The sequence below is a fragment of the Podarcis pityusensis genome, assembly GCF_964106645.2.
Source record: "Podarcis pityusensis genome assembly, chromosome: 8".
Lineage (NCBI taxonomy): Eukaryota > Metazoa > Chordata > Lepidosauria > Squamata > Lacertidae > Podarcis > Podarcis pityusensis.
In genome coordinates, this window is record NC_138033.1 from 79854071 (window position 1) to 79925693 (window position 71623).

Here is a 71623-nt window from a genome sequence, read left to right on the forward strand (position 1 = left end):
TACACTGGTCCATCTTAGCTCAGTATTGTCTACACAGACCGGCAGCAGCAGCCCTCCAGGGTTTCAGGCAAAGGACATTCACCTACCCTCCAACATTTCTCTGATTTGTCGGATCAGGAAGCTTCTCCTGTGCTTGATCTTGCCGTACACATGAACCTCATATACACAGCTACTTCGGTTTACTTTGAGCAATTACATCCTCTCCACCTAGCCTACCTCACAGGGTTGTTGTAAAGAAAAAAATTTGTAAGGGAAAGGACTGTGTGCAACACCTTCCACAGATAAATGAAGTGAAATAATTTTTTAGCTGTAAACTGCTTGGAGTCCCTGTTAGGGGACTCTAGGTGGGATATACAGTGGTACCTCGGGTTAAGTACTTAATTCGTTCTGGAGGTCCGTTCTTAACCTGAAACTGTTCTTAACCTGAAGCACCACTTTAGCTTATGGGGCCTCCCGCTGCTGCCGTGCCGCCAGAGCACGATTTCTGTTGTCATCCTGTAGCAAAGTTCTTAACCCGAGGTACTATTTCTGGGTTAGCGGAGTCTGTAACCTAAAGCGTATGTAACCTGAAGCTTTTGTAACCTGAGGTACCACTGTAATAATAATAATAATAATAATAATAATAATAATAATAATGGAACTCTGAGAAGGATCAGGAACCTACCAGAAAGCAAATCCTATTGAACTATCTGAGTAAAAATGCTTAGGATTGCAGTCCAGTCTTTACACAGTCACTTGGGAGTAAGCTCCATTGAATACAGTGAGGCTTACTTCTGAGTAGGCAGTGCAAGGCTCCATGTACAATAATAAAGGAACAAACATCACCCACATTCCCTAAGAAATAGCTGGCTGCTAAAGCATTGCAAGGAAAGAATCCGAAGTCGATTGCTGACCTTTTCCTTTGGAATTATAGGAAGGGCTTCGTACGCCAGCTTCAAAGTTTCTTTCATTTGGTGCGGAGATTTTATTTTCAGGATAAACAGGACTCCGTTTTTTCACCTGCACACACAACTTTTAATTGTTCTCCAAGACATGGAGGAAAGGGAGAAGGGAAAACGGGACATTCCGGGATCAAATCATCAAATCAGAAACTGGGACGGCTTCTGTAATTCCTGGACTGTCCCTGGAATATCGGGACACTTGGAGGAGATTCCATTGAGGACTGAATTTGGGACCTTCTGCACGCCAAGCAGGTATACTTCCACTGAGCAGCAGGTCCTTGTGTAGAATGCTGAGCTGGAAGGGCCTGACTCTGTGTCAGGCTTCCCGGGTTCCGAAGGGAGATTTGAAACACCTTTCAATAAGGGAAGCTCAGAGCCATTTATTATAACTTCTAAAGAAAGGAGGGAAGAAAGTCAACAGGATTCTCAGTTGAAGGCCCTTGCCAGAAACTGCCAAGAGAAGCTGTCAATCAGTGTAGGTATACTGAGCTGGAGAGAACAACGTTCTTACTTGGTACGAGGAAACTGCGTCTTAAGGGATGGACCTTCATTCAGCGGTAGAGCATCTGCTTGGCATGCAGAAGGTCCTGGGTTCAATTTCTGACAGGATCTCCAGGTAGAGCTCCAGGTAGAGGCCCCAGGGGTGATGGGAGCTGTCGTTCAGCAACACCCAGAAGGCCAGAGATCCTCCATGCCTGCTTCCAGCCATCCTCAGACAAGCCAGTCTTCTTTCACTCTAACCTCAACCTCCAAGGTACCATTGCTGGCATTATAAATCCTTAAGGGGCTCGGGCCCCAAATATCTCCATGCTCTTCTCCCCCATTAACAACCATCTTGAGCCTTATGATCAGTGGTGAGAAGGTCACTGAGTGAGACCTGTTTGGCGCTGGCCCAGAACGGGGCCTTCTTGGTGGTGGCTCCCTCTTTGTAGATTGCGCTCCCTGGCAGAAGTGCACCTGCCCTCCCTCATTGCTGACTCCCAGGAGGAATTTAAAGACATTCCTATCCAGGTCAGCATTTGAAGGCTGGAAGATCCTGTCCCTGGCAACCTTGAAATTATTAGCTGTGACCGTATGTGGCTATTTTACATGTCTTCTTCTTATTTTTTACTATTTGTATTTTCCAGCTGTGTCTTTGCAGCCGAAGGACTAGCAGCTTGCCTTTGCACGTTTAAAGGAAAGCCGAGGTCCTTGGGGCTTTCTGCCATCCCGTATCAAAGTCTGCCCCCCCCAACTCCTGCAGAAGAACGGTGACATTATTCCACACGGCCCCGATCATCATTCGGCGCACTCCAGGACACCGGTGGGCCTAGCAGGAAACAGACAGCGCGCTGCTTAATTGAGCCTCAAATTAGCATCAGAAGCCTTAGATTAATTTTTCACAACTGCTTACTGGGAGGGGAAACAGATCCCTGATTTAGAGCTCCAACATTGCCTTCCAACCTTCCAGGAGCCAGCTTTGCCTGCAAATCCTGAAACCTGGAAAATCCCTGTTCTTCTTCATGCAGAGCCTAGTCGAACTGTAGAACTAGCCACAAAGGCTATGCTTTGCCTCTACAGTTGTTTCCGAATTTCACTTGCTGGAAACAGCGAGAGGGAAGAGAGCAGTTGTCCTCAATTCTGCTCACTGGTTCCCCCCCGGCTACTCTTATGTTCCTGTGTTCTGCGCACATACCTGCACGGATGCACAGTGGCGCTGTGGTCGAAACCACTGAGCCTCTTGGGCTTGCCGAGCGGAAGGTCGGTGGTTCGAATCCCCGTGACAGGGTGAGCACCTGTTGCTCTGTCCCAGCTCCTGCCAACCTAGCAGTTCAAAAGCATGCCAGTTCAAGTAGATAAATAGGTACCGCTGTGGCAGGAAGGTAAATGGGGTTTCGTGCACTCTGGTTTCCATCAGTGTTCCGTTGCACCAGAAGTAGTTTAATCCTGCTGGCCACATGACCGGGAAAGCTGTCTGTGGACAAACGCCGGCTCCCTTGGCCTGAGAGCGAGATGGGCGCCGCAACGCCATAACCACCTTTGACTGGACTTAGCCGTCCAGGGGTCCTTTACCTTTACCTTTTTTTACATGCATACTTAAATTTTTTTGTATGCTGGCTTTCCACAGTTCAAACCATGCTCAAGGAGGCTTACAATATGAAAAAAAAATCCATAACCACAACAAAACAAAAGTAGTCTTAAAAAAGAAATAAACATTGAGGTTGGTGCGGGCAGAGACAGGAACAACTTTCTTTCTCGGATGATGGTCCTGAAACAACACAGAATAGTTAGCAAGTGGAATAACATGACTGATCTGTTCCGCATTTGAGATATACTAATTACTCTTTGCAAAACCAGTAAAGTTCTGCCTTCTACAGCAGCTTACATAGCCTGTAAAATAAAGTGTTAACCAACTTTCTACTGTGCTTGAAAATTAAAACGCAAACACGTTAAAAACACACACAACCAAACTGAAAAATTTCCACGTAAATCACAACATGATCTAAAATAAAGATACAAAGAAGCAACAGCAACAACTCCCTGTCAACAAAACACCCAAAGAGTCTGTCCAACAGCGTCAGCTTTTGTAGCTGGAGTCAGTCCAGATCCCAGTCTTGCAGGCCAGGGGGGAAAGGTCTGCAAGGCAGGCAGCAGGTCTGCCAGGACTTCCAGTCAAGATGCTCTCTGCCTTCTTTAGCAGTCTCAGCTTTTGTAGCTGGAGTCAGCAAATGATGGGATGGGGAGAAATTCAGTCGGCTTTTTCTCTTGATGCAAACCTACCTAGTTCGCACTTAGTGAAATAATACAAGGGTTGGGGCACAGCTAAGATCTTAATCTAAGGAGAGCCTGTTGGATTGCGAAGTCCACCACAGGGTTTGAAGTGTAAGAAAACAGCAGAATATATTAAGAAACATGTCAAAGAGGATGAAATAAGATAAGACAGAACCTTAAAACACAATTGTATGTAATCTAGGTTATAAGCATCAGCAGGGAGCAGGAAGTCACTAGCTGTGTGGAATTGGGATATAACTGTTGGGTAACAAATATAACTTTCAATATGGGAAAAGAATAAAATATTATTGTTGTTGTTGTTGTTTAGTCATTTAGTCGTGTCCGACTCTTCGTGACCCCATGGACCAGAGCACGCCAGGCACTCCTGTCTTCCACTGCCTCCCGCAGTTTGATCAAACTCATGCTGGTAGCTTCGAGAACACTATCCAACCATCTCGTCCTCTGTCGTCCCCTTCTCCTTGTGCCCTCCATCTTTCCCAACATCAGGGTCTTTTCCAGGGAGTCTTCTCTTCTCATGAGGTGGCCAAAGTATTGGAGCCTCAGCTTCACGATCTGTCCTTCTAGTGAGCACTCAGGGCTGATTTCCTTCAGAATGGATAGGTTTGATCTTCTTGCAGTCCATGGGACTCTCAAGAGTCTCCTCCAGCACCATAATTCAAAAGCATCAATTCTTCGGCGATCAGCCTTCTTTATGGTCCAGCTCTCACTTCCATGCATCACTACTGGGAAAACCATAGCTTTAACTATACGGACCTTTGTTGGCAAGGTGATGTCTCTGCTTTTTAAGATGCTGAAAATATTATTACTGAAAGGAAAAAAGAAGAGGCTGCTGGATCAGGCCAAGGACCCATCTGGAACATCGTCCTGTTCTCACAGTGGCCAACCGGATGCTATTTTTGGGAAACCCGGAAACAGGATTTGAACACAAGATCGCGCTCGTCTCCTGTGGTTTCCAGCAACTGGTATTTGGAAGCTGCAGTGGAGGCGGAGCTAGTATCCTTTAGGGCTTTTAGCCACCAATAGGCTTCTCCTCCTCCATGATTTTGTCTGATCTTCTTTTAAAGCCAGAAAAATTGGTGGCCATCACCGCCCTCCTGCCACAGCGAGTTCCACAGTTTGGACTATGTGCTGCATGAAGAATGACGTTCTTTTATCTGTCCAGAATCTTCCAACAATCAGCTTCCTTGGATGTTGACGAGTTCTTGTGCTCCAGGTTTTTGGAGATGGAGGGAATCGTCGCGAAAATCCACTGGGGTTTTTGATCTTGCCATGATCAGAGATTTACAGAGCCAGGCAGAGACCCGGGCCACGTAGATAATGTGCCCCCCCCTTTTGTACCCTCCGGATAACTGAAGTCTTATAAATAGGTAAGTATATAATGGAAGGTCCTCATTCAGCAAGATGATTAGCAGGGTTGACTTGTTGTTGACTTCTGACCACGAATGCAGTAATAGATTTTGATTGTTTTACAGCTTCATCTTGTTGTTTAGCGCGTTTTCTCTTTGATGCACCACTTTCGAACTTCCTCCCTGTGGTACTCATGTCTATGCTCTACAGAACTGATCTGTAAAAATATTTATATAACATATTTTTTTTTTATAATGTATTATAATTTTAAATACATTTTACAATAAATACATTATTCATTTTGAAATGTATCATACAATTTTTAATAGTTCAATAATGTATTTAAAAATCTATTTTTAAGTAGACAAATTTGACTATTAATTATAATTAAATTATAATTAAAACTTCTACGTCTTCTTATTCCCCGCCCTGGACACCGGGGAAGCTTTTCTCTCGCGCTGCCAGCCATGGCCCCAGGGAATCCGCCCACTGCCTTTGCGCCTTTGCGCCTCTGCCCCAGTGCATCCCCTGCGATTGTGAATATGCTGACCGATGCCCCCTTTGGAATTGGAGGCCCGGGCCAAGTGGCCCATATGGCCCCCCTCTGTCTGGGCCTGGTCATGATGGCGTTTTCTCCTGCTCCAGACTGACGTTAAGATAGGTGGTGGAGTTTGGCCTTTTTCTGATCAGAGCTGGCAAACCATCCCCGGACCCCCTCGTCTGGCAAGGCCTCACCATCGCGTAATGAAACACTAAGGCATCCAAGTGATGGAGGACCCCGCGGGTGATTTTAGCCGGGTAATTACCAGCCGGGACTCAGCCTGCGTGACGCTGAGCATTGAACCTTGGCACTGGGTGAAGGCCGGGGCCCCTGAGCGAGAAACGTTAATGTGCCATAATAAGGAATTGGAGAGTTTTGCGCTGACGAAGACCCCGGAGTGACGTCACCCTCGCCTTTGAAGTGGAGCAGGTCATGCAAGACCAGAGCAGCGTCAGGAAATGGGTAGGCTTGGAGGGTTCTTGTGGAATTAACGGAGGTGGGAGGAAGACGGAGGGGGCTTCTGCAGAAGTCGAGGCAGGGAAGCGGGGAACGATTGCCCCAGGGTGCTCGGACGAGGCACCTGGGTAGAGAAAGGAGGTGAGACAGGAACGATCTGACTCATATGGTTGCAGGCAGGTGAAGCCTACAGGCTTCTCCTAATCAGTTGTTAAGGTGATGGCTGGTGCCCTCGTAGGGCAGAAGCCAGGGAGCCCAACAGCAGGTGGCGCCAGAGCGCATCTTTTTAGCACTGACTAATCCAACACTCTGTGGGTTAAACCACAGAGCCTAGGACTTGCTAATCAGAAGGTTGACGGTTTGAATCCCCGTGACGGGGTGAGCTCCCATTGCTCGGTCCCTGCTCCTGCCAACCTATCAGTTCAAAAGCACCTCAAAGTGCAAGTAGATAAATAGGTACCGTTCTGGCGGGAAGGTAAACGGTGTTTCCGTGCGCTGCTCTGGTTTCCCAGAAGCGGCTTGGTCATGCTGGCCACATGACCTGGAAGCTGTACGCCGGCTCCCTCGGCCAATAAAGCGAGATGAGCGCCGCATCCCTAGAGTTGGTCATGACTGGACCTAATGCTCAGGGGTCCCTTTACCTAATCCAACACTCTACGTAAAAGGTAATGGTAAAGGACCCCTGGATGGTTAAGTCCAGTCAAAGGCAACATTGGGTTGTGACACTCATCTTGCTTTCAGGCCGAGGGAGCCAGTGTTTGTCCACAGACAGCTTTACGGGTCATGTGGCCAGCAGAACTAAACTGCTTCTGGCACAACGGGACACCGCGATGCATACCAGAGCACACGGAAACACCGTTTACCTTCCTGCTACAGTGGTACCTATTTATCTACTTGCACTGGTGGCAAGCCCAAGAGCATGGGTAGGCAAATTAAGGCCCGGGGGCCAGATGCAGCCCAATCGCCTTCTAAATCTGGCCCGCGGATGGTCCGGGAATCAGCGTGTTTTGCATCTCTGGGTTCTTTGTGGGGCATAGGAATTCGTTCATTTCCCCCCCAAAAAATTTAGTCCGGCCCCCCACAAGGTCTGAGGGACAGTGGACCGGCCCCCTGCCCAAGAGGCTTGGTGGTTTAGATCATAGCGCCACCCTTGTCCTATCCAACACTCTAACCACTACATGACACTGGCAAACAGCACATGCTTCAGTTTCAGTCAGCAAAGGTGTGTGTTTTTGTGTCTTCTGCTTCATTTGGAAAACTGTTTCTCCGGCAAACTGCTGGTTGGCAGGTGAGTGTGATTGGTGGGGAGGAAATGGCATCAAGAGCTACACTGGACCCCCAGCTTCCTGGTAGGCTGAGATGGGCCTGCCAACCAGAGGCTCCCGACCCGTGATTTAATGAAAAGGAAAACACACACTAGCAAGGACCACCACCTTGCAACAATAAAACAAGCTAAACCATGCACCAGAGGATTGCACCAAAATGGAAAGAAGCAGAAGTCCCAGCAAAGAAAGAATGCATACAGAAACTTATGGAATATGCAGAAATGGTGATATTTACCGAAAGAATAAGAAATCAAGACAACAAACTTTTTTTTTTAAATAAAAGAATGGAAATGTCTTATTGAATATTTACAGATAAATTATAAACAGATCATTGGCAGGATCATTGTAATAACCTGCAGTTTCATAAGGGTATATATTTAAAGAAGATAAATAAATGAGTAAGTTGAGTTAATTTGGATATGCAGAATATATTAAAAACAAAAATTAAGGAACTGCAGAAGGAGGGGGAAGGAAGTCAAGTTTTGAAATGTTTAAATGATTGTAAAATTAGTGAAATGTATAAACTCTAAAAGTACAAAATACAAATACATAAGCCTGGGGGGGAAACCCTGCACCTGAGGAAAGCTTTTGGAGAAGAAGAGGCAGGAAAAAATGGAATTAGCTGGATTCCTGTCAGATGGACTGGATAGCCCTTGGAGAGTCTTCCAGTTCTGTGATTCTCAGGGGAAGCAAAATGTTTGAGAAAACGTTTGAGTCGAAGGTTCCACCTTTCTTTCCATATTTTTTTATTCTCTCCAGGTTTAAGAACATAAGAAGAGCCCGCTGGATCAGGCCAATGGCCCATTTAGTCCAGCCTCCTGTTCTTACAGTGGTGAAACACTTGCCTGTGGGAAGCCAGCAAACAGGATCCGAGCACAAGCGTGCTCTCCCCCAACTGCAGTTTCCAGCAAAATTATTCAGGCCCCAAGTTAAAAAGCCACCTTAGGTGGGATTGTAAGGTAATTACAAAATTTTGGGAAATGATTTACAACGAATTGAAGAAAATGTTCCATTTAACATTTGTTAAAAAACCCGAGGCATTTTTGTTGGGGATTGTAGGGAAAGACCCGCCAAAAAAGTTGAAAAACATTTTCATGTATGCGACAACGGCTGCGAGAGTTCTGGTAGCACAAGGATGGAAGACTGAAGAAACCCAACTAGAAAAATTGGCAAGAAAAATTGACAGACTATGCAGGACTGGCAAAACTGACATATAAGCTACGGGACAAGGATAACCGTGACTTTAAAGATGAATGGGAACCCTTTACAAAGTATTTGAAGACGCAAAAAAGCGAACTGGACTCCTTGGCAGGTTTTGAATAAACATTCACAAACTTTTTATTGATAATAATCAGCTAAACAGTTTGAGGTTCTATATAACTTTGTAACATGCAGAAAACAGCGGTCTCAGAGAAACCAAAGACTGGAACTGAGGGAAGTCGGGGGGCGGGGGCGGGTTTGTGTGGGAGGGTGGGGGGGGAGGGAGGAAAAATGGGGGGGGGGGAAACAAGGATGATATGTTTTTGGATAATATGTCTTGTTATGATTTTGAATAATTTTTTTTTTTAAGCCACCTTAAAGCTCACTGCTAACTTCCCTCGCCTGCTCTTTCCAGCTAGACTGCCACTGTCTGCGGAGGCTGCATGGACCAGTTGTCTCCACCTGCCGTTCCGGTGTCTGTGCCTCCCTCCGTCTCTTTCTTGGCGCTGGAGTCTGCCTTGGCTCGGAGTGGCGAGGATGGCGGCCCTTTGGAGCTTAAAAGCAGGTCGGAGGTTGTTCTGGAGTGCTGGGTTTGGACGGCCAAGAGCTCCGGATTAGTTCTGTCAGGCCCATTTGTCACCATTTTGCTGACGCTAATGAAGCCCAGCAGGGTGGCGGATTGAGTTTGGGTCAGGAAGATGTGAGGGAGCTGCTGTTACGGCGGCGGAACCGCTCCAAGGCTCTGCCAGCATGACTCCCATCTCGGCAGAGACGTCCCTGGTAGTTTTTAGGGGGCGACAGAATTGCCGATAAAATTGATTTGGAAAGGTGTGGCCCGGTCAGCGATGAAGCCGGTGGAAATACAGTGGTACCTCGGGTTAAGAACTTAATTCGTTCTGGAGGTCCGTTCTTAACCTGAAACTGTTCTTAACCTGAGGTACCACTTTAGCTAATGGGGCCTCCTGCTGCCACTGTGCGATTTCTATTCTCATCCTGAAGCAAAGTTCTTAACCCGAGGTACTATTTCTGGGTTAGTGGAGTCTGTAACCTGAAGTGTCTGTAACCTGAGGTACCACTGTATTTGCATGCAATGGGGAACCTGGGTCATAACAAAGTTGGGACTAGTTTTGTAAGGGGAGTAGAAGAGCCAGTGAGCCATCTAATCATAGGATCGTAGAGCTGGAAGGGACCTCAAGAGTAATCTAGTCCAACCCTTTGCTATGCAGGAATCTCAACTACAGCATCCCTCACAGATGGCCAACCAACCTCTGCTTATAAACCTCTGAGGAAAGAGAACCCACCACCTTCTGTGGGAGTCCATTTCACTGTTGCACAGTTCTTACCGCCAGAAAGTTATTCCTGGAGTTCAGTCGGAATCTCTTTCCTGTGGGATGTGATCCATGAGAAGCAGTCAAGTACAACATTGCTTGCAATGCTAGAGAAGACATGTGAGGGAATGTTTGGTCCAGCCAGTCGAAACTTCCTGTTCCTCCTGGCTGGAGCATCCTTCCTTTTGCATGTGATAGAATGTAGGCATGACCCTACCTGTCCAGGTAATAAAAGGACGAGTCACGCAGCACACCTTCTCTCTTTTTGACTTCCTTCGTCGTTTGACCAGCTTTTAGCTAGGACTGCTCTGCTAGCTCTCAGCTAGCAGAAGCACTGGGATAATTCCCCCATATGGGGTAGATCCACATGTACGTATTTGTAACTAGGTCTGCCTTCAGGGATCCAACTGTGAACTGATGTGAGTAAACTTCTTTAATTGACTTTGAATAAGATTGTTGTGTCTTTTTACTTTGTAAGAGGGATTCAAGGGAACTTAGCAGGAACGTACAATTCAATCTGAGACAGATTGAGTTGTATGATAGCGAGAAGCTCGCACGAGCCTGCAACCAGTTATCTGATGTGCGTAAAAAGGGGAATGTAAACTCTGCTATTGCAAGTACAAGTTAGGAAGGATATTAATAAACAATAAATCCTCTCCTGCCACCCTGAACATTCCCACAATTCCTTGTCAAATGAACCCCTGTGGTTTGGGTCCTGTCCTCTCCATCAGCCGAAGAGAACAACACATGTCACCTTGCGTTCCCAGAAGGAAAGGTGAGATATAAATAGGATTGTTCAATCATTCCATTGGTCAATGTGTAGCAAACAAGGGCATTCCAAGACGGCTTCCCATTGACATCTGCTCTGTTTACAAGGAATTGCCCCTTTCCTCTCTAAACGGTGGCTGTGCCTGCTTTTGAGTTTCTGGCATCTATTATCTGGGGGGTTAACTGTCTGTGCTTCGTGGACGGGCTTCTGTTTTGACCCCGTTGGAGGAGAAATGTCTGGCGAAGGTTTCATTAGCCCGATGAGCAGCGAAAACTGTCCTTTCGTGTTCAAAGCAGGGTCCCCTGGGGTTCTTGCAAGTGAGTCAGCCGGCACCTTCTGTCCTGTTGATCTTTTGAATTTCACCTCAAAGCATCTATAGCTCCAGACAGTCCGGTGTGTAATGGGGCATGTACAGAGATCGCTGCTGGCGAATGGAGTTCGTGCCCTGTAATGGGTTCTTGGTAAATGTTACAGGCAGGGAGCTTAAGGGGCTGGTCAGCAATTGCAGCTAGAGAAAAGTTTATTCTTCCTCTCTCGTAGCACTGGAATTCATGGGAATGCCAAGTGTGATGGCCTGGGACTCGGGCTCGGACTCGGAACCAGAGGCGTCTCAGTCTGCACCGGATCCTTTGCCTCAGGCATCATCTGAACCAAGTCTGGGGCTTGATTCTGAAGAGCCCCAGTCTGCACAGGTTCCCCTGCAACTAACACCAGCTGGGCCGAGTCAGAGACCTGAGCCTGCCCTGGCTCCAGATGCGGGGATTACCTCGTTGCCTTCAGCTGGGCCATCACTTACAGCTGCTCCACTACCAGTTGGGTCAGAGGAGGCTGAGGTGGCCCCTGGGTCTAATAACCCACTGACGTCTCCCAAACTGCAGAGACTAAGGTCTGAGAGAAGGAGAGACCTGCATACTCGCAGGAGGAGTGATCGCCTTCGGGCGAGACAGGGCGGTGAGTCGCCGGATGATCAGGACCGGCTCTGGTCCATGGGGTCACAAAGAGTCGGACACGACTAAATGACTGAACAACAACAACAACAAGAGAGTGGGGCCCTAAGCTATAGTTTGTTTAGCTTATACGTAAATCCAGCACTGGGGTCTCGCACTGCTTGGAGACTGGGGTGGGGTGCCACACCGCGTTCCTAGGGGGCCTGGGAGAGTGGGTGGGCAGGATATTTTAACTGTTGCTTGTCAACGCCAGCCGATTAGGAGGCAAAGCTTCGAAACCTCACACTTTGGAAGCCCTGATAAGGGGCTCTGCAGGCTGGAGGGTCTGGAGTCTGGGCGAGGGCAGGAGATAACTCAAGCTGTCAGCTCTGTGTTCACACCTTGGGCCCCGCATCTTTATGCGCCAAAGGCCTTCAGCGCCTGAACATTGGCCGAGAGAGGCAACCATCTTGGCAGATTTGTAGGGGGGGGGAAGATGGGTGTCAACTGCAAAACGTATGGGGCGATTTCAGCCTCATGGGGGCTTTTTAATTTAATTTTAAATTTAATTTAGAGCTGAGGCAGAGGCGGATAAAATCGCACATGGCACTGAGAGAGTGGGCATCGGTTAAGAGAACAAGAAGAACATACGTTCAGAGAAGATTGGAAAACGCTTATTGAATATACGGGAAATAACTGTGTACAGCTGAAAACACTGGCAGCGTTAAGATAAATTCAACGGTGCAAATGTTTTGATGGACGTAATAATGGCATACTGAATGGCATTGTTTTTGTAAAGTATGCAGGGATTTATGAGATGCAAAATGAACCATGGAAAGAGAAGAAGAGAAGTCACTGATATCTTCAGGATGTAAAAATGAGTACAGTGGTACCTCAGGTTAAGAACTTAATTCGTTCTGGAGGTCGGTTCTTAACCTGAAACTGTTCATAACCTGAGGTACCACTTTAGCTAATGGGGCCTCCCGCTGCCGCCACTCAATTTCTGTTCTCATCCTGAAGCAAAGTTCTTAACCCGAGGTACTATTTCTGGGTTAGCGGAGTCTGTAACCTGAAGCGTATGTAACCCGAGGTACCACTGTATTTTAAATTGTAAAACAGAAAATTTAATAAAAAAATTATTTTTAAAAAGAGAAAGTTTTTCTCCCTCTCTAAATGACTAAACAACAACAACAACAAGTCTTAAGTCAGATGTTCATCTCCACAGTAAGTCCCTCTAAGGCACGAATGGGGAGAAGCAGCCCTGAATATGCTGTTGTTGTTTAGTCATTTAGTCGTGTCCGACTCTTTGTGACCCCATGGACCAGAGCACGCCAGGCACTCCCGTATTCCACTGCCTCCCGCAGTTTGGTCAAACTCATGTTGGTCGCTTCGAGAACACTGACCAACCATCTCATCCTCTGTCATCCCCTTCTCCTTGTGCCCTCAATCTTTTCCAACATGAGGGTCTTTTCCAGGGAGTCTTCTCTTCTCATGAGGTGGCCAAAGTATTGGAGCCTCAGCTTCAAGATCTGTCCTTCCAGTGAGCACTCAGGGCTGATTTCCTTAAGAATGGATACGTTTGATCTTCTTGCAGTCCATGGGACTCTCAAGAGTCTCCTCCAGCACCATAATTCAAAAGCATCAATTCTCTGGCTATCAGTCTACTTTATGGTCCAGCTCTCACTTCCATACATCACTACTGGAAAAACCATGGCTTTAACTATACAGATCCTTGTCAGCAAGGTAATGTCTCTGCTTTTTGAGATGCTGTCTAGGTTTGTCATTGCTTTTCTCCCAAGAAGCAGGCGTCTTTTAATTTCGTGACTGCTGTCACCATCTGCCATGATCATGGAGCCCAAGGAGGTAAAATCTGTCACTGCTTTCGTTTATTCCCTTACTGTTTTCCAGGAGGTGATGGGACCAGTGGCCATGGTTTTAGACCACAATTCCCAACCTACAACACCATCAGTGAGACGGCAACTCATTCATCCAGGTATGTATTTTAGGGCACTGTTTTGTGAAGTATTCTCTGCGTTTCCCCCTTGCTTTTTGAAACTCTTGTCTAGTGTGATCTCTAATTGCCTCTGTTAATCTAGCCAGTTCAATATACGCTAACAGTTTTTCTTGCCATTCCTTTTTTGTTGGCACAGTTTCTTTTTTCCAGTTTTTAGCAATTAGAATCCTTGCCGCTTCTGTGGCATAGAGGAATATTTTCTGATCTTCTCTTGCTATACCTGTGTCCGTTATCCCTAATAGAAAAGTTTCTGTATTTTTCATAAAGTTAAACTTAAACTTTTTTTTAAAACTCATCATATACTATGTTCCAGAAGCTTTTGGCCAGTCCTATGGCTTGGAGCCAGCAAGCCAAAATACCCAGTTTAAACATAACACTCTCATATCAAGAGGTCGACATGACCCAACGTTTTAGCTCCTCTGGCCAGTTTTATCTTTTAAAATAAGGACAATTGGAACACTTTAAATAAAAGATGTTTCTTAGCAACAGGATCAGGCCTGGTCACCCTTGGTTAGGTGGCAAATGAACTTCAATATGCCACCTCTTACTTGCATTTATATTCTAAACTGAAAAGTCCCCAAACACTGCAATATTTCCTCATGGCAGCTGTGAGGGTGGGGTGCGGGTCAGAGGGAGGAAGGAAATCTGCCTGATTACAAAAGTCAATTCAAATTCCATGCTAGGGATTATTAGGAAGGGATCTGAATCTCTAATGTGGAATTTCATCCAGCTGGACCATAAAGAAGGCTGATCGCTGAAGAATTGATGCTTTTGAATTATGGTGCTGGAGGAGACTCTTGAGAGTCCCATGGACTGCAAGAAGATCAAACCGATCCATTCTGAAGGAAATCAGCCCTGAGTGCTCACTGGAAGGACAGATCCTGAAGCTGAGGCTCCAAGACTTTGGCCACCTCATGAGAAGAGAAGACTCCCTGGAAAAGAGCCTGATGTTGGGAAAGATTGAGGGCACAAGGAGAAGGGGACGACAGAGGACGAGAAGGTTGGACAGTGTTCTCGAAGCTACCAGCATGAGTTTGGCCAAAGTGCGGGAGTCAGTGGAAGACAGGAGTGCCATGGAGCAACCATGCTTGGAAAACTGTGGGCAGTCCGGGTCACTGCTCCCCCCCATCCCCCCCAAAAAAAGGTTAGAGGAAAACTGGTAGACAAGTTAAATTGAAATGATCAAGGGCTTCAGCAAATTGCCTATGAGGAAAGGTTGCAACATTTGGAGCTTTTTAGGTAAGAAAAAGTTGAGTGAGAGAAGCATGACAGAGGTGTGCAGAATCATAGAACCATAGAATTGTAGACTTGGGACCTGAGGGTCATCTAGTCCAACCCCCTGCAACGCAGGAATTTTTTGCCCAACGTGGGCAAAACCATGCTCAGTGGATAGAGAAAAAGCTTTTCCTCCATCTCTAAAAACACCAGAATTTTGCAGGCATCTAGTGAAGCTGAAAGTTGGAAGATTTGGGACAGGATAAAAGCAAGTTTACACAGAGCAAAGTTAAACTATGGAACTCACTGCTGCAGGAGCCAGGGATGACCACCAATTTGGGTGACTTTAAAAGAGGACTGGACAAATTCCACGGAGGAGGAGAGGGCTATCGGCAGCTATAAGCCAGGGTTGCTACGCCGTGCCTCCGCTGTTGCTGGAAACCACAGGAGGGGAGGAAGCGCCCCGAGTTCAAATCCTGATTGTGGGTTTCCTACTGGCATCTGGTTAGCTACTCTGAGAACAAAATTGCTGGGCGGGATGGGCCATTGGCCTGATCCAGCGGGCTCTTCTTACGATAATGAACACACTCACAGAAGCTTACCCTTTTCCCCTTTGGGTAAGGGGAACAGAAGTCGGTGCAGCCCCAAAGTGTAAGGCATCCCCCAAATTCTCTGATCGCCCTTCAGGAATTCCTGGCATAGAAGCCGTCCTATTGGCTCAAGAGGGCATTCTTTGCGATGGCATGTGCCTGGGGATAACGGCTTTTTTCTGCTGGCGTGTTGACGTGTGGGGGGCAATACAAGCCCCATGACATCACCCCACCCCTTCTGAAACAAGCGCTATCAGCGATCCCGAGAGCAGAGGTGAGTTTGGATAAGGAGCGTGGTTTGGCCACCTCCTCCCTCCCTCCCTCCCTCCCTCCGGAAAGGGTGCCGATATTTTACTTCTAAGGTTTTTCGCCTGACCTTTCGCCATAGAGTCCCAGGGAAAGTGACCACAATTTGCTATGGGGGTGGGGGTAGATCAGTTAGTAGAGCATGAGACTCTTAATCCCAGGGTCGTAGGTTTGAGCCCCACATTGAGTGAAAGATGCCTGCATTGCAGGGGGTTGGACTAGATGACCCCCCGGTGTCCCCGCTGATGCTTTTTAAAGCCCTAAGTGTAAGCATCTTGAATTGGGCCCTAAAACAATTTGGCAACTGGTGTGTATCTTGGGAATATTGTTGTCTCCTGTTCTGTTGCTGTTTGGGGTTTTTTGCTAGGGTTGGGATGGGGGACAGAGAAGTCATCTCTCGGGTCTTTTGTAATAGGCTTCAGATCTCCTTCCCCCTGATTTCGGAAAACGTCTTTTAAAATTGAACCCAGGACCTTCTGTATTGAAGCCCAGTGCTCTACCATGAACCACTAATAATAATAATAATAATAATAATAATAATAATAATAATGCAGTGGTACCTCGGGTTAAGTGCTTAATTTGTTCTCGAGGTCCATTCTCAAGCTGAAACTGTTCTTAACCTGAAGCACCACTTTAGCTAATGGGGCCTCCCGCTGCACCGCCAGAGCACGATTTCTGTTCTCATCCTGAAGCAAAGTTCTTAACCCGAGGGACTATTTCTGGGTTAGCGGAGTCTGTAACCTGAAGCATATGAAACCTGAAGTGTATGTAACCTGAGGTACCACTGTAATAATATATTATTTATACCCTGCCCATCTGGCTGGGTTTCCCCAGCTACTCTGGGAGGCTTCCAACAAAGTACAGTGGTACCTCAGGTTACAGATGCTTCAAGTTACAGATGCTTCAGGTTACAGACTCCGCTAACCCAGAAATAGTACCTTGGGTTAAGAACTTTGCTTCAGGATAAGAACAGAAATTGCGCAGTGGCAGCGGGAGGCCCCATTAGCTAAAGTGGTACCTCAGGTTATGAACAGTTTCAGGTTAAGAACGGACCTCCAGAATGAATTAAGTTCTTAACCCGAGGTACCACTGTATTAAAATACTGTGGTCATTCCCTAGAAAGAAAACAAGCTTGCTGTCCCCATGGTATCTTGTTGGGCTCAAACCTGCCTTTTACTGAGTTGGACCAATTGGTCCACCTCACTCAATACTGCCTACGCTGCTGGCAGGCAGCATCTCTCCCTGGTTTCAGGCAGGCTATCTCCCAGCCCTACCTGGGGATCGAGCCAGGGGCCCTTCTGCATGCCAAGCAGATGCTCCAGCACTGAGCTACATCTCGTCCCGGTGATTCACGTCACATTCCCTAAGAAGAAGTCAAGTTTGCAGTCCTCGTGGTCTGAATAAAGTGAACAGGAGGGTGCCACTTCACAGCCTGCAGGTATTCGTGGGGATTGAACCGGAGGCCTTCTGCATGCCAAGCAGGTGTTCTGCCACTGAGCCACAGCCCTTCCCTGCTGGCCCACTGCCCTGGTCGAAAGGTGTCCTTCATTATCTCGCTGCTGCTTCGTTATCAGACTGAACTAAGAGGTCGGGCTGCTGACATATCAACCTCACACCCAGCGCCTTGTGCGCCGCCTGCCCCGACACAGTGGCTTGACCAGAATCCAGCACTCCTGGCTTCCACCTCCCCCCCCCCGACCTCTCCTCTTCTCATCAAACAGCCCTCATTGGCTAGATAGGGTAGGTGACATCACCGGTGCTGGCCATGCAAGCCCTTCCAGGGACACATTCCCAAGTCGAGGGTCTCTTTCCAAAACATTGGGGTAGGGGGGTTGTCTCCAAAGCCAGCCTCTAATTTTAGACTCCCTTCTGCAGAAAACAAACTGACACCCTCTCGAAATAGCGTGTGATCTGCCCATATCTCCCCAACCAATAGGAGCCAGAGATGGGCCCGCTCCCCATCCTCGCTGCTGCTGCCGGGGTCACGGGGAGCAAGTTGCTAAAAACGGAGGTGACTTATGGGTGCGCTCGTGGTTTATTTATATTCCAGCTCAGTGAAAGCAGTCCGGGGTGTGTGTACTGGGGAGAATTCCAAGGGCCAGATAGAAAGGCCCGAGGGCCACATCTAACTCCCAGGTTTGAGGTTCCCCATCCCTGCTGCAGCCTGTGACTCTAAACTGGACCATCGCTTGCCGTTACTGCCCCTCGCTATCTCCATCACAATTCTTTTAATGCTCAGATGGGGGATCCTCTGGATATTGATGGAGTCCAGCTCCCATCATCCCGCTCACCACTGGCCATGTAAGCTGCAGTTGATGGGAATTGGAGTCCAACAGTCTCTGGAGGGCCAAAGTCTCCCCATCCAGGAACTAGCCCATCACTTGCCTTTACTGCCACCAGATCCCTCCATCACCACTCTGGCCATCGCTTGCCTTTACTGCCCCTAGTGATCTCCATTGCCACTCTAGGCATCACTTGCCTTTACTGCCACCAGCTCCCTCCATCGCCACTCTGGCTATGGCTTGCCTTTACTGCCCCTAGTGATCTCCATTGCCACTCTAGGCATCACTTGCCTTTACTGCCACCAGTTCCCTCCATCGCCACTCTGGCTATGGCTTGCCTTTACTGCCCCTAGTGATCTCCATTGCCACTCTAGGCATCACTTGCCTTTACTGCCACCAGTTCCCTCCATCGCCACTCTGGCTATGGCTTGCCTTTACTGCCCCTAGTGATCTCCATTGCCACTCTAGGCATCACTTGCCTTTACTGCCACCAGTTCCCTCCATCGCCACTCTGGCTATGGCTTGCCTTTACTGCCCATAGTGATCTCCATTGCCACTCTAGGCATCACTTGCCTTTACTGCCACCAGTTCCCTCCATCACCATTCTGGCTATCGCTTGCCTTTACTGCCCCTTGCAACTTCCATCACAACTTTTAATGTAGGAATGGGGGGAACCTGTGATGTTGCTAGACTACAGCTCCCCCCATCCCTGACCATTGGGCTGTGCTGGCTGGGGTTGATGGGAGATGGAGTCTGGCAGCAACCGGAGGGGACCCCTGTTTACCCACCCCAGCTAACAGAACCCGGGAGAAGATCACGGTGGGTATGGCTTGAATTCTCCAAGATCAGAATTTGTGCCCCTTTCTTCTTTCTTTCCTTCCTTCCTTCCTTCCTTTTCCCACCCACTCCACATCCTGCTGAAACTCTCAAAAGGTGCTTTTAATTAGCCAGCTTTTGTGGACACTTGGTTTTGAAAAGCGTGACCCCCCCCTTCCGTTTTGCTCACCTCATTAAAACACAGCACAAATATCCCCTTGGGACATGGTGTTGTCTGGAGACCCTTTGGATCCAGAAAGCACCACCCCCCCCCGCTGCCTTTGCTTCCCCCCAGCTCCGAGCCCCTTTCCCCAAATACTGGGGTAATTAGCCCAGCCTTTAGTTTCTGGAGTTCGGCTGAATCAGCTAATGGGCTGCCTACTGCTCCAGCGCACCAGAGTTTGGAGCACAAATAGAAGCAGGCAAATAGGACCTCCAAGACCCAGCTGGGCCACAGACGTCAGATGTTGTTTGAGGCTCCTTTGCAAAGATGGGCTTAATGGCGTCTGCGGAACAGGGATGGCCGACGTGGTACTGCCAAACTCAAAGCAGCCAAGATGGCCAGTGCTTGAGAGTTGTGCTCCAGCAAACGTCTGCATTGGAAAAGTTGTGAAGGAGGTAGTGAGGGTCAGCAAAGGCAAGTGACGGTCTGGTTTGGGGAGGGGGAACCTGGTGCCCTCCCAGTTAGATTCCAATTTCTAGCAGCCCCAGATGGCACAGCTGGTGGTTCCTGTTCTGACATTGAAGGTAGGCTGGGACAGTAATGGCAAGTGATGGCAAGTGATGGCAGCAATGGGAAACCCGTGATATTCTTCTTCTTTATTTGACTAATAATAATAATAATAATAATAATAATAATAATAATAATTTATTATTTGTACCTTGCCCATCTGGCTGGGTTTCCCCAGTCACTCTGGGCGGCTTCCAACAAAGACCAAAAATACACTAAAATGTCACACATTAAAAACTTCCCTGAACAGGGCTGCCTTCAGTTTTCTTCTGAATATCAGGTAGTTGTTTTTCTCTTTGACATCTGGTGGGAGGGCGTTCCACAGGGCGGGCGCCACTACCGAGAAGGCCCTCTGCCTGGTTCCCTGTAACTTGGCTTCTCGCAATGAGGGAACCGCCAGAAGGCCCTCGGCGCTGGACCTCAGCGTTCGGGCAGAACAATGGGGGTGGAGACGCTTCTTCAGGTATACTGGGCCGAGGCCGTTTAGGGCTTTAAAGGTCAACACCAACACTTAATAATCATACATAAATAAGATACATAAATTAACCGTACATAAATTATTACAAAGTAATAATCATACATAAATAAGAATAAAAATGTGCACCCCACCCCTGAGACCATTCCATTGCAACTATCCAACCTCCCAAAATTTCAACGCCTCTTGCGATGGTTTGACCCCTTTCCGTTTTAACAGCACAAATTTGACAAACACCTTCCACATCTCCTCAAAATCATTTCTCCTGCATATTCCCAGTCTTACCTTAATGGCACATGTCAATTTATCATTCATAGTTATATCCCACACACCTCTTTATACCACCCTTCCATTTTATATTCCGCTTGCCCCTTCCACTTCCTGGCTATCATAATTCTTGCAGCTGTCAATAACTTTGTGAGTAAGTCCTTCATAGCCTGCCTGTGATATTCTAGGCATAGATGGAATCCAACTCCCATAAGCCTCAGCAGCCTGCAGGGCCAATGGTCAATGGTGATGGTGATGGGAGTTATAGTTTGGCAAGGACCATGCGTTTCTTACCCTTGCTTTAGAAAAGGGTGGTTCAATGTGTGGCCTGAGGGCTGCATGTGGCCCTTGAGGTCTTTTTTTTTTTTTTTTTTTTTGGCCCTGGGCAACATTTGACACTCCCCCCACCCCACCCCACCCCACCCCACCCCAGCCCTTGCTCTGCCTTCCTAGAGCTCCGTAAGTGAGACACTGGGCTTTGTGAAGGAGATGTGAGGACAGCCTAGTGCAGGGGTCAGCAAACCTTTTCAGCCGTGGGCCGGTCCATTGTCCCTCAGACCTTGTGGGGGGCCAGACTATATTTTTTGGGGGGGAAGGAGAATGAATTCCTATGCCCCACAAATAACCCAGAGAGGCATTTTAAATAAAAGCGCGCGTTCTACTCATGTAAAAACACCAGGCAGGCCCCACAAATAACCCAGAGATGCATTTAAATAAAAGGACGCATTCTACTTGTTATGTACTGAGTTGAATAGGATTCAGAATGCAGCAGTCTGATTGGTCCTAGAACAATAGGATTCAGAATGCAGCAGTCTGATTGGTCAAACTTATGCTGGTAGCTTCGAGAACACTGTCCAACCTTCTCGTCCTCTGTCGTCCCCTTCTCCTTGTGCCCTCCATCTTTCCCAACATCAGGGTCTTTTCCAGGGAGTCTTCTCTTCTCATGAGGTGGCCAAAGTATTGGAGCCTCAGCTTCAGGATCTGTCCTTCCCATGAGCACTCAGGGCTGATTTCCTTAAGAATGGAGAGGTTTGATCTTCTTGCAGTCCATGGGACTCTCAAGAGTCTCCTCCAGCACCATATATCAAAAGCATCAATTCTTTGTCGATCATATCAATACTTCCCTTCTTCTCTTTCCATGACTCATTTTGCACAACATAAATCCCTGCATATTTCACATAAACAAATCCATTCAGTATTCCATTATTACATCCGTCAAAACTTATTTACATTGTTGAATTTATCTTAGTGCTGCCAACGTTTTAAGTGTACACAATCTCCCCCCATATATTCAATAAACAGTTTCCAATCTTCTCTAAACGTATGTTCTTCTTGTTCTCTTATCCTAGCTGTTAGGTCCGCAAGCTGCGCATATTCCGTCAGCTTAAGTTGCCATTCTTCTTAGGTCGGGAACTCACTCGTTTTCCATTTTTGGGCTAACAGAACACGGGCCACAGTAGTGGCATACATAAATAACCGTTTTTGACACCTGGGAATTTCCTTCTTAATTATCCCCAAAACTTGCTAAAATGTATAGAAATCAAGATAAAGACTGTTGGAAATGTAAGGAGAAGGAGGGGAATTTCCTTCACATGTGGTGGACTTGTACCAAGGTGAAAGCCTTCTGGGAAATAATATACAATTAATTAAAAAAGGTTTTTAAATATAATTTCAATAAAATACCAGAGGCATTTTTGTTAGGTTTAATTGGAGAGGAAATTCCAAAAAAAGATGTACCGGTAAATTTGTTTATGCACAGCGGCTGCAAGGATACTTCTGGCTCAGAAATGGAAGCAGCAGGAACTTCCAACATTGGAAGAATGGCAGATCAAGATGGTGGAATACGTAGAGTTGGCAAAGTTGACGGGGAAGATCTGGAATCAACGCGATGAACTGTTTCAAAAGGACTGGAGCAAATTTATATTTTATATGAAAGAGCATTGTAAACATCTGAAAACGTTTGTAGGCTTGAGCTGAAACGTTTTGTAATGTGAATATAAGGAACGGATTTACATATAATGAGGTGAAATATTAAAAGAAGATAGAAGGTAAAAAAGTGGCTATAGAAATGCTAAGAATTTAGTAAGGATGTCTGGAAGTCAGAAAGAGGGAGGGAAGGAAGTCGATGCTCAATTTGAGCAATGTTTTAAGTTATAGAATTATGTAACAGAATGTGATTGTGATAAATATGGAAAACACAATTTTTTAATTTTTTTTAAAAAGAATTATCCCCAACGAAAAGGACTCTGGTTTTGTGTTGCTGGTTTTTTTGAAAAATACTTTTAAACATTTTTTTCAATTCATTATGGATTATTTCCTGAAACTCTTTTATCCTTTTTCAGGTCCAACTAGTGTGGCTCTTCATTTGGGCAGGAGCCTCTAAGGGCACATTCCATTCCTCCACTGTCTTTTTAACCTCCCGGTCTTCTGCTCCGTCTGATGGAAATGGCACGCTGGGTGTTGCCAAACCCACATGGGTGTGGAGCAAGTTTTCCTTGGCATCATCTGACATGCAGAAGTGGTGACACGCTCCCCCCCCTCTGTGCTCAGCTCCCCCCCCCCCCCAGCCTTTGCTGCTTTCGGCCCTTTATTGGGCCTGATAAAGGGAGGTTTTGTGTGGAAAAAAAGGATGCCTGGGAGTTTAGCTAATGAGAAGGAGGGAAAGGAGCCCACAGACCAGAATCTCTCTGCTGCAGGCAAAGCAGGGAAACAACTATGGAAAGCAAACTTCCGATGAACCTTGCATTGTATAAATATAAGTTTATAGGGAAGTTAACAGAAACGATATAAGAAATATGTAATTGTGCGGTATAAGATAATCCACAGATAAAGTACAGCGAGACTAATTGGAAGTCGTTTTTAATTTCTAGTTTTACAATCGTTCACATCATTGGGAGGACAAAGGATGTTAGTTATAAGAATTGTGTGTTTCATATATTGCTAAAGATAAAGGTAAAGGGACCCCTGACCATTAGGTCCAGTCATGACAGACTCTGGGGTTGCAGCGCTCATCTCGCTTTATTGGCCAAGGGAGCCGGCCTACAGCTTCCGGGTCATGTGGCCAGCATGACTAAGCCGCTTCTGGTGAACCAGAGCAGCACACGGAAACGCCGTTTACCTTCCCGCTGGAGCGGTACCTATTTATCTACTTGCACTTTGATATGCTTTTGAACTGCTAGGTTGGCAGGAGCAGGGACCAAGCAACGGGAGCTCACCTGCAAGTCCTAGGCTCTGCAAGTCCTAGGCTCTGTGGTTTAACCCACAGTGCCACTCGCGTCCCTTGATATATTGCTACTGTCTGTCAATTTATAGTTTGTTTATTTGATTGTATGTTTCTCTGTTGGTTGGTTTGCTTTCCTAGCATAAATGTACAATCATACCTCGGGTTGAATTTGTGCTCTGCGGCAACCCGGAAGTAACAGAACGTGTTACTTCCAGGTTTCGCCGCTCGCGCATGCACAGACACTCAAAATGACATCACGCACATGCGCAGAAGCGGCAAAACGTAACCCGTGGATGCGCAGATGTGCCGTCGCGTCTTACATTCTGTTCAGGATGCAAACGGGGCTCCGGAACGGATCCCGTTTGCATCCCGAGGTACCACTGTATCTATTTTAAAACAATAAAGATATACATGTTGGAAAGCAAACTTCCGAAATGAAATTGGGCATCTGGTCGAGTCTGGTTCAGATTTGAGGGGGCAAAATTACACTCCACATCTCCACCCCCACCCATGACTCCCCTGTGAGGAACGGAGTCAGCTTTTTGGTTTAGAGGGGCTTTTTGGTTTAGAAAAAAGGCAAGATTGACATGTTAGAAGTTTCAGTATACCTGAAGGAGCGTCTCCACACCCATCATTCTGCCTGGACACTGAGGTCCAGCCCCGAGGGCCTTCTGGCGGTTCCCTCATTGCGAGAAGCAAAGCTACAGGGAACCAGGCAGAGGGCCTTCTCGGTAGTGGCACCCACCCTGTGGAACGCCCTCCCACCAGATGTCAGAGATAAACCACTACCTGACATTCAGAAGACATCTGAAGGCAGCCCTGTTTAGGGAAGTTTTTAATGTGTGACATTTTAGTGTATTTTTGGTCTCTGTGGAAGCCACCCAGAGTGACTGGGGAAACCCAGCCAGATGGGCGGGTACTAATAATAATAATAATAATAATAATAATAATAGTGTGCCGTGGAGAAGGCAGAGAGAGAAAAGTCTGGGCGTCCCATAAAGCTGAACGTTGGAAGATTGAGGACAAATGAAACTGCTCCGTCATGCGGCACAAAGTTAAACTGTGGAACTCCCTGCCACAGGAGACGGTAATGGCCACTGATCTGGATGGCTTTAAAAGAGGACCAGGCAAATGCATAGAGGATAAAACTCTTGATGGCTACTAGCCAGGATGACTATGCCGTGCCCATCACAGATGGAGGCAGTGATGCTTCTGAATGCCAGTTTCTGGAAACCAAAGGAGGGGAGAGGGATCTTGTGTTCGAATCCTGCTTGCGGGTTTCCCTTTGGGGCAGCTGGGTGGCTGCTATTAGAACAGGAGGCTGGCTTAGAAGGACCAGAAGGTTCTTCTTATCGTCTTATCCTAGGATGGGTTTTGGCAATTTAAAAAATACTACAGTATATGAAAGGGATGCAGGTGGTGCTGTGGGTTAAACCACAGTGCCTAGGACTTGCCGATCTGAAGGTCGGCGGTTCGAATCCCCACGATGGGGTGAGCTCCCGTTGCTCGGTCCCTGCTCCTGCCAACCTAGCAGTTCGAAAGCACATCAAGTGCAAGTAGATAAATAGGTACCACTCCGGCGGGAAGGTAAACGGCGTTTCCGTGCGCTGCGCTGGTTCGCCAGAAGCGGCTTAGTCATGCTGGCCACATGACTTGGAAGCTGTATGCCGGCTCCCTCAGCCAATAAAGTGAGATGAGCGCCACAACCCCGGAGTCGGTCACGACTGGACCTAATGGTCAGGGGTCCCTTTACCTTAGCATGCTTAACAAACTACAGTTCCCAGAATTCCTTTGGGAGAAGTCCTGTGCTTTAAATGCATGGTGTGTATTTAGTGTTGAGTTCTACGTTCTACTCTATGGACCCCCTGAAATGAACAAGCCTTGGTTAGTCAGGCCTGTTAACATCAACGGGTCTACTCTGAGTAGGAGGAGTAGCAAGGGCTGCAACCCAAGGAAGACAATTTTGAATCAGAGATGGAAAGAAGATAAAAGTCCCGACCAGAGAAGAATGGCAGATTAAGTTGTTGGATTACGGCGAAACAGCAAAAATGACCGGAAGAATCAGAAATCAGGAAGACTAAAATGTCAATAAGGAATGGGGAAATTTTTAAAATTTATCTTAAAAACCATTGTAAACAATTAAAATTGTTAGTAGGATTAGAATAACACTTGCAGTTTAATGGTGAATTTTGGATATAATGGAGATATCAAAGATGTGAATTAACATAAAAGATGCAGGAAGAGATGACTAACAATAGGACCCACAAAGGGGAGGGGAGAATTCCAGAAGAGTCCTTAGAAACCTTGTTTTTATGGTTACAGATAGGTAGCCGTGTTTGTCTGCCATAGTCAAAACAAAAAAATTCCTTCCAGTAGCACCTTAAAGACCAACTAAGTTAGTTCTTGGTATGAGCTTTCGTGTGCAAGCACACTTCTTCAGATACACTGAAACAGAAGTTGCCAGACCCTTCTATATAGTGAGAAGGTGGGGAGGGGAGTTGTCAACAGGCTCATCTCAGCTATCTGCCAATCACCCATTCCCACCACCCTTCTGAGTAATACCCCTCCCCACCTTCTCACTATATAGAAGGGTCTGGCAACTTCTGTTTCAGTGTATCTGAAGAAGTGTGCTTGCACACGAAAGCTCATACCAAGAACTAACTTAGTTGGTCTTTAAGGTGCTACTGGAAGGAATTTTCTTGTTTTTATGTCATATGTTGGATATGTGTAAAACTGTAATTTGAAAAACTATATATGTATATCTCTCACAATTTGGAATCAGAAGGCTAAGATGGGGTATCAGGTGTCAAAGGTCAGGGTAAAGGAACACACTTTTAATGTCATAATATATCTTCAAAACATGATGAAAGCCGTACAACGAAGGTGCAAGACTTCTGAGGGGAATCAAATCTGTATTTGCTAAAATATCCCTTGTGGATAGGCCTTGGCTGCCACCTAATGGTCATTGTATGTAAGCTCAGCTTTTGCTCACTCTAACTGATTTAACTCTCTTGCAGGAAAAAAAGACAACGCAGAGTCTTGTGACACAATGAAGACTGACAAATTTATTATTTTTTAGACAGAAATTGGGACACAGATTAATTAGACGCATGGCACTGCTTGATCCTAACTGTTTGGGTCTAACCCTAGCCTGGGACAGCTTGGTCTGTAGAGCACGAGACTTTATCTTGGGGTCCTGGGTTCGAGTCCCATGTTGGGTGGAAGATTCCTGCATTACAAGACACTGGACTAAATGGACCTGATCTTCTAATGTTCTTATATACTGTCCATAAATATCCACATCAACAGTGACTTAGGAATCTGCCTAGTGCTAACCGCAAGCGAAAATGAATGCTGGACACTAAAGCATAGCAGTTTGAGAAATGCGTCTCCAGATTTTGGGTGCCATAGGAAAATCTGTTTTCCCAGTGTGTTATGTACTGAGTTGAATAGGATCCAAAATGCAGCAGTCTGATTAGTCCTAGAACAGTAGGATTCAGAATGCAGCAGTCTGATTGGTCCTAGAACAGTAGGATCCAGAATGCAGCAGTCTGATTGGTCCACAGGAGCCACCCAATCCAGCTCCAGGTGATTCTGCAACCTGATTGGTCTACAGGAGAATCCCGGAATTAGCCAATCACGTGGGCCCCATTGTGTAAATAATGTATATAAAGCAGACATTCTGGGGGAACTTCCATTCATCCTCACCAGCATGAGCTGAATAAAGAGCATGAAATCCACTCTCGACTCCGAGTACAGTGGTACCTCGGGTTACATACACTCCAGGTTACGTATGCTTCAGGTTACAGACTCTGCTAACCCAGAAATATTACCTCAGGTTAAGAACTTTGCTTCAGGATGAGAACAGATCTCGTGCTCCGGCGGCGCGGCAGCAGCAGGAGGCCCCATTAGCTAAAGTGGTGCTTCAGGTTAAGAACAGTTTCAGGTTAAGTACGGACCTCCGGAACGAATTAAGTACTTAACCTGAGGTACCACTGTATATTTCACCGTGCACCCTCCCTTTCACAAAATCCCGGGGAGAGGGCCTTCTTGGGCATCATGGGATACTCTTTTTCCCCAGTGCACCCTTCCACTCAAACTCCATCTCCAAACCCCCAAAATAAATAAAAATATAATAAATATATTTTAAAAAACCCAGGCAAGAGCTCCATATTGGGTGCAATGGGAAAGCTGATTTTCCCAGGGCACCCACCCCTTCACACAGCACCCACAAACCCTGGCAGCAGCTCTGTCTTTTGCAGCGGCAACCTCTCGCAGTCTGGGCGGTGACGCGGGTGGTTCAGCAAGTCTGGGCCTCTCTCCTCCTCTCGTGAATTCGGGGGTCCAGAAAGGTGGAGGCGACTTGCCCCCGGGCTCTCTTGGAAAGCAGAACAGGTGCGCACTTGGCTTCCGTCGCCGATGGTCACGTCAAGCGGCTTTGTCCCGTGATGGCCAAGGGAGCCCCTCGGATCATGGGGTGATGCTGTGATTCTCTCGTCCGCCAGGGTCTTGGCTGTACCTGTGCTTGACTGTTGAGAGAGGAAAACAGCTCAAAAGCGGAATGTAGGGCAACACAGCTAGATTGGTGACTGGGAGCGCCCGCCGAGACCATATAACACCGGTCCTGAAAGACCTACATTGGCTCCCAGTATGTTTCCGAGCACAATTCAAAGTGTTGGTGCTGACCTTTAAAGTACTAAATGGCTTCGGTCCAGAATACCTGAAGGAGCGTCTCCACCCCCATCATCCAGCCCAGACACTGAGGTCCAGCGCTGAGGGCTTTCTGGAGGTTCCCTCCCTGCGAGAAGTGAAGTTACAAGGAACCAGACAGAGGGCCTTCTCAATAGTGGCACCCGCCCTGTGGAACGCCCTCCCACCACATGTCAAGGAAATAAACAACTACAGTGGTATCTCGGGTTACAGACGCTTTAGGTTACAGACTCCGCTAACCCAGAAATAGTACCTCGGGTTAAGAACTTTGCTTCAGGATGAGAACAGAAATTGCGCAGTGGCGGCGTGGCAGCAGTGGGAGGCCCCATTAGCTAAAGTGGTACCTCAGGTTAAGAACAGTTTCAGGTTAAGAACGGACCTCCGGAATGAATTAAGTACTTAACCTGAGGTACCACTGTATCTGACTTTTAGAAGACATCTGAAGGCAGCCCTGTTTAGGGAAGCTTTTAACATTTGATGAATTATTGTATTTTAATATTTTGCTGGAAGCCGCCCAGAGTGGCTGGGGAAACCCAGACAGATGGGCGGGGTATAAATTATTATTATTATTATTATTATTATTATTATTATTATTATTATTTTCAAATAGCTTATCTCCCTCTCTGCAGGTAAACAGTGACATTGGGAAATCTGTACTAGAGGAATTCAGTTCCTTCCCTGCCCCCCTTCATTTTTACAATGCCATATAAATGGATCAGGGCCCATCCATCTAGGCCAACATCTTCTTCTTGCCCTGATGGGGGAATCCTACATGCAGGATTTGAGCACTAGAGTACCCTCTCCTCCTGTGTCTTCCAGTAACTGAGGAACAGAAGTGTTTCTCCCTGTGACTGGCAGAACACAGACATCATGGCTTGCTGCCTCCTCCATAAATTTGCCCAGTCCTCTTTTAAAGCCATCTGAGTTGGTGGCTGCCTGCGGCAGAGAGTTCCACAGGCTAACTCTGAAGGGCTTTCTTTTATCGGCCTTGAATCTTCCAACCCTCAACTCCATTGGATGTCTGTGAGTTCTAACGTTATGAGAGACAACAGGGAAAACACCTTCCTCTACCTACTTTCTCCACCCCATGCTTAATTTTGCAAACTTCTATCATGTCGCCTCTTGAATGCCTTTTCTCTTGTAAGAAAATCCCAAACGCTGTAGCTCAGTGGAGGAGCAATTGCTTTGCATGCAGGTGGTTCTGGGTTCGATTCCCGACATCTCCAGGTAGACCTGGCAGAGGCTCCCTCAAAATCCTGGAGCGTTTCTGCAGGTCCACTGTGGCGAGCTGGCAAGCATGTCTACTGTTGCCACAGCCATTATTATGGGGATTAAGGTAAAGGGACCCCTGACCATTAGGTCCAGTTGTGGCCTATTCTGGGGTTGCGGAGCTCATCTCGCTTTATTGGCTGAGGGAGCCAGTGTACAGCTTCCGGGTCATGTGGCCAGCATGACTAAGCCGCTTCTGGGAAACCAGAGCAGCGCACGGAAACGCCGTTTACCTTCCCACCAGAGCGGTACCTATTTATCTACTTGCACTTGGACGTGCTTTCGAACTGCTAGGTTGGCAGGAGCAGGGACCGAGCAACGGGAGCTCACCCTGTCGTGGGGATTCGAACCGCTGACCTTCTGAGGTAAGTCCTAGGCTCTGTGGTTTAACCCACAGCGCCACCCGCGTCCATTATGGGGATTAAGCCAGCTCTAAATCAATGGCTGAAATTATGTCAGCCCACTATTTCAGAGCGATCAACCCCATACTTTCTGGATGGAAGCGAGGCTGAGTTCCATCTTCTTCTTCTGCGATAACGCTGGATTCCAATGGCACACGAGGCTATCATTCTGGATGCTGTAATTCTTATTCCCAAGCAGCCAGTAAGTCTTCATTTTCCCTTTTCCCTGCCCAGGATGAGAGAGAAAAGGGGAGATTTTTAAACCCTCAGCCTAGCCAAGGTGATGTAACCATGTGTGTGTCTGGGTGGGGGTATTTGGGAATTCTCAGAAGCCAAAGAAATTGGCACAGCCATGAAATCTGGGGTTCAAAATCAGCGCAGCTTCAAACGGTTCGGTCCACCATCTTGATTCAAAATGGCACCCGGTTGCATCCAGACACAGGCGAAAACCAGCTCCTTGATCTGAGGAACCATAAACCTAAATTTGGTCAAAACCTGTGCAGTTTTGAAAGGGTCCATCTGCCATCTTGATTCAAAATGGCACCCAACTGTTTCCAAACATAGATGAAAACCTGCTCCTTGGTTTTGTGCAACATTTGGCCAGGATATCTCAAGAGGTGTGCAAACACACAGCGAATGGAAAAACAACTTTCCAAAACGTATAGTCGATTATTAGGTATTTGGTGTATTTGGTAAATGTAATCAAATTTTTAAAAATAATAATAACAGAAAGTTATTTTCATCCTCTTTTTCTTTATATATAAATCCAGAATGGATTGTAGCCAGTGCTGGTTGTACTCAGAGTAGACCCACTGAAGTTAATGGATGTGAGTGACTCCATTAATTTCAACAGGTTTGCTCTGTGTTGAACTTAGTTAGAAACAACCCAGACTGTGATATCTGGCTCAAACTGGTGCACCCTAGAAATCTCACTTCATTTTTTAAAAACACAAAATAAAGTTACTAGTCCTCAAGACTAACTTAGGTCCACTAATTTCAAATTAATACAACTTAGTTGGATACAACGTATAGTTAGTCCTGCTCAGAGTAGACCCATTAATCTCAAGGGATCTCCTCTGATTAAAACATAGTTGAACACAACCCCACTGTAAGCTCCTTGGGGCAGAGAACTCGCCTTCCTTTCTCCTTTCTCTTGCAAATGCCCCAGGTTGTGCTAAATGAGTGGAGATAATAGTAGCAGTCACCTTCACTTCAATCTCCCCTCTCAGCTCAATGTCATAGGCATCGTCCTTCAGCAGCGCAAGGCATGTGACGGAACTGATGTGGATCTTCTGAGCTGGGAAATGAGTTATCAGAAGACACATAGTTAAACGCAGAGCTGTCCTTGCGCCACCTCCTGGTCAAAAGGGGAAACTGTAGGTCAAACCCCCACAACCCATAATCCTCCTGGTTTGTTTGTTTATTGATTGATTGATTGATTGATTGATTTACTACAGTGGTACCTTGGTTCTCAAACTTAATCCATTCCCGAAGTCCGTTCCAAAACCAAAGTGTTTCAAAACCAAGGTGCGCTTTCCCATAGAAAGTAAAGGAAAATGGATTCATCCGTTCCAGACTTTTAAAAACAACCCCCGAAACAGCCATTTAACATGAAATTCAAAATTGTAAAAAAGAAAACTTAATAAAAAAATTATACACACACATATATATGATGTCAAGAAATAACTATACAACCTTTAGAAGACATCTGAAGGCAGCCCTGTATAGGGAAGTTTTTTATGTTTAATTACGTTTTTGTATATGCTGGATTATTTATGTATGCGACCATGGCTGCGGCGATGTTATTGGCCCAGAGATGGAAAGAAGATAAAGTCCCGACCAGAGAAGAATGGCAGATCAAGTTGATTGATTATGCCGAAATGGCTAAAATGACTGGATGAATCAGAAATCAGGAAGACCAAAATATATGAAAATAACAACAAGAGATGTGGAAAAATAATAAGAAAGGACTGGATAATACTGTGAACATCATAAGGTTAGATTTGTGGACATTAAAACAGCAGTAAGAAGCAAGAAGTTGATTGGATCCCTTCGGAACTTGAAATATGGGTACCCCCAACAAAAATTTAAAATTCGGCTGTGTAATTTGGAATTTATGTAATTTGGTTTGATTTGATGTGATTGGTCGGTTAATAAAAAATTATTCTTAAACAGAAATCAGGAAGACCAAATTTTTAATAAGGAATGGGGGAAATTTATAACCTCCCAGCATCCTTAACAAACTACAGTTCCTAGAATTTCTTTGAGAGCAGTCGTGTGCTTTAAATGCATGGTGTGTAGTCAGTTTGAGCGTTCTACTCTATGGGCCCACTGAAATTAATAAGGCTTGGTTAGTCATGCCTGTTAACATCAATGGGTCTACTCTGTGTAGGAGGAGTAGCAAGGGCTGCAACCCAAGTACAGTGGTACCTCGGGTTACAGACTCTTCAGGTTACAGATGCTTCAGGTTACAGACGCTGCTAACCCAGAAATAGTACCTCGGGTTAAGAACTTTGCTTCAGGATGAGAACGGAAATCGCGCAGCGGCGGCCTGGCGGCCCCATTAGTTAAAGTGGTGCTTCAGGTTAAGAACAGTTTCAGGTTAAGAACGGACCTCCAAAACGAATTAAGTTCTTAACCTGAGGTACCACTGTAAAACAATTTGGAATCACAGTTAGAAAGAAGATAAAGTCTCGACCAGGGAAGAATGGCAGATTAAATAGATGAATTATTCCAAAACGGCAAAAATGACCAGAAGAATCAGAAATCAGGAAGACTAAAATTTCAAAAAGGAACGGGGGAAATTGATAATTTATCCTAAAAACCATTGTAAACAGTGAAAATCCTGAGTAGGATTGGAATATCACTTGTAGTTTAAGGGTGAATTTTGGACATAATGGAGAGGTAAAAGACTTGGATTATTATAAAAGATTCAGGAGGAAATGAATAACAATAGGACCCACAGAGGGAATAAGGGAACTCCAGTAGGTTCTTTGGCATCTTGTTTCTATGTTGTATGTTCAATATGTGACTGTAAAGTTGTAATCTAAAAAACCAAATAAAGAAATTAAAAACAAACAAACAGAATCAAGCAAACTGGCTGCGATGGCAAGCTCTCTGGGATCTTGTGGGGCGGAGGGATGTGGCGGGGGTCACAGCCACTCACGCAAACTGGTGGACTCCATACGAGAGGCTGTGTTCACCGTGTCACCAAAGAGGCAATACCGAGGCATTTTATGTCCGACGACGCCAGCCACACACGGACCTAGGTGAGAGAAACAGGGAGAGGGAGAGGAGGGTAAATGTCAGGGCAGACAGAGATGATTTTTTGTTCAATAACATAAGAACCACCCGCTGGATCAGGCCAGATCCACTCCAGTATCCTTTTCTTACAGTAGCCAACGACAGTGGTACCTTGTTCCTCAAACTTAATCCGTTCCGGAAGTCCGTTCCAAAACCAAGACGCTCTTTCCCATAGAAAGCAACGCAAAATGGATTAATCCGTCCCAGACTTTTAAAAACAACCCCCAAAACAGGCATTTACAGTGGTACCTCGGGTTAAGAACTTAATTTGTTCTGGAGGTCCGTTCTTAACCTGAAACTATTCTTAACCTGAAGCACCAACTGTTCTTAACCTAAAGCTAATGGGGCCTCCCATTGCCGCCACGCCACCGCCACACAATTTCTGTTCTCATCCTGAAGCAAAGTTCTTAACCCGAGGTACTATTTCTGGGTTAGCGGAGTCTGTAACCTGAAGCATCTGTAACCCGAGGTACCACTGTGCCATGAAATTTACTATCTAACAAGACCATTGATCCATAAAATGAAAGCAATAAACAATGTACTGCAGTCACACAATCAATCAATCCATCAGTAGCTGAACTGGGTTCCACATAGTCACAAAAACAAAATGGAAAAACCCCCACAAAAACAAAAATGAAAAATAAATAGCAAAAACAAACAGACCTCATCTTAACACTCAAAACAGAAGTATGGCACTCAAAATGGAGCATATTCAGCTTCCAAAAAAGTTAGCAAACCAGAACACTTACTTCCGGGTTTGCAGTGTTTGGGTTCTAAGTCGTTTGTGTACCAAGGCATCTGAGGACCAAGGTACTGTGAGATTTTGACCAGCTTCGGCCCATCTGAAGCTGATACAGGCTCGTCTTATCTTGAGCCCGAGCAGAGTAGTCCACACAGCAGAAGGATAAGCAGTATGTGCCACATTCTTAACTTTATTTCCACTCTACACTGAGAGAATACAAACATGCATCTTGCCTCTGTGAGAGCAGAGAAGCAACTCCTCTCGGAAACAAAGAACACTGAGAGAAACAGTGAAAAACAGGAAACCAGTGTACGTCACATCCAGTCTCCCATTCCCGTGGGAATCCAACAGTAACTCTGACTGTGGAATGCAAAACAATGTCTTGTGACTGCAGTTGCTGCTCAGTGAGGGAAATAGAAACCAACAGGTACCACTGTATATGGGAAACCAGAGCATAACAGCTCTCTCTTTGCCAGTGTGGTGCGGTGGTTAAGAGCGATAGACTGGTAATCTGGTGAACCGGGTTCGTGTCTCCGCTCCTCCACATGCAGCTGCTGGATGACCTTGGGCCAGTCACACTTCTTTGAAGTCTCTCAGCCCCACTCACCTCACAGAGTGTTTGTTGTGGAGGAGGAAGGGAAAGGAGACTGTTAGCCGCTTTGAGACTCCTTCGGGTAGTAATAAAGCGGGATATCAAATCCAAACTCCTCCTCCTCCTCCTCCTCTTCTGTGGAGGCAGAGCATAGCCATTGTGGCAACTAGCCATCAATGGCACTCTCCTCCTCCACGAATTTGTCTACTCCTCTCTTAAACCAGCCACGTTGGTGGCCATCCCTGTGGCAGGGAGTTCCATAGTTTAACTTTGTGCTGCGAGGACTGAAATTCAGGAGATTTCTGTCCTGAATCTCCCAGCATTCAGCCTCATTGGATGTCCTCAGATTCCAGAGGGAGAAAAGAATTGTTCCCTGCCGTGCTAAACTTCTACACGTCACCTCTTACTTGCTTTTTCTCTCAACGGAAAAGTCCCAAACGATGCAAACTTTCGCCATAGGGGGAGTCACTCCATCCCCTTTATCATTGCAGTCACTGATTTAGTTAAAAAATGTGCACGGCTTGATTGTAGAACGACAACAACAACCCAACACCCACAAACCAGTTTACAAAAAGAATAAAAATGAAACTATCTGTTTTTTTTAAAAAAAACCAGTTAAATGCCTTTAAAAATGATTAAAATTGACAGAAAGGTGAATACCAGGTCAAAGAGTTGGACAGCGCTGCCCCCATGTGGCTGCCTCTTCTCCATCTCTGCCAACCTATCTCACCTGTGTGAATCCCGGCCCGTAGCTGCAGTTTGCCGCTGGGCATGTGGGGTATCACGACTTGCCGGACGGCGGCCACCAAGTCCAGAGCCATCTTGGCGATCTCATCTGCGTGCTTTGTGCCGTTCCTCTCTGGCAAGCCGCTCACGACCATGTAGGCGTCCCCGATGGTCTCCACCTGGTGGGGAAGAGGGACCCAAAAATTGTGGAATCGGAAGAGACCTTGAGGGTCATTTAGTCAAGATCTGAGCGAAAATATAAAACATGCTTTCGGTGGCTTGGTCACCAGGCAAATTACTACTACTACTACTACTACTACTGTAAATTTATTTCTGCCTGCCTTTTACCCTAAGGGTAATCAAGACACAGTATTAAAAGCAGTTTGAAATGGTAAAGGTAAAGGGACCCCTGACCATTAGGTCCAGTCGTGGCCGACTCTGGGGTTGTGGCGCTCATCTCGCTTTATTGGCTGAGGGAGCTGGCGTACAGCTTCCGGGTCATGTGGCCAGCAGGACTAAGCCGCTTCTGGCGAACCAGAGCAGCGCACGGAAACACCGTTTACCTTCCCATCAGAGCGGTCCCTATTCACCTACTTGCACTTTGACGTGCTTTCGAACTGCTAGGCTGGCAGGAGCAGGGACCGAGCAACAAGAGCTCACCCTGTCATGGGGATTCGAACCGCCGACCTTCCGATCGGCAAGCCCTAGGCTCTGTGGTTGAACTCACAGTGCCACCCGCATCCCTTTGAAATGACTTACAATCTCAAAAATAGGCATCCCAAGTGTCAAAAGAGGTGCATCTCCAGCAAATCTTTATATATATATATATATATATATATATATATATACACACACACACACACACACACACACACACACACACACGGTTGTCAGATTAAAGTTTTACAATCCAACATACAACATAAATACAAGATTCCAAAGAACTTCCTGAACTTCCCTCTTCTCCTTTGTGGGTCCTATTGTTAATCATTTCCTCCTGCATCTTTTCCTATAATCCAAACCTTTTGGATTATGTCCAAAATTCACCATTAAACTACAAGCGTTATTCCAATCCTACTAAATGTTTTTGCTGTTTACAATGGTTCTGAAGATAAATTATAACTTTTCCCCATTCCTTATTAAAATTTTGATCTTCTTGATTTCTGATTCTTCCGGTCATTTTAGCCATTTCAGCATAATCCATCAAGTTGATCCATCAAGTTGATCTCCAGAAAACCTTATGTTGGTTGTTATTATTATTCACAACGGCCCTGCCCAGTAGGCCCCTGGCCACACTGTCGTTTTTGGGTTGCCCTCTTCTTTTCCTGCCTGAGAAGTCTTCCCTGACCACCCCGATGCTTTAACAAAGCCGGAAGCCACTGACCTTGTAAACATCGTAGGATTCGATCCGGGTATCGAAGCAGACGTAGAGGTTGTTGAGCATCTCAACCACCTGTAACGGGGTGCAGGAGGCGGCGATGCTGGTGAAGCCCACGACATCCGAGAAGAAGATGGTTACCTGTTGTGGGGAGACGGATTGGGCTGTATTATCATACCACATCATCATAAGGAGAAAATCCAAAACTATGGTTATGAAGCAATAGGAGTTCTTAAATGATTCTTTACAAAACCAGGGCTCAACTATAAAAATCTGGTTGTGTTTAGAATAATTTTGTGCGTAATCTAAAAAATACAAATTATTTGTGGGATTGAGTGTAAGTATGTTTGAACACTTTTAAGGATTGTATGAAATGTATGTTTGTATGCTTGTATATCTGTAATATATGTGTATTAATGATGAACTATTTTAACAATATTTTTTTAAAAAACAACAACCAAAGTGAAACATTAAGGAAATCCAAAGGGAAAATATGAAGAACAGAGGATCTGACGAACAGATTATTAAAAACGCATGAGGCAAACGGTTGAAGTCCTTTTTAAAAAAAAAACAGACAAACACTTTTTAAGGTAGATAAGGACAAGATGAAATTATACAATTGAATATAAATATAGATGGGAAACGGCTATGTATAGTGAATACAGTGGTGCCTCGCAAGACAAAATTAATTCGTTCTGCGAGTTTTTTCGTCTTGCGAATTTTTCGTCTTGCGAAGCACGGTTTCCCAAAGTCTTCAAAATCACCAAAGTCTTCAAAAACCTGAAAAAAAGGCTACCACACCGCGTGCTATGAGTTGCTCCTCGAAGTCACCCTGGGTATTAACGGTTTTAAGAAAAAGGAAACAAACTTGCAAGACGTTTTCGTTTTTTTTGTTTTTCGTCTTGCGAAGCAAGCCCATAGGGAAATTTGTCTTGTGAAGCAACTCAAAAAACGAAAAACTCTTTCATCTTGCGAGTTTTTCGTCTTGCGAGGCATTCGTCTTGTGAGGTACCACTGTACTTATCTACTTTTTAAAAAATTCACCTATGATCCTTTTCTTTTACTTCTTTATTTTTTCTTTGTTCTTTTTTTCTTTTTTCTGATATCTTATCTTTCATTTCACTCCTTTATTGTGAATAGCATTTTATAGAGGTATAGAGCATTGTGGGAAATAAAAATGGCTGCTCCCAGACGTTGTGGCGGCTCTTAGCAGGCTGCTCTTCTTCCGGGCCAAACCATCACGGGACAAGTGTTTAAGCAGCTATCACATCTATACGATAGATAGCCGTGTGCTTACGTGTTCATTACATTTTTGTCCCACCTTTTTCTCCACGGGAGCTCCAGGTGGCTCACTCATTTAACCCCCACAACAACCCTGTGAGGTGGGTCAGGCTGAGAGGCAATGGCTGGCCCAGTGAGCTTCACAGCCTAGTCGAGATTCGAACCCAGGTCTCCCACGTCCCAGTCCAGCACTCTAACCACTACACTACTCCAGGTTTAGGAAAACAGCTCCACAGCAGGGTTTGAGGAAAGATGTCTTTCCCGTGATTATGAAGTGATGCTTAAAGCCCTCTTTGATATTCTGTCCTAAAGGCTGCCCGGATCCTCGCTTAATTCTTCGTTTCCCCCCTCTGAATTCCCTATAGCTGCTGCAATTATCTCCAGATGTCTTTCTGCAATTCTCTCCTCCAAGGCTTCGTCTTTGATGCTGAGGGTTCTGATCCGGCTGTTCGTAATTGCTCAATTATGGGATTGTTTAGGAAATTACACCTCTCGTTGAAATGCAAATGTAATTCTTTTTCGGGGTGGGGCGGTGTCAAGAGGGTCCCCCCGCATGACGATCGCCAAGCACCCAGAGACGAGAGAGGAGATGGCGAAAAGGAGGTCATTTATTTCCCTGCGAGGTACCATTTCCTGGCAAACCTTTGGGAAGCAGAAGGCATTTCAAAATGGTCGCCGACATGTGACCACTCAAGAGGTGAGAGGGAACTATGAGGAGCAATTCATAGAATCGCAGAGTTCAACTAGTCCAACACCCTGCAACGCCACTGGACCACACTTACTCTCCTTCCGATTCTTATCACTAAGGCATAAAGACAACAGCCAATAAAATCTTTTGTTATTGAGAATTTTGGACTGTCTCGCCAGAATGGTGCATGCTCTAGTTATCTCCCGCTGGGACTACTGCAATGTGCTCTACGTGGGGCTACCTTTGAAAGTGACCTGAAAACTACAACTAATCCAGAATGCGGCAGCTAGACTGGTGACTGGCAGCGGCCGCCGAGACCACATAACACCGGTCCTGAAAGACCTACATTGTCTCCCAGTATGTTTCCGAGCACAATTCAAAGTGTTGGTGTTGACCTTTAAAGCCCTAAATGGCCTCGGTCCAGTATATCTGAAGGAGCGTCTCCACCCCATCGTTCTGCCCAGACACTGAGGTCCAGCGCTGAGGGCCTTCTGGGGTTCCCTCGCTGCAAGAAGCCAAGCTACAGGGAACCAGGCAGAGGGGCTTCTCGGTAGTGGCACCCGCCCTGTGGGACACCCTCCCACCAGATGTCAAAGAGAAAAAACTATCTGACTTTTAGAAGACATCTGAAGGCAGCCCTGTTTAGGGAAGCTTTTAATGTTTAACAGACTATTGTATTTTAATATTTTATTGGAAACTGCCCAGAGTGGCTGGGGAAACCCAGCCAGATGGGCGGTGCATAAATAATAAATTTTTATTATTATATCATTATGGTTATCTGAACGAAAAACTATTCATTTGGTATTTGGGGAAGGGGGTCTGTTGGGAAGCTGAAAGCCTCTCGGCGTGTTATCTCTTTTCATTTATTCGATTTATTTGCAAAAAATTCCTACCCTGGCGACATATACCATCACTCTCCTCTGGGCCACGCTTTCAGAATAAAAATCTGCTCACGCTCAGAAATACATTGGAAAACACAACTAGGGTTGTCCTCAGTATCACTTGATGTTCTTGCTCTCATTTTGAAAAGGTAAGGTAAAGGTAAAGGGACCCCTGACCATTAGGTCCAGTCGTGGCCGACTCTGGGGTTGCGGCGCTCATCTGGCTTTACTGGCTGAGGGAACCGGCGTACAGCTTCCGGGTCATGTGGCCAGCATGACTAAGCCGCTTCTGGGAAACCAGAGCAGCGCACGGAAACGCCGTTTACCTTCCCACCAGAGAGGTACCTATTTATCTACTTGCACTTTGACGTGCTTTCGAACTGCTAGGTTGGCAGGAGCAGGGACTGAGCAACGGGAGCTCACCCTGTTGTGGGGATTCGAACCACCAACTTTCTGATTGGCAAGTCCTAGGCTCTGTGGTTTAACCCACAGCGCCACCCGCGTCCCTTTTTGAAAAGGTATCTATCCATTAAAAAATATTTTGATACTACACTGCGCTACACTACACTGAAATGTTGAAATGTTTCTTTGGTTGTCCTCGAATCTGCCTGCCATGCTTGCCATCCTCTTGTGCTACATTGCTAGGACCTCGGAGAGACCAGCGTTCGAATCCCCCCACTTGGAGCTCGCTGGATGGCCTCTGGGCCAGTCATTGCCTCTTGGCCTAACCTACCTCACAGGGTTGTTTGGAGGATTGACTGAGGAGGGAGATCACTGGGTACAACGCCTTGAGTTCCCTGGAGAAAAAAGTGGGATTTAAAGGTTAATAATAATAATAATAATAATAATAATAATTTTTAACATGTAACACGGTGGCGAACATTTGGAGGCTGAAAGATGCTGTTTCTGGCAACCCTGAACTCACTGGCAGAGAAAATGTGGCTGGTTTTTCACTGTTTTCTAGGATGTTTTCGATGGAGGTGGTTTGCTGCACTGGGACCCTTTGGGAGGAAAGGTGGGATACAAATTTTATTATTTATTTCTTCTCTGCACTGACTGCCCTTGAGCGACATCCCTGAATCGAAGAGACCAGGCTAGCGGTGTGCAAGTCACCTGTTTTTACCTGGTCGTAATTTTCCGCCTCCACATGCTTGCGTTTCCTCAGCTGCTTGGCGACGGATTTGGGCAACATCTGGTGCAGGAGGTCCTCAGCCAAGCTCCGCTCACGCTTCAAATCCTCTGTCCGTTCCTTGAGGCTCCTGGCGTAATTCCGGATCCAATCTGTCATCTCCTTGAACGACACCAGGACGATGGGGTAGATGAGGCTGGCGACCGCCAGCAGGCAGATTTTGAGGCTCACCAGGGAGAGCATATCTCTGGATTTCTTGCTCAGCCTCTGCCGGCTCTTCTCCCACAAGCAGGCCTGCAAGGAATCCAAGTCCTTCACCAAATGCTCGTCCGGTGGCAATGGAGAGGGTGGTGGGGAGAAAACCGGGATGCCCCCATATTGGGTGGAAGAAATGGAGAGGTTTGGGTTCTCCTCCCAACACCCTCGAACGCTTTCAGATGCGATGATGGCATAGGTCAGAACGGCAGACATTTGGTACCACAGGCCTTGGGTGTCCACAGAAGATGATGGAGGCATCTCTTGGGACTTTAGGAAGCCTCCTTTGGTTCTGAGGATGGCTCTGAGGGACACCACGTCAACCCAATCTGGGTTCAACTTTATCGCTTCAAGGTCTTCCTCAGGACTCCCAAACACCTCGAGGATTTCGGAAACAATCCTGGACCACGCGAGACCCATCACCGCCGCTTGGGTGCCGTTCAGCTTCTCCCTGATCTCACTGGCGAAAGTTTGGCACCCAAAGTCTTCCTTGCATGGCACCTGCATCACATGGTCCTTCCCTCCGGATCCCTCGCAGGAAACTGCAAATTTCCCCAACGCGCGATCCAGGAAGAACGTGTTCAGTGCTTTGCCCTCGCCATCTTCCTGGCTATGAATCTCATCTCTGAAGAGGCTGGCGAGATTGAGGACCCAGACAGTCTGGCAGGAGGGGATGCTGGTGAGGGCCGCCTTGACGTTCCTCCATGATTCCAGAGTTTTGCTTAAATCCAGAGAGATGCTCCCCATCAAGGTGGCCACAGAGACCAGGCAGGCGACCAGGATTCGCCTCACTGTCTTGCTGGTACTACAGGGACAGAAGCTGAGGAAAGTAAAGGAGAAACTGGTTAATTTTGTCCCCTTCACAAGTGGAAAGGTATGCATACTCATAGAATTGTAGAGTTAGAAAGGGACCGAAGGATAATCTAATCTAGTGACTAGTCCAACCCCCCTGCACTGCAGGAATCACAGCTGAGTCAATATCAATCTCAGTTTTTCTCCCTTTCTCGTTTTTCCATTCATAAGTTCATTTCTCCACATTTTCACGTCACATCAGGTTTTCCCAGCTGGATAAACAGGACATAAAGTATTTCATGGGTAGGCAAACTAAGGCCCCGGGGGCCGGATCAGGCCCAATTCCCTTCTAAATCTGGCCCACTGATGGACCGGGAACCAGCGTGTTTTTACATGAGTAGAATGCACCCTTTTATTTAAAATGCATCTCTGGGTTATTTATGGGGCTTAGGAATTTGTTTATTCCCCCCCCCACCCAAAAAAATATAGTCCGGCCCCCCACAAGGTCTGAGGAACAGCGGACCGGCCCCCTGCTAAAAAAGTTTGCTGACCCCTGAAGTACAGTGGTACCTCGGGTTAAGTACTTAATTCGTTCTGGAGGTCTGTTCTTAACCTGAAACTGTTCTTAACCTGAAGCACCCCTTTAGCTAATGGGGCCTCCCGCTGCCACCGCGCCGCCAGAACACAATTTCTGTTCTCATCCTGAAGCAAAGTTCTTAACCCGAGGTACTATTTCCGGGTTAGCGGAGTCCGTAACCTGAAGCGTCTGTAACCTGAAGTGTATGTAATCCGAGGTACCACTGTAATTAAAAACAGTTTAAAGCAAAAAGACAACAAATAAATTTAAAGCAAGGCGAAAACCCTAACAACTGGTGGCAGTTTTAGTCTTGCTTTGGGTGTTTTTGTTGTCTCAAGTGTTATTAACAGTTTTAAATTACCTTATGTGTAAATTGTCTTGAGAAGACGGTTAATAAATCAACGGTGTGTGTGGGTGTGTGTGGGGGTGTATGTATGGGGTATTTTTTAAAAAAAGACCTGATGAAAAATCAACAGCTTTTTTGATGGGTTATTCTTATATTTTTGGATGATGACTTATTCTTAATGTCAGTAGGAATTGGCGTTGTTTGTTTTTTCCTCTTCCTTCTCCCTTTCCCCCCTCTGCTATATTTGTAATAAAACACACACATAAGAGCACCTCTGTGCAAATAAATAAAAAGAGGGAAGATAGAACCCCACTTTTTTCCCAGAGCAACTATAGTGAAAATGATGCAACTGGACAACAGAGCATTTGATGGTGAGTTAATAGGAGAAAAATTTATTCCGAAAGATTGCTTCATGAATTTGCTGCGGAGCTTAGGATTTTTTTGATGAACCCATAGGGCAAGATGGAGCTGTGGCGATGATCTAGAAATGTGATGCTTTAACATCCTCCTCTGCAATAATAAGTATCAGCATAAAATTTATTGGTTTCCTACTAAGCCTTCCCGGTTGAAACGAGTCTAGCAAACTAGAAAAGTCTAGCAAACATTTATCTCACACAAATCGGTTTAGATATCAGCTGTTTTATTGATGCAAATTGGGGGGGGTGTCCAAATGGATCGCAAGACATTTTAAACAAAAATATGAACATTTGAGGGAACAAATGGTTTGCATTTGTGAATAATTCCATTCTTTTCCTAGCTCTGCCTCTGAGCTATTCAATTTTCTGTTTCTGACAATACAAGTTTTTATGTTTCAAGTTAACCATGCAATTTTTAAAACAAAAACACCTAGCAATCTCAATGTTTTTAAAAAACAGTTTCTAGGTCACTAGCCCTTTCATTTTCTCCTACTGCACCTTTTATATTTAAATCTACGATTCAGTAAAATAATTATACATTGTGGACAGCACAGAACAAATCTGTGTAAATGAAAAACTTAATTGTACTCAATTTCTTTTCTCTGTCCATCTTTGATAATTCTTATCCCCAATCAGTTTGCTTGGCTTGAATTATCCAGCTTTTCACTCAAGAGATGAAATTTAATTTTCTCAATGGGTTTAACAGTTTGGGGGGTTGTGCAGAGGGAATCAGCTGAATAAGGTTTGCATTCTGGTGGTAAATTTCGGTTCCTTGGTTAGTTTATGGTTCATCTGAATAATATTTTTTAAAGCTTTTTATATTCAGAATCTGGTCCATCAATTTGACCAAATCTCAGTCTGTTTCCTTAGCCAGTTTCAAAGTTGTTTGATTCCTGTTTTATGCTGTTTAGATCAATTTCTGTTACCTTGTTTTTCCTGTATATGAAAAGTCATATTAAATACACAAACACACACAACCATTCTTTTCTGATAGCTTCCGGCTTCCTAGGTCTCCTGGATCTCTCCCCTCCCTGAAACTTCCCACTTCCCCCCCCCCCTTTCCAGTAAAAATTCAGCACAACTTTTCTCCTGGTTTTTGTCTTCTTTACAGCACCTACCTGCAGGTTGCACAGCTGTTCCACGATTTCCCTTGCCCCCAAACTTGCTCTTCCTCTTCCTCTTGCCTGAGGTTGGGTTTCCCCTTGAGTGAAGTCGAGGAGGTAAAAAACCGTTGGCTGCCCACTCCAGACATGGAACCTGTCCCAGACTTGGGGACTGGTAAACAGAGATTATGGGACTTGGCCAGAGATGATACCTTGTTCAAAAGCTCCTTTGATTCCCAGTGCCTGGAAGCAGCAGTTATCCCCCTCTTGAGGCTTCGTAGGGTACCAGTGGCTCTCCCCTCTCTGTGCATAAAGGGCGGTGCTGATGCTGGAAGAGCAACTGAGATGTCTGTTTGTGGCAAAAGATGGAGAGGACCCACAGAACCATTCCAGGTCCGCAAGCCGTGTTAGCTAACTCCCCGCATTGATCATGCAAAAGGTGGGAGCAGCATTATCTAGCAGCTATAACTGGGGAAAAGGTGAGCGGTTACACTTAAATATGTTTGGGATGCAAACTCTCCCCAATGAAAATTCATTTGCAAAGTTTTTAAACGTGCGCTTGCATGGAAAATTTATTTGCTCATTTATTCCAGCTATTTCTTTCAAAACGTAACGCCAGCATAAAGTGAAAAACGCTCTCTTTATTCATTCTGTGTTGTCAGCTATAGTGCAGATGGGAGAAGCAGTTTGCGCCTGTGTGGTGCACCCTGACTCTCAGAAGGTACAGATCCAGACCCCAGCTTAAAAAAGGCTCCCCGCCCCTGCTGGAACTGAAGGCGAGGACTGTGTTGCAAATAACATCAGTTTTCAAAAAAGAAAAGGCACTAGTTGGTTAATGCTCACTAGGATGAAGCCCCACTGCAGGCACTAGAACAGGCATAGGCGACCTCGGCCCTCCAGATGTTTTGGAACTACAATTCCCATCATCCCTGACCACTAGTCCTGTTAGCTAGGAATCATGGGAGTTGTAGTCCCAAAACATCTGGCGGGCCAAGGTTGCCTATGCCTGCACTAGAATTTAATTTTGGGTCAAAATGCCTTTATAGGATTGGGGTTCACACACATGGTATAGAACTCCGGCACAAATGGCGTATATAGTGAAAGGGTTTAGTCCCAAACGCTGGCATTGTGGTCAGGAAAAAGGACTATATTTACACATGTGGTGGGAATGTAATCTGGTTAAGGAATATTGGCAAAAGATTATAAAGGTAATTTCTGGACTATTTCAAATAAACATGGAAGTTAATAGGGATTTGTTATTTTCGGGAATACTGAGAAATAACAAAGTAAAGAGTAATAAGCAAGAGTTGTACAAGATTATGATTCTAGCTGGAATGGCAGTTATTGCTTTGGGATGGAAAGAAAAGGCCAAATGGAATATGGAAAAATGGAATGGTTATGTTTCTGAATACGTACAATCAGAAATATTCGCACAGATAGTGGCAGAGGATAGATGGGAAAATAAATGCCAAAGAATTACAAATAAATGGGCATTTTACAGGAACTGGATAGAAAGAGGGGAAGCCAACCCTAACATACAAGCTTGAATGAACAGACTGTCTACATGGATAAAGATATGAAGAAGGAAGGCCTGACTGGGGGCAGGGAGGACTGGAGTGGGAAGGGAGGGGAAAGGGGGCGGGGGAGTAAACCGGATGGTATTTTGTTTTTGTTTTTTTCTTTTCTCTTTTTTTTGTTTATTTTTTTAATAAGTTTTTATTGTTAAAATAGTTCATCATTAATACACATATACAAGCATACAAACATACATTTCATACAATCCTTAAAAGTGTTCAAACATACTTACACTCAATCCCACAAATAATTCCTTTCCCCATCACCATCCACCACCCCTCACCCCACCTTTGTGTTTGACTTCCAATCTACTCAATTACAATTTCTTTCCACTCCTATTACTTTCTTTCACACACCTTTAGCCTAATTTCATACTTCTTTTTCTATTACACATTGTTATCCATCTTATTTGATATTTCAGTATTTGAAACGGAACTTGTTTATTCTAATAGGAGTTCTGATTTTTCGATATGATTTTGCAAGTATCTTTTAAACACCTTCCAATCCCTATCTATCTTTTCTTTTGAAATCCTACCAATTTCTTCCATTGTTTTGGATATATTGTAATACTCCAATAATTTGGCAAGCCACTCTGTTTTTGTTGGTATTATACCACTTTTCCAGTTTTTCGCAATCAATAGCCTTGCTGCTACTGTTGCGTATAAATATAAGGTCTTATCTTCTTCCTTTAGGCTTCCTGGTACTATTCCCAATAGAAAACCTTCTGGTGTTTTCCTAAATGAGTATCTAAACATTTTTTTCATTTCATTATATATTATTATTTCTCAAAATTGTTTGATGTTTAAACAATTCCACCATATATGTATCATAGTACCTTTTCCCGTGTTGCATCGCCAGCAGACATCGCTACAATTTTTATTCATTTTTGCTATTCTTTCAGGTGTTAAATACCATCTATGTTGCATTTTAAGGTAATTTTCTTTCAGTATATAACACATAGTGAATTTCATATCTTCTTTCCACAATTTTTCCCATTGTTCAAACATAATATTTTTCCCAATATCTTGCACCCATTTAGTCATTGATGATTTAACCAATTCATCCTTTGTTTCCCACTCTAAAATCAGATTATACAATTTATAAATATTTTTTGATTTTTCTTGTATTAAGTATTCATCGAATTTTGATATTTCTTTTTCAAATCCTAACTTTTTGTCTTTCGCTAATCTATACTTAATTTGAATATATTGGAACCAATCACTAATATGAGCTTTAATTTCTGTGTAATCCTTTAATTCCAATTCTCCGTTTTCTTCCTTTAATACAGTTTTATAGGTAGCCCAATTTTCTTTCATATTTAATTTTTTCACTGCGACAATTTCTGCTGGCGATGCCCACCAGGGAGCTTTCAGGGGAGCATTTGCAACCATTGGGCACCATTTTTGAATGAATTGCCGAAAGTCACATTTTATCTGAAATTGTGACCCCGGGGCTTAGGGATTTTTTTTCTGAAATTGTGACCCCGGGGCTTAGGGATTTTTTCAAAAAAATATTTTTCCGCCGCTTAATTTGTCGAGGTCTGATTTCTTGTCCTGTGATAAAAAGCCTTCTGTTTCGACCGCCAAACTTTTCAGGGGAGCATTTGCTACTGTTGGACACCATTTTTGAGTGAATTGCCGAAATTCACATTTTTTCTGAAATTGTGAGCCCGGGGCTTAGGGATTTTTTCAAAAAAATTTTCTTCTGCCTGTTAAGTTGTCGAGGGCTGATTTCTTGTCCTGTGATAAAAAGCCTTCTGTTTCGACAGCCAAACTTTTCAGGGGAGCATTTGCTACCGTTGGAAACCATTTTTGAGTGAATTGCCGAAATTCACATTTTTTCTGAAACTGTGAGCCCGGGGCTTAGGGATTTTTTCAAAAAAATATTTTTCCGCCCGTTAAGTTTTCGAGGTCAGATTTCTTGTCCTGTGATAAAAACCTTTCTTTTTCGACCGCCAAACATTTCAGGGTAGTATTTGCAACCGTTGGACACCATTTTTGAGTGAGTTTAAAAAAGTCAGTTTTTTTCTGAAATTGTGACCCCGGGGCTTAGCGATTTTTTCAAAAAATCTTCTTCTGCCGGTTAAGTTGTCGACGGTTGATTTCTTGTCCTGTGATAAAAAGCCTTCTGTTTCGACCGCCAAGCTTTTCAGGGGAGCATTTGCAACCGTTGGACACCATTTTTGAGTGAATTGACGAAAGTCAAATTTTTTCTGAAATTGCTTAGCAATTTTTTTCAAAAAAATCTTCTTCTGCCGGTTAAGTTGTCGAGGGATGATTTCTTGTCCTGTAATAAAAAGGCTTCGGTTTCGACCGCCAAACTTTTCAGGGGAGCATTTGCAACCGTTGGACACCATTTTTGAGTAAATTGCCGAAAGTGAGATTTTTTCAGAAATTGTGACCCCGGGGCTTAGCGATTTTTTTCAAAAAAATCTTCTTCTGCCGGTTAAGTTGTCGAGGGCTGATTTCTTGTCCTGTGATACAAAGCCATCTGTTTCGACCGCCAAACTTTTCAGGGGAGCATTTGCAACCGTTGGACACCATTTTTGAGTGAATTGCTGAAAGTCAGATTTTTTTTAACATTGTGACCCCAGGGCTTAGGGATTTTTTCAAAAAAATCTTCTTCTTCCGGTTAAGTTGCCGAGGTCTACGTTCTTGTCCTGTGATAAAACGCCTTCTGTTTCGACCGCCAAACTTTTCAGGGGAGCATTTGCAACCGCTGGACACCATTTTTGAGTGAATTGCCGAAAGTCAGATTTTTTCTGAAATTGTGACCCCGGGGCTTAGGGATTTTTTCAAAAAAAATTTCTTCTGCCTGTTAAGTTGTCGAGGGCTGATTTCTTGTCCAGTGATAAAAAGGCTTCTGTTTCAACCGCCAAACTTTTCAGGGGAGAATTTGCAACCGTTGGACACCATTTTTGAGTGAATTGCTGAAAGTCAGATTTTTTATGAAATTGTGACCCCGGGGCTTAGGGATTTTTTCAAAAAAAATTTCTTCTCCCTGTTAAGTTGTCGAGGGCTTATTTCTTGTCCTGTGATAAAAAGCCTTCTGTTTCGACCGCCAAACTTTTCAGGGGAGCATTTGCTACCGTAGGACACCATTTTTGAGTGAATTGCCGAAATTCACATTTTTTCTGAAATTGTGACCCCGGGGCTTATGGATTTTTTCAAAAAAATATTTTTCCGCCCGTTAAGTTGTCGAGGGCTGATTTCTTGTCCTGTGAGAAAAAGGGTTCGGTTTCGAGCGCCAAACCTTTCAGGGGAGCATTTGCAACCGTTGGGCACCATTTTTGAGTGAATTGCCGAAAGTCAGATTTTTTCTGAAATTTTGACCCCGGGGCTTAGGGATTTTTTCAAAAAAATACTTTTCCGCCGGTTAAGCTGTCGAGGTCTGATTTCTTGTTGTGTGATAAAAAGCCTTCTGTTTCGAGCGCCAAACCTTTCAGGGGAGCTTTTGCAACCGTTGGACACCATTTTTGAGTGAATTGCCGAAAGTCAGATTTTTTCTGAAATTGTGACCCCGGGTGTCAGAGTTGCTTCCAGATCCTAGCTCACAGAGGATCACGCTAGCCAGCGATCATTAAATGAAAGTCTTTATTGAGTTACAGTTTCCATTCTCAAGCTGCTGCGTGCAACCCTACGTCTAATGGTTAGATCGGCGAAGCTCCGTCTGAGTCTCCGCCCCTTGTACACCAACTTAATATCCTAGCCCTGCTCCACCTTTTCCGCCTGACTGTTCTTCTCTGGGTCCCTCTGCCCCCCGGGGTCTCTTCCTTCCGGGATTCTTCTGACGCCGACCCCCCGGACCCTCCTGTCTCCTTGCGCCGGGCTTTAGGACCTGGCTCCCTTTCCGGGCTGCCTACTGCGCCACCTTCCTGTGCATTTGAACTTGGCGCGCGCGCCAAACCTTCCACCTTCCGTCTGACCGTTTCTTCGCTCCCCGATGGAGGTGTGGCCACTCCTGACTCGTGCCCTCCCCCCTGTTGTGAGCTGCCAGCGCTTGATCCCTGGCGCCCTTCCTCTTCCCTGCTCTCTGGCGGTGACGCTGGTCCCGATTTCCAACTGCTCCCCTCTGAGTCCCCTCTGGCTCTATCTTCCTGGGGTGTCCCCCTAGGCTCCCCCCTTGCCCTGGCCACTGGTGCTCCTTTCTGTGAATCTTCTGATTCACTGGAAACACTCGGAGATCTCGGGTCGTCGTCATCACTCATCTTTTCTTCTGCCTCCTCCCCCTCACTCTCTGTTTCCTCCCTTGCCCTTGCCTCTGCTCCTGAACCCCTGACACCGGGGCTTAGGGATTTTTTCAAAAAAATCTTCGTTCGCCCGTTAAGTTGTCGAGGGGTGATTTCTTGTCCTGTGATAAAAAGCCTTCTGTTTCAACCACCAAACTTTTCAGGGGAGTATTTGCAACCGTTGGACACCATTTTTGAGTGACTTGACAAAAGTCAGTTTTTTTCTGAAATTGTGACCCCGGGGCTTAGGGATTTTTTCAAATAAATACTTTTCCGCCGGTTAAGTTGTCGAGGACTGATTTCTTGTCCAGTGATAAAAAGCCTTGTGTTTCAACCGCCAAACTTTTCATGGGAGCTTTTGCAACCGTTGGACACCATTTTTGAGTGAATTGCCGAAAGTCACATTTTTTCTGAAATTGTGACCCCGGGGCTTAGCGATTTTTTCAAAAAAATTTTTTTCCGCCGGTTAAGATGTCGAGGTCAGATTACTTGTCCTGTGCTACAAAGCCTTCTGTTTCGAGCGCCAAACCTTTCAGGGGAGCATTTGCAACCGTTGGGCACCATTTTTGAGTGAATTGCCGAAAGTCAGATTTTTTCTGAAATTGTGACCCCAGGGCTTAGGGATTTTTTCAAAAAAATGTTTTTCCACCGCTTAAGTTGTCGAGGGTTGATTTCTTGTCCAGTGATAAAAAGCCTTGTGTTTCCACCGCCAAACCTTTCAGGGGAGCTTTTGCAACCGTTGGACACCATTTTTGAGTGAATTGCCGAAAGTCACATTTTTTCTGAAATTGTGACCCCGGGGCTTATGGATTTTTTCAAAAAAATATTTTTCCGCCAGTTAAGTTGTTGAGGGCTGATTTCTTGTCCAGTGATAAAAAGCCTTGTCTTTCAACCGCCAAACTTTTCAGGGGAGTATTTGAAACCGTTGGACACCATTTTTGAGTGAGTTGACAAAAGTCAGTTTTTTTCTGAAATTGTGACCCCGGGGCTTAGGGATTATTTAAAAAAAAAATATTTTTCTGCCGGTTAAGTTGTTGACATCTGATTTCTTGTCCTGTGATAAAAAGCTTTCTTTTTTGACTGCCAAACATTTCAGGGTAGTATTTGCAACCGTTGGGCACCATTTTTGAGTGAGTTGACAAAAGTGAGTTTTTTTCTGAAATTGTGCCCCCAGGGCTTAGGGATTTTTTCAAATAAATATTTTTCAGCCGGTTAATTTTCGAGGGCTGATTTCTTGTCCTGTGATAAAAAGCCTTCTGTTTCGACCGCCAAACTTTTCAGGGGAGCATTTGCAACCGTTGGACACCATTTTTGAGTGAATTGCCGAAAGTCAATTTTTTTCTGAAATTGGGACCCCGGGGCTTAGGGATTTTTTCAAAAAAATATTTTTCCGCCCGTTAAGTTGTCTGGGTCAGATTTCTTGTCCAGTGATAAAAAGCCTTGTGCTTCAACCGCCAAAATTTTCACGGGAGCTTTTGCAACCGTTGGACACCATTTTTGAGTGAATTGCCGAAAGTCAATTTTTTTCTGAAATTGGGACCCCGGGGCTTAGGGATTTTTTCAAAAAAATATTTTTCCGCCCGTTAAGTTTTCGAGGTGAGATTTCTTGTCCTGTGAGAAAAAGCCTTCTGTTTCGACTGCCAAGCTTTTCAGGGGAGCATTTGCAACCGTTGGACACCATTTTTGAGTGAATTGCCGAAAGTTAGATTTTTTCAGAAATTGTGACCCCGGGGCTTAGGGATTTTTTCAAAAAAATATTTTTCCGCCGGTTAAGTTGTCGAGGTCAGATTTCTTGTCGTGTGATAAAAAGCCTTGTGTTTCGACCGCCAAACGTTTGAGCGGAGCATTTGCAACGGTTGGGCACCATTTTTGAATAAATTGCCGAAAGTCACATTTTTTTCTGAAATTGTGACCCCGGGGATTAGGGATTTTTTCAAAAAAATCTTCTGCTGGTTAAGTTGTCGAGGTCTGATTTCTTGTCCTGTGATAAAAAGCCTTCTGTTTCGACCGCCAAACCTTTCAGGGGAGTATTTGCAACCGTTGGACACCATTTTTGAGTGAGTTGACAAAAGTCAGCTTTCTTCTGAAATTGTGCTCCCGGGGCTTAGGGATTTTTTCAAAAAAATATTTTTCCGCCGGTTAAGTTTTCAAGGGCTGATTTCTTGTCCTGTGATAAAAAGTATTCTGTTTCGACCGCCAAACTTTTCAGGGGAGCATTTGCAACCGTTGGACAACATTTTTGAGTGAATCTCCGAAAGTCACATATTTTCTGAAATTGTGACCCCGGGGCTTAGGGATTTTGTCAAAAAAACTTCTTCCGAGGTCTGATTTCTAAGTTGTCGAGGTCTGATTTCTTGTCCTGTGATAAAAAGCCTTCTGTTTCGACCACCACACCTTTCAGGGGAGTATTTGCAAACGTTGGACACCATTTTTGAGTGAGTTGACAAAAGTCAATTTTTTTCTGAAATTGTGCCCCCGGGGCTTCGGGATTTTTTCAAAAAAAAATTTCTCCGCCGGTTTAGTTTTCGGGGGCTGATTTCTTGTCCTGTGATAAAAAGCCTTCTGTTTCGACCGCCAAGCTTTTCAGGGGAGCATTTGCAACCGTTGGACACCATTTTTGAGTGAATTGCCGAAAGTTAGATTTTTTCAGAAATTGTGACCCCGGGGCTTAGGGATTTTTTCAAAAAAATATTTTTCCGCCGGTTAAGTTGTCGAGGTCAGATTTCTTGTCGTGTGATAAAAAGCCTTCTGTTTCGACCCCCAAACGTTTCAGCGGAGCATTTGCAACCGTTGGACTCCATTTTTGAGTGAGTTGACAAAAGTCACATTTTTTTCTGAAATTGTGACCCCGGGGCTTAGGGATTTTTTCAAAAAAATATTTTTCCGCCGGTTAAGTTTTCGAGGGCTGATTTCTTGTCCAGTGATAAAAAGCCTTGTGTTTCAACCGCCAAACTTTTCAGGGAAGCATTTGCAACCGTTGGACACCATTTTTGAGTGAATTGCCGAAAGTTAGATTTTTTCAGAAATTGTGACCCCGGGGCTTAGGGATTTTTTCAAAAAAATACTTTTCCGCCTGTTAAGTTGTCTGGGTCAGATTTCTTGTCCAGTGATAAAAAGCCTTGTGCTTCAACCGCCAAAATTTTCACGGGAGCTTTTGCAACCGTTGGACACCATTTTTGAGTGAATTGCCGAAAGTCAATTTTTTTCTGAAATTGGGACCCCGGGGCTTAGGGATTTTTTCAAAAAAATATTTTTCCGCCCGTTAAGTTTTCGAGGTCAGATTTCTTGTCCTGTGATAAAAAGCCTTCTGTTTCGACTGCCAAGCTTTTCAGGGGAGCATTTGCAACCGTTGGACACCATTTTTGAGTGAATTGCCGAAAGTTAGATTTTTTCAGAAATTGTGACCCCGGGGCTTAGGGATTTTTTCAAAAAAATATTTTTCCGCCGGTTAAGTTGTCGAGGGTTGATTTCTTGTCCTGTGAGAAAAAGCCTTGTGTTTCGACCGCCAAACGTTTCAGCGGAGCATTTGCAACCGTTGGACTCCATTTTTGAGTGAGTTTACAAAAGTCACATTTTTTTCTGAAATTGTGACCCCGGGGCTTAGGGATTTTTTCAAAAAAATATTTTTCCGCCGGTTAAGTTTTCGAGGGCTGATTTCTTGTCCAGTGATAAAAAGCCTTGTGTTTCAACCGCCAAACTTTTCAGGGAAGCTTTTGCAACCCTTGGACACCATTTTTGAGTGAATTGCCGAAAGTCAGATTTTTTCTGAAATTGTGACCCCGGGGCTTAGGGATTTTTTCAAAAAAATCTTCTTCTGCTGCTTAAGTTGTCGAAGGCTGATTTCTTGTCCTGTGATAAAAAGCCTTCTGTTTCGAACGCCAAACCTTTCAGGGGAGTATTTGCAACCGTTGGACACCATTTTTGAGTGAGTTGACAAAAGTCAGTTTTTTTCTGAAATTGTGCCCCCGGGGCTTAGGGATTTTTCCAAAAAAATATTTTTCCGCCGGTTAAGTTTTCGAGGGCTGATTTCTTGTCCAGTGATAAAAAGCCTTGTGTTTCAACCGCCAAACTTTTCAGGGAAGCTTTTGCAACCGTTGGACACCATTTTTGAGTGAATTGCCGAAAGTTAGATTTTTTCAGAAATTGTGACCCCGGGGCTTAGGGATTTTTTCAAAAAAATACTTTTCCGCCTGTTAAGTTGTCTGGGTCAGATTTCTTGTCCAGTGATAAAAAGCGTTGTGTTTCGACCGCCAAACGTTTCAGCGGAGAATTTGCAACCGTTGGACACCATTTTTGAGTGAGTTGACAAAAGTGAGTTTTTTACTGAAATTGTGCCCCCGGGGCTTAGGGATTTTTTCAAAAAAATATTTTTCCGCCCGTTAAGTTTTCGAGGTCAGATTTCTTGTCCTGTGATAAAAAGCCTTCTGTTTCGACTGCCAAGCTTTTCAGGGGAGCATTTGCAACCGTTGGACACCATTTTTGAGTGAATTGCCGAAAGTTAGATTTTTTCAGAAATTGTGACCCCGGGGCTTAGGGATTTTTTCAAAAAAATATTTTTCCGCCGGTTAAGTTGTCGAGGGTTGATTTCTTGTCCTGTGAGAAAAAGCCTTGTGTTTCGACCGCCAAACGTTTCAGCGGAGCATTTGCAACCGTTGGACTCCATTTTTGAGTGAGTTTACAAAAGTCACATTTTTTTCTGAAATTGTGACCCCGGGGCTTAGGGATTTTTTCAAAAAAATATTTTTCCGCCGGTTAAGTTTTCGAGGGCTGATTTCTTGTCCAGTGATAAAAAGCCTTGTGTTTCAACCGCCAAACTTTTCAGGGAAGCTTTTGCAACCCTTGGACACCATTTTTGAGTGAATTGCCGAAAGTCAGATTTTTTCTGAAATTGTGACCCCGGGGCTTAGGGATTTTTTCAAAAAAATCTTCTTCTGCTGCTTAAGTTGTCGAAGGCTGATTTCTTGTCCTGTGATAAAAAGCCTTCTGTTTCGAACGCCAAACCTTTCAGGGGAGTATTTGCAACCGTTGGACACCATTTTTGAGTGAGTTGACAAAAGTCAGTTTTTTTCTGAAATTGTGCCCCCGGAGCTTAGGGATTTTTCCAAAAAAATATTTTTCCGCCGGTTAAGTTTTCGAGGGCTGATTTCTTGTCCAGTGATAAAAAGCCTTGTGTTTCAACCGCCAAACTTTTCAGGGAAGCTTTTGCAACCGTTGGACACCATTTTTGAGTGAATTGAGGAAAGTCAGATTTTTTCTGAAATTGTGACCCCGGGGCTTAGGGATTTTTTCAAAAAAATCTTCTGCTGCTTAAGTTGTCGAAGGCTGATTTCTTGTCCTGTGATAAAAAGCCTTCTGTTTCGACCGCCAAACCTTTCAGGGGAGTATTTGCAACCGTTGGACACCATTTTTGAGTGAGTTGACAAAAGTCAGTTTTTTTCTGAAATTGTGCCCCCGGGGGCTTAGGGATTTTTCCAAAAAAATTTTTTCCGCGGTTTAGTTTTCGAGGGCTGATTTCTTGTCCTGTGATAAAAAGCCTTCTGTTTCGACCGCCAAACTTTTCATGGGAGCATTTGCAACCGTTGGACAACATTTTTGAGTGAATTGCCGGAAGGCACATTTTTTCTGAAATTGTGACCCCGGGGCTTAAGGATTTTTTCAAAAAAATACTTTTCCGCCTGTTAAATTGTCGAGGTCAGATTTCTTGTCGTGTGATAAAAAGCCTTGTGTTTCAACCGCCAAAATTTTCAGGGGAGCTTTTGCAACCGTTGGACCCCATTTTTGAGTGAATTGCCAAAATTCACATTTTTTCTGAAATTGGGACCCCGGGGCTTAGGGATTTTTTCAAAAAATCTTATTCTGCCGGTTAAGTTTTCGAGGGTTGATTTCTTGTCCTGTGAGAAAAAGCCTTCGGTTTCGACCGCCAAGCTTTTCAGGGGAGCATTTGCAACCGTTGGACACCATTTTTGAGTGAATTGGTGAAAATCACATTTTTTCTGAAATTGTAACCCCAGGGCTTAGGGATTTTTTCAAAAAAATATTTTTCCGCGGGTTAAGTTGTCGAGGTCAGATTTCTTGTCGTGTGATAAAAAGCCTTGTGTTTCGACCGCCAAACGTTTCAGCAGAGCATTTGCAACGGTTGGGCACCATTTTTGAGCGAATTGCCGAAAGTTAGATTTTTTCAGAAATTGGGACCCCGGGGCTTAGGGATTTTTTCAAAAAAATATTTTTCCGCCGGTTAAGTTGTCGAGGTCAGATTTCTTGTCGTGTGATAAAAAGCCTTGTGTTTCGACCGCCAAACGTTTCAGCGGAGCATTTGCAACGGTTGGGCACCATTTTTGAATAAATTGCCGAAAGTCACATTTTTTTCTGAAATTGTGCCCCCGGGGCTTAGGGATTTTTTCAAAAAAATATTTTTCTGCCTGTTAAGTTTTCGAGGGCTGATTTCTTGTTCAGTGATAAAAAGCCTTCTGTTTCGACCGCCAAACTTTTCAGGGGAGCATTTGCAACCGTTGGACAACATTTTTGAGTGAATCTCCGAAAGTCACATATTTTCTGAAATTGTGACCCCGGGTGTCAGGGCTTCCTCAGGTCTCAGCTCACAAAAGACCAACGCCAAGTTCTTCTTATATACAAAGGTATTTATTGGACTTCATTGTTTGCTTCACATCCGAGGCGCGCAGCCCCACGTCTGTTACGCTTAGACCGTTGAAGTCCCCTCTGAGTCAGTCCCTCCCCTGCACCAGTTTAAGAGGCTTGCGCTGCTCCACCTCTTCCTCTCTTTCCTTTTCCGCAGGGTCTTCCTGCCCGCTGGGGTTTCGCCCCTCCTGGATTCCCCTGACGCGGAATCCCCAGATTGCTCTTCCCCCCTCCTGCGGGCTTTGGGACCTGGCTCCTCCTCCGGGCTCCCTGTACTTCCGCGCGCCTCCACATTTGAACTTGGCGCGCGTGCCCAACCTCTAACCTTCCTTTTGACAGTTACACTACTCCCTTCACCACTCCCCTCCCCTTCCGGGAGGGTGGCTTGCTCCGACCTCCCTCCCTTCTCTGCTGCCGGAGCTGCTTCCCCTGATACACTGGAACCTCCACCCCCTTCGCTGCACTCTGGCGGGGAGGCTGGTCCTGACGCCCAGCTGCTACTTTGGGATCCCCCGATGGCCCCCTGCTCCTGACACGTCCCCCCTGGGGCTCCCCTGGCCTTGACCACCGGCGCCCCCTTCTGGGAATCCTCTGATTCGCTGGAAAGACTCATGGAATCTCTTGAGTCATTGTCATCCTCTTCCTCGCTGTCCTGGGATTCATCCCCATCGCTCTCCATCTCCTGCCTACCCTGTGCCTCTGTCCCTGAACCCCTGACACCGGGGCTTAGGGATTTTGTCAAAAAATCTTCTTCCGAGGTCTGATTTCTAAGTTGTCGAGGTCTGATTTCTTGTCCTGTGATAAAAAGCCTTCTGTTTCGACCACCAAACCTTTCAGGGGAGTATTTGCAAACGTTGGACACCATTTTTGAGTGAGTTGACAAAAGTCAGTTTTTTTCTGAAATTGTGCCCCCGGGGTTTCGGGATTTTTTCAAAAAAAAATTTCTCCGCCGGTTTAGTTTTCGGGGGCTGATTTCTTGTCCTGTGATAAAAAGCCTTGTGTTTCGACCCCCAAACGTTTCAGCGGAGCATTTGCAACGGTTGGGTACCATTTTTGAATAAATTGCCGAAAGTCACATTTTTTTCTGAAATTGTGACCCCGGGGCTTAGGGATTTTTTCAAAAAAATACTTTTCCGCCTGTTAAGTTGTCTGGGTCAGATTTCTTGTCCAGTGATAAAAAGCCTTGTGTTTCAACCGCCAAAATTTTCACGGGAGCTTTTGCAACCGTTGGACACCATTTTTGAGTGAATTGCCGAAAGTCAATTTTTTTCTGAAATTGGGATTTTTTCAAAAAATAGTCTTCTGCCGGTTAAGTTGTCGAGGGTTGATTTCTTGTCCTGTGAGAAAAAGCCTTCTGTTTCGACCGCCAAGCTTTTCAGGGGAGCATTTGCAACCGTTGGACACCATTTTTGAGTGAATTGCCGAAAGTTAGATTTTTTCAGAAATTGTGACCCCGGGGCTTAGGGATTTTTTCAAAAAAATATTTTTCCGCCGGTTAAGTTGTCGAGGTCAGATTTCTTGTCGTGTGATAAAAAGCCTTCTGTTTCGACCGCCAAACGTTTCAGCGGAGCATTTGCAACCGTTGGACTCCATTTTTGAGTGAGTTGACAAAAGTCACATTTTTTTCTGAAATTGTGACCCCGGGGCTTAGGGATTTTTTCAAAAAAATCTTCTTCTGCTGCTTAAGTTGTCGAAGGCTGATTTCTTGTCCAGTGATAAAAAGCCTTGTGTTTCGACCGCCAAACCTTTCAGGGGAGTATTTGCAACCGTTGGACACCATTTTTGAGTGAGTTGACAAAAGTCAGTTTTTTTCTGAAATTGTGCCCCCGGGGCTTAGGGATTTTTCCAAAAAAATATTTTTCCACCGGTTAAGTTTTCGAGGGCTGATTTCTTGTCCAGTGATAAAAAGCCTTGTGTTTCAACCGCCAAACTTTTCAGGGAAGCTTTTGCAACCGTTGGACACCATTTTTGAGTGAATTGAGGAAAGTCAGATTTTTTCTGAAATTGTGACCCCGGGGCTTAAGGATTTTTTCAAAAAAATACTTTTCCGCCTGTTAAGTTGTCGAGGTCAGATTTCTTGTCGTGTGATAAAAAGCCTTGTGTTTCAACCGCCAAAATTTTCAGGGGAGCTTTTGCAACCGTTGGACCCCATTTTTGAGTGAATTGCCAAAATTCACATTTTTTCTGAAATTGGGACCCCGGGGCTTAGGGATTTTTTCAAAAAATCTTATTCTGCCGGTTAAGTTTTCGAGGGTTGATTTCTTGTCCTGTGAGAAAAAGCCTTCGGTTTCGACCGCCAAGCTTTTCAGGGGAGCATTTGCAACCGTTGGACACCATTTTTGAGTGAATTGGTGAAAATCACATTTTTTCTGAAATTGTAACCCCAGGGCTTAGGGATTTTTTCAAAAAAATATTTTTCCGCGGGTTAAGTTGTCGAGGTCAGATTTCTTGTCGTGTGATAAAAAGCCTTGTGTTTCGACCGCCAAACGTTTCAGCGGAGAATTTGCAACCTTTGGACACCATTTTTGAGTGAGTTGACAAAAGTGAGTTTTTTACTGAAATTGTGCCCCCGGGGCTTAGGGATTTTTTCAAAAAAATATTTTTCCCCCGGTTAAGTTGTCGAGGTGAGATTTCTTGTCCTGTGAGAAAAAGGCTTCGGTTTCGACCGCCAAACGTTTCAGCGGAGCATTTGCAACGGTTGGGCACCATTTTTGAATAAATTGCCGAAAGTCAGATTTTTTCGGAAATTGGGCTTAGGGATTTTTTCAAAAAAATATTTTTCTGCGGGTTATGTTGTCGAGGTCAGATTTCTTGTCCTGCGATAAAAAGCCTTCTGTTTCGAGGGCCAAACCTTACAGGGGAGCATTTGCAACCATTGGGCACCATTTTTGAGTGAATTGCCGAAAGTCAGATTTTTTCTGAAATTGTCGATGTCAGATTTCTTGTCGTGTGATAAAAAGCCTTGTGTTTCGACCGCCAAACGTTTCAGCGGAGCATTTGCAACCGTTGGACACCATTTTTGAGTGAGTTGACAAAAGTTAGTTTTTTTCTGAAATTCGGACCCCGGGGCTTAGGGATTTTTTCAAAAAAATCTTCTTCCGCCGGTTAAGTTGTCGAGGTCTGATTTCTTGTCCAGTGATAAAAAGGCTTCTGTTTCAACCGCCAAACTTTTCAGGGGAGCATTTGCAAGCGTTGGACACCATTTTTGAGTGAATTGCCGAAAGTCAATTTTTTTCTGAAATTGGGACCCCGGGGCTTAGGGATTTTTTCAAAAAAATATTTTTCCTCCGGTTAAGTTGTCGAGGTCAGATTTCTTGTCCTGTGCTAAAAAGCCTTTTGTTTCGACCGCCAAACTTTTCAGAGGAGCATTTGCAAGCGTTGGACACCATTTTTGAGTGAATTGCCAAAAGTCACATTTTTTGTGAAATTGTGACCCCGGGGCTTAGGGATTTTTTCAAAAAAATCTTCTTCTGCCGGTTAAGTTGTCGAGGGCTGATTTCTTGTCCTGTCAGAAAAAAGCTTCGGTTTCGACCGCCAAACTTTTCAGGGGAGCATTTGCAACCGTTGGACACCATTTTTGAGTGAATTGCCGAAAGTCAGATTTTTTCTGAAATTCTGACCCTGGGGCTTAGGGTTTTTTTCAAAAAAACTTCTTCTGCCAGTTAAGTTGTCGAGGGCTGATTTCTTGTCCTGTGATAAAAAGGCTTCGGTTTCGACTGCCAAACTTTTCAGGAGAGCATTTGCAACCGTTGGACACCATTTTTGAGTGAATTGCCGAAAGTCAGATTTTTTCTGAAATTGTGACCCCAGGGCTTTGGGTTTTTTTTCAAAAAAATATTTTTCCGCCGGTTAAGTTCTCGAGGGTTGATTTCTTGTCCTGTGATAAAAAGCCTTTTTCCGCCGGTTAAGTTTTCGAGGGTTGATTTCTTGTCCTGTGATAAAAAGCCTTCTGTTTCGACCGCCAAACTTTTCAGGGGAGCATTTGCAACCGTTGGACAATATTTTTGAGTGAATTGCCGAAAGTCACATTTTTTCTGAAATTGTGACCCCGGGGCTTAGGGTTTTTTTCAAAAAAATCTTCATCTGCCGGTTAAGTTGTCGAGGGCTGATTTCTTGTCCTGTGATAAAAAGGCTTCGGTTTCTACCGCCAAACTTTTCAGGGGAGCATTTGCAACGGTTGGGCACCATTTTTGAGCGAATTGCCGAAAGTCAGATTTTTTATGAAATTGTGACCCCGGGGCTTAGGGATTTTTTCAAAAAAATATTTTTCCGCCGGTTAAGTTGTCGAGGGCTGATTTATTGTCCTGTGATAAAAAGGCTTCTGTTTCGACCGCCAAAACTTTCAGCGCAGTATTTGCAACCGTTGGGCACCATTATTGAGTGAATTACCGAAAGTCAGATTTTTTCTGAAATTGTGACCCCGGGGCTTAGGGATTTTTTCAAAAAAATCTTCTTCCGAGGTCTGATTAGGTCTGATTTCTTGTCCAGTGATAAAAAGCCTTGTGTTTCAACCGCCAAACTTTTCAGGGGAGTATTTGCAACCGTTGGACACCATTTTTGAGTGAATTGCCGAAAGTCACATTTTTTCTGAAATTGTGACCCCAGGGCTTAGGGATTTTTTCAAAAAAATACTTTTCCGCCTGTTAAGTTGTCGAGGTCAGATTTCTTGTCGTGTGATAAAAAGCCTTGTGTTTCAACCGCCAAAATTTTCAGGGGAGCTTTTGCAACCGTTGGACCCCATTTTTGAGTGAATTGCCAAAATTCACATTTTTTCTGAAATTGGGACCCTGGGGCTTAGGGATTTTTTCAAAAAATCTTATTCTGCCGGTTAAGTTTTCGAGGGTTGATTTCTTGTCCTGTGAGAAAAAGCCTTCGGTTTCGACGCCCAAGCTTTTCAGGGGAGCATTTGCAACCGTTGGACACCATTTTTGAGTGAATTGGTGAAAATCACATTTTTTCTGAAATTGTAACCCCAGGGCTTAGGGATTTTTTCAAAAAAATATTTTTCCGCGGGTTAAGTTGTCGAGGTCAGATTTCTTGTCGTCTGATAAAAAGCCTTGTGTTTCGACCGCCAAACGTTTCAGCAGAGCATTTGCAACGGTTGGGCACCATTTTTGAGCGAATTGCCGAAAGTTAGATTTTTTCAGAAATTGGGACCCCGGGGCTTAGGGATTTTTTCAAAAAAATATTTTTCCGCCGGTTAAGTTGTCGAGGTCAGATTTCTTGTCGTGTGATAAAAAGCGTTGTGTTTCGACCGCCAAACGTTTCAGCGGAGAATTTGCAACCGTTGGACACCATTTTTGAGTGAGTTGACAAAAGTGAGTTTTTTACTGAAATTGTGCCCCCGGGGCTTAGGGATTTTTTCAAAAAAATATTTTTCCCCCGGTTAAGTTGTCGAGGTGAGATTTCTTGTCCTGTGAGAAAAAGGCTTCGGTTTCGACCGCCAAACGTTTCAGCGGAGCATTTGCAACGGTTGGGCACCATTTTTGAATAAATTGCCGAAAGTCAGATTTTTTCGGAAATTGGGCTTAGGGATTTTTTCAAAAAAATATTTTTCTGCGGGTTATGTTGTCGAGGTCAGATTTCTTGTCCTGCGATAAAAAGCCTTCTGTTTCGAGGGCCAAACCTTACAGGGGAGCATTTGCAACCATTGGGCACCATTTTTGAGTGAATTGCCGAAAGTCAGATTTTTTCTGAAATTGTCGATGTCAGATTTCTTGTCGTGTGATAAAAAGCCTTGTGTTTCGACCGCCAAACGTTTCAGCGGAGCATTTGCAACCGTTGGACACCATTTTTGAGTGAGTTGACAAAAGTTAGTTTTTTTCTGAAATTCGGACCCCGGGGCTTAGGGATTTTTTCAAAAAAATCTTCTTCCGCCGGTTAAGTTGTCGAGGTCTGATTTCTTGTCCAGTGATAAAAAGGCTTCTGTTTCAACCGCCAAACTTTTCAGGGGAGCATTTGCAAGCGTTGGACACCATTTTTGAGTGAATTGCCAAAAGTCACATTTTTTCTGAAATTGTGACCCCGGGGCTTAGCGATTTTTTCAAAAAAATACTTTTCCGCCGTTTAAGTTTTCGAGGGCTGATTTCTTGTCCTGCGATAAAAAGGCTTCGGTTTCGACCGCCAAACTTTTCAGGGGAGTATTTGCAACCGTTGGACACCATTTTTGAGTGAATTGCCGAAAGTCAATTTTTTTCTGAAATTGGGACCCCGGGGCTTAGGGATTTTTTCAAAAAAATATTTTTCCGCGGGTTAAGTTGTCGAGGTCAGATTTCTTGTCCTGTGAGAAAAAGGCTTCGGTTTCGACCGCCAAACGTTTCAGCGGAGCATTTGCAACGGTTGGGCACCATTTTTGAATAAATTGCCGAAAGTCAGATTTTTTCGGAAATTGGGCTTAGGGATTTTTTCAAAAAAATATTTTTCTGCGGGTTATGTTGTCGAGGTCAGATTTCTTGTCCTGCGATAAAAAGCCTTCTGTTTCGAGGGCCAAACCTTACAGGGGAGCATTTGCAACCATTGGGCACCATTTTTGAGTGAATTGCCGAAAGTCAGATTTTTTCTGAAATTGTCGATGTCAGATTTCTTGTCGTGTGATAAAAAGCCTTGTGTTTCGACCGCCAAACGTTTCAGCGGAGCATTTGCAACCGTTGGACACCATTTTTGAGTGAATTGCCGAAAGTCAATTTTTTTCTGAAATTGGGACCCCGGGGCTTAGGGATTTTTTCAAAAAAATATTTTTCCTCCGGTTAAGTTGTCGAGGTCAGATTTCTTGTCCTGTGCTAAAAAGCCTTTTGTTTCGACCGCCAAACTTTTCAGAGGAGCATTTGCAAGCGTTGGACACCATTTTTGAGTGAATTGCCAAAAGTCACATTTTTTGTGAAATTGTGACCCCGGGGCTTAGGGATTTTTTCAAAAAAATCTTCTTCTGCCGGTTAAGTTGTCGAGGGCTGATTTCTTGTCCTGTCAGAAAAAAGCTTCGGTTTCGACCGCCAAACTTTTCAGGGGAGCATTTGCAACCGTTGGACACCATTTTTGAGTGAATTGCCGAAAGTCAGATTTTTTCTGAAATTCTGACCCTGGGGCTTAGGGTTTTTTTCAAAAAAACTTCTTCTGCCAGTTAAGTTGTCGAGGGCTGATTTCTTGTCCTGTGATAAAAAGGCTTCGGTTTCGACTGCCAAACTTTTCAGGAGAGCATTTGCAACCGTTGGACACCATTTTTGAGTGAATTGCCGAAAGTCAGATTTTTTCTGAAATTGTGACCCCAGGGCTTTGGGTTTTTTTTCAAAAAAATATTTTTCCGCCGGTTAAGTTCTCGAGGGTTGATTTCTTGTCCTGTGATAAAAAGCCTTTTTCCGCCGGTTACGTTTTCGAGGGTTGATTTCTTGTCTTGTGATAAAAAGCCTTCTGTTTCGACCGCCAAACTTTTCAGGGGAGCATTTGCAACCGTTGGACAATATTTTTGAGTGAATTGCCGAAAGTCACATTTTTTCTGAAATTGTGACCCCGGGGCTTAGGGATTTTTTCAAAAAAATCTTCTTCTGCCGGTTAAGTTGTCGAGGGCTGATTTCTTGTCCTGTGAGAAAAAGGCTTCGGTTTCAACCGCCAAACTTTTCAGCGGAGAATTTGCAACCGTTGGACACCATTTTTGAGTGAGTTGACAAAAGTGAGTTTTTTACTGAAATTGTGCCCCCGGGGCTTAGGGATTTTTTCAAAAAAATATTTTTCCCCCGGTTAAGTTGTCGAGGTGAGATTTCTTGTCCTGTGAGAAAAAGGCTTCGGTTTCGACCGCCAAACGTTTCAGCGGAGCATTTGCAACGGTTGGGCACCATTTTTGAATAAATTGCCGAAAGTCAGATTTTTTCGGAAATTGGGCTTAGGGATTTTTTCAAAAAAATATTTTTCTGCGGGTTATGTTGTCGAGGTCAGATTTCTTGTCCTGCGATAAAAAGCCTTCTGTTTCGAAGGCCAAACCTTACAGGGGAGCATTTGCAACCATTGGGCACCATTTTTGAGTGAATTGCCGAAAGTCAGATTTTTTCTGAAATTGTCGATGTCAGATTTCTTGTCGTGTGATAAAAAGCCTTGTGTTTCGACCGCCAAACGTTTCAGCGGAGAATTTGCAACCGTTGGACACCATTTTTGAGTGAGTTGACAAAAGTTAGTTTTTTTCTGAAATTCGGACCCCGGGGCTTAGGGATTTTTTCAAAAAAATCTTCTTCCGCCGGTTAAGTTGTCGAGGTCTGATTTCTTGTCCAGTGATAAAAAGGCTTCTGTTTCAACCGCCAAACTTTTCAGGGGAGCATTTGCAAGCGTTGGACACCATTTTTGAGTGAATTGCCGAAAGTCAATTTTTTTCTGAAATTGGGACCCCGGGGCTTAGGGATTTTTTCAAAAAAATATTTTTCCTCCGGTTAAGTTGTCGAGGTCAGATTTCTTGTCCTGTGCTAAAAAGCCTTTTGTTTCGACCGCCAAACTTTTCAGAGGAGCATTTGCAAGCGTTGGACACCATTTTTGAGTGAATTGCCAAAAGTCACATTTTTTGTGAAATTGTGACCCCGGGGCTTAGGGATTTTTTCAAAAAAATCTTCTTCTGCCCCTTAAGTTGTCGAGGGCTGATTTCTTGTCCTGTGATAAAAAGCCTTTTTCCGCCGGTTAAGTTTTCGAGGGTTGATTTCTTGTCCTGTGATAAAAAGGCTTCTGTTTCGACCGCCAAACTTTTCAGGGGAGCATTTGCAACCGTTGGACAATATTTTTGAGTGAATTGCCGAAAGTCACATTTTTTCTGAAATTGTGACCCCGGGGCTTAGGGTTTTTTTCAAAAAAATCTTCTTCTGCCCCTTAAGTTGTCGAGGGCTGATTTCTTGTCCTGTGATAAAAAGGCTTCGGTTTCGACCGCCAAACTTTTCAAGGGAGCATTTGCAACCGTTGGACACCATTTTTGAGTGAATTGCCGAAAGTCAGATTTTTTATGAAATTGTGACCCCGGGGCTTAGGGTTTTTTTCAAAAAAATCTTCATCTGCCGGTTAAGTTGTCGAGGGCTGATTTCTTGTCCTGTGATAAAAAGGCTTCAGTTTCTACCGCCAAACTTTTCAGGGGAGCATTTGCAACGGTTGAGCACCATTTTTGAGCGAATTGCCGAAAGTCAGATTTTTTCTGAAATTGTGACCCCGGGGCTTAGGGATTTTTTCAAAAAAATATTTTTCCGCCGGTTAAGTTGTCGAGGGCTGATTTATTGTCCTGTGATAAAAAGGCTTCTGTTTCGACCGCCAAAAGTTTCAGCGCAGTATTTGCAACCGTTGGGCACCATTATTGAGCGAATTACCGAAAGTCAGATTTTTTCTGAAATTGTGACCCCGGGGCTTAGGGATTTTTTCAAAAAAATCTTCTTCCGAGGTCTGATTTCTAAGGTGTCGAGGTCTGATTTCTTGTCCAGTGATGAAAAGCCTTGTGTTTCAACCGCCAAACTTTTCAGGGGAGTATTTGCAACCGTTGGACACCATTTTTGAGTGAATTGCCGAAAGTCACATTTTTTCTGAAATTGTGACCCCGGGGCTTAGGGATTTTTTCAAAAAAATATTTTTCCGCCGGTTAAGTTGTCGAGGTCAGATTTCTTGTCCTGTGCTAAAAAGCCTTTTGTTTCGACCGCCAAACTTTTCAGGGGAGCATTTGCAAGCGTTGGACACCATTTTTGAGTGAATTGCCGAAATTCAGATTTTTTATGAATTTGTGACCCCGGGGCTTAGGGATTTTTTCAAAAAAATATTTTTCCGCCGGTTAAGTTGTCGAGGTCAGATTTCTTGTCCTGTGCTAAAAAGCCTTGTGTTTCGACCGCCAAACTTTTCAGGGGAGCATTTGCAAGTGTTGGACACCATTTTTGAGTGAATTGCCGAAAGTCACATTTTTTCTGAAATTGTGACCCCGGGGCTTAGGGATTTTTTCAAAAAAATCTTCTTCTGCCGGTTAAGTTGTCGAGGGCTGATTTCTTGTCCTGTGAGAAAAAGGCTTCGGTTTCAACCGCCAAACTTTTCAGCAGAGAATTTGCAACCGTTGGACACCATTTTTGAGTGAGTTGACAAAAGTGAGTTTTTTACTGAAATTGTGCCCCCGGGGCTTAGGGATTTTTTCAAAAAAATATTTTTCCCCCGGTTAAGTTGTCGAGGTGAGATTTCTTGTCCTGTGAGAAAAAGGCTTCGGTTTCGACCGCCAAACGTTTCAGCGGAGCATTTGCAACGGTTGGGCACCATTTTTGAATAAATTGCCGAAAGTCAGATTTTTTCGGAAATTGGGCTTAGGGATTTTTTCAAAAAAATATTTTTCTGCGGGTTATGTTGTCGAGGTCAGATTTCTTGTCCTGCGATAAAAAGCCTTCTGTTTCGAGGGCCAAACCTTACAGGGGAGCATTTGCAACCATTGGGCACCATTTTTGAGTGAATTGCCGAAAGTCAGATTTTTTCTGAAATTGTCGATGTCAGATTTCTTGTCGTGTGATAAAAAGCCTTGTGTTTCGACCGCCAAACGTTTCAGCGGAGCATTTGCAACCGTTGGACACCATTTTTGAGTGAGTTGACAAAAGTTAGTTTTTTTCTGAAATTCGGACCCCGGGGCTTAGGGATTTTTTCAAAAAAATCTTCTTCCGCCGGTTAAGTTGTCGAGGTCTGATTTCTTGTCCAGTGATAAAAAGGCTTCTGTTTCAACCGCCAAACTTTTCAGGGGAGCATTTGCAAGCGTTGGACACCATTTTTGAGTGAATTGCCGAAAGTCAATTTTTTTCTGAAATTGGGACCCCGGGGCTTAGGGATTTTTTCAAAAAAATATTTTTCCTCCGGTTAAGTTGTCGAGGTCAGATTTCTTGTCCTGTGCTAAAAAGCCTTTTGTTTCGACCGCCAAACTTTTCAGAGGAGCATTTGCAAGCGTTGGACACCATTTTTGAGTGAATTGCCAAAAGTCACATTTTTTGTGAAATTGTGACCCCGGGGCTTAGGGATTTTTTCAAAAAAATCTTCTTCTGCCGGTTAAGTTGTCGAGGGCTGATTTCTTGTCCTGTCAGAAAAAAGCTTCGGTTTCGACCGCCAAACTTTTCAGGGGAGCATTTGCAACCGTTGGACACCATTTTTGAGTGAATTGCCGAAAGTCAGATTTTTTCTGAAATTCTGACCCTGGGGCTTAGGGTTTTTTTCAAAAAAACTTCTTCTGCCAGTTAAGTTGTCGAGGGCTGATTTCTTGTCCTGTGATAAAAAGGCTTCGGTTTCGACTGCCAAACTTTTCAGGAGAGCATTTGCAACCGTTGGACACCATTTTTGAGTGAATTGCCGAAAGTCAGATTTTTTCTGAAATTGTGACCCCAGGGCTTTGGGTTTTTTTTCAAAAAAATATTTTTCCGCCGGTTAAGTTCTCGAGGGTTGATTTCTTGTCCTGTGATAAAAAGCCTTTTTCCGCCGGTTAAGTTTTCGAGGGTTGATTTCTTGTCCTGTGATAAAAAGCCTTCTGTTTCGACCGCCAAACTTTTCAGGGGAGCATTTGCAACCGTTGGACACCATTTTTGAGTGAGTTGACAAAAGTTAGTTTTTTTCTGAAATTTGGACCCTGGGGCTTAGGGATTTTTTCAAAAAAATCTTCTTCCGCCGGTTAAGTTGTCGAGGTCTGATTTCTTGTCCAGTGATAAAAAGGCTTCTGTTTCAACCGCCAAACTTTTCAGGGGAGCATTTGCAAGCGTTGGACACCATTTTTGAGTGAATTGCCGAAAGTCAATTTTTTTCTGAAATTGGGACCCCGGGGCTTAGGGATTTTTTCAAAAAAATATTTTTCCTCCGGTTAAGTTGTCGAGGTCAGATTTCTTGTCCTGTGCTAAAAAGCCTTTTGTTTCGACCGCCAAACTTTTCAGAGGAGCATTTGCAAGCGTTGGACACCATTTTTGAGTGAATTGCCAAAAGTCACATTTTTTGTGAAATTGTGACCCCGGGGCTTAGGGATTTTTTCAAAAAAATCTTCTTCTGCCGGTTAAGTTGTCGAGGGCTGATTTCTTGTCCTGTCAGAAAAAAGCTTCGGTTTCGACCGCCAAACTTTTCAGGGGAGCATTTGCAACCGTTGGACACCATTTTTGAGTGAATTGCCGAAAGTCAGATTTTTTCTGAAATTCTGACCCTGGGGCTTAGGGTTTTTTCCAAAAAAACTTCTTCTGCCAGTTAAGTTGTCGAGGGCTGATTTCTTGTCCTGTGATAAAAAGGCTTCGGTTTCGACTGCCAAACTTTTCAGGAGAGCATTTGCAACCGTTGGACACCATTTTTGAGTGAATTGGCGAAAGTCAGATTTTTTCTGAAATTGTGACCCCAGGGCTTTGGGTTTTTTTTCAAAAAAATATTTTTCCGCCGGTTAAGTTCTCGAGGGTTGATTTCTTGTCCTGTGATAAAAAGCCTTTTTCCGCCGGTTAAGTTTTCGAGGGTTGATTTCTTGTCCTGTGATAAAAAGCCTTCTGTTTCGACCGCCAAACTTTTCAGGGGAGCATTTGCAACCGTTGGACAATATTTTTGAGTGAATTGCCGAAAGTCACATTTTTTCTGAAATTGTGACCCCGGGGCTTAGGGTTTTTTTCAAAAAAATCTTCATCTGCCGGTTAAGTTGTCGAGGGCTGATTTCTTGTCCTGTGATAAAAAGGCTTCGGTTTCTACCGCCAAACTTTTCAGGGGAGCATTTGCAACGGTTGGGCACCATTTTTGAGCGAATTGCCGAAAGTCAGATTTTTTATGAAATTGTGACCCCGGGGCTTAGGGATTTTTTCAAAAAAATATTTTTCCGCCGGTTAAGTTGTCGAGGGCTGATTTATTGTCCTGTGATAAAAAGGCTTCTGTTTCGACCGCCAAAACTTTCATTGCAGTATTTGCAACCGTTGGGCACCATTATTGAGTGAATTACCGAAAGTCAGATTTTTTCTGAAATTGTGACCCCGGGGCTTAGGGATTTTTTCAAAAAAATCTTCTTCCGAGGTCTGATTTCTAAGGTGTCGAGGTCTGATTTCTTGTCCAGTGATAAAAAGCCTTGTGTTTCAACCGCCAAACTTTTCAGGGGAGTATTTGCAACCGTTGGACACCATTTTTGAGTGAATTGCCGAAAGTCACATTTTTTCTGAAATTGTGACCCCAGGGCTTAGGGATTTTTTCAAAAAAATACTTTTCCGCCTGTTAAGTTGTCGAGGTCAGATTTCTTGTCGTGTGATAAAAAGCCTTGTGTTTCAACCGCCAAAATTTTCAGGGGAGCTTTTGCAACCGTTGGACACCATTTTTGAGTGAATTGCCAAAATTCACATTTTTTCTGAAATTGGGACCCTGGGGCTTAGGGATTTTTTCAAAAAATCTTATTCTGCCGGTTAAGTTTTCGAGGGTTGATTTCTTGTCCTGTGAGAAAAAGCCTTCGGTTTCGACCGCCAAGCTTTTCAGGGGAGCATTTGCAACCGTTGGACACCATTTTTGAGTGAATTGGTGAAAATCACATTTTTTCTGAAATTGTAACCCCAGGGCTTAGGGATTTTTTCAAAAAAATATTTTTCCGCGGGTTAAGTTGTCGAGGTCAGATCTCTTGTCGTGTGATAAAAAGCCTTGTGTTTCGACCGCCAAACGTTTCAGCAGAGCATTTGCAACGGTTGGGCACCATTTTTGAGCGAATTGCCGAAAGTTAGATTTTTTCAGAAATTGGGACCCCGGGGCTTAGGGATTTTTTCAAAAAAATATTTTTCCGCCGGTTAAGTTGTCGAGGTCAGATTTCTTGTCGTGTGATAAAAAGCGTTGTGTTTCGACCGCCAAACGTTTCAGCGGAGAATTTGCAACCGTTGGACACCATTTTTGAGTGAGTTGACAAAAGTGAGTTTTTTACTGAAATTGTGCCCCCGGGGCTTAGGGATTTTTTCAAAAAAATATTTTTCCCCCGGTTAAGTTGTCGAGGTGAGATTTCTTGTCCTGTGAGAAAAAGGCTTCGGTTTCGACCGCCAAACGTTTCAGCGGAGCATTTGCAACGGTTGGGCACCATTTTTGAATAAATTGCCGAAAGTCAGATTTTTTCGGAAATTGGGCTTAGGGATTTTTTCAAAAAAATATTTTTCTGCGGGTTATGTTGTCGAGGTCAGATTTCTTGTCCTGCGATAAAAAGCCTTCTGTTTCGAGGGCCAAACCTTACAGGGGAGCATTTGCAACCATTGGGCACCATTTTTGAGTGAATTGCCGAAAGTCAGATTTTTTCTGAAATTGTCGATGTCAGATTTCTTGTCGTGTGATAAAAAGCCTTGTGTTTCGACCGCCAAACGTTTCAGCGGAGCATTTGCAACCGTTGGACACCATTTTTGAGTGAGTTGACAAAAGTTAGTTTTTTTCTGAAATTCGGACCCCGGGGCTTAGGGATTTTTTCAAAAAAATCTTCTTCCGCCGGTTAAGTTGTCGAGGTCTGATTTCTTGTCCAGTGATAAAAAGGCTTCTGTTTCAACCGCCAAACTTTTCAGGGGAGCATTTGCAAGCGTTGGACACCATTTTTGAGTGATTTGACAAAAGTTAGTTTTTTTCTGAAATTCGGACTCCGGGGCTTAGGGATTTTTTCAAAAAAATCTTCTTCCGCCGGTTAAGTTGTCGAGGTCTGATTTCTTGTCCAGTGATAAAAAGGCTTCTGTTTCAACCGCCAAACTTTTCAGGGGAGCATTTGCAAGCGTTGGACACCATTTTTGAGTCAATTGCCAAAAGTCACATTTTTTCTGAAATTGTGACCCCGGGGCTTAGCGATTTTTTCAAAAAAATACTTTTCCGCCGTTTAAGTTTTCGAGGGCTGATTTCTTGTCCTGTGATAAAAAGGCTTCGGTTTCGACCGCCAAACTTTTCAGGGGAGTATTTGCAACCGTTGGACACCATTTTTGAGTGAATTGCCGAAAGTCAATTTTTTTCTGAAATTGGGACCCCGGGGCTTAGGGATTTTTTCAAAAAAATATTTTTCCTCCGGTTAAGTTGTCGAGGTCAGATTTCTTGTCCTGTGCTAAAAAGCCTTTTGTTTCGACCGCCAAACTTTTCAGAGGAGCATTTGCAAGCGTTGGACACCATTTT

The 71623-nt window shown here is 44.5% G+C and overlaps 1 protein-coding gene across 1 annotated transcript; it reads right to left on the reverse strand.

The window, feature by feature from the left end:
• Window positions 1-27526: 27526 nt before the first annotated feature.
• LOC308483438 (uncharacterized protein) lies at window positions 27527-44423 on the reverse strand (the record flags this gene model as incomplete). Its single annotated transcript, XM_081017361.1, has 8 exons — window positions 27527-28052; window positions 29992-30129; window positions 31109-31200; window positions 33070-33168; window positions 35271-35445; window positions 36651-36785; window positions 40618-41698; window positions 44128-44423. 8 exons carry the CDS (start codon window positions 44421-44423, stop codon window positions 27741-27743), a joined length of 2328 nt encoding a protein of 775 aa, XP_080873487.1. The 3' UTR covers window positions 27527-27740.
• Window positions 44424-71623: the final 27200 nt, after the last annotated feature.